The following is a 72089-nucleotide window of genomic DNA, read 5'->3' as shown; positions in this document are numbered from 1 at the left end:
AGTATCCCGACTCCTTAAGGTCTACTATAACTTTTGAGTTGATATCACTTTCTTACAAAAAAAACTTTGTTTTACTCAAAAAAATGTTTTAAACTTTCCAGACAGACATATGCATTCGCATCTTATGAATTTCATTACAAAGTACACTTTTCTATGTGGATTCAGATGTTTAAACATCAGGGAGAAGTTGCATGGGGCATGGCTAATGGCTAAAAATCCTACTAACTGATGAAGTAGCTTTAGAAGCTCATCAAAAGAAGAAACATCTCTTACACATGACTGGGATGGATAATGTGTACACATGGCATAACTCGTCATCATCCCATTTACATGGGGCAATCTAATCAAGATTCATGTAATCTCTCAAAGACGCTGAACAGCCCATGGGGCAAGCCCATTACCTGGGGGCACGTTGCAAAGGTCACTCAGTATCAGATGGTGTCAATGCCACTCTCACATCCTTTCCTGGAACCTTTATAGGATATTTCTCAATCTGTCCATATAGTCTTCTTTAAGACATGTTCAAATACTTCTTACCCGTTCTAGGAGCCTTTTTCAGGTAGTCTTTCTAAAGACCCATCTCCTTACCCTTTCTATTTTCAAACCCTTTCAGACAGTCTTCTCTAAGACATATTCCTTTCTAAGAACCTTTTCTAGGTAGTCTTCTGTAAAACATCTCTTAACTTTTTCCAGTTAGTCTTTTAAGACATATCCAAACTTCTCTTACGCTTTCAAGAACCTTGTCAAACTTTGTTTAAAGTACAGAGTCTTTTCTAAGACAGTTCACCATCCTTTCTAGGGTGATCTTCTTCAAGATGTTTTTCCTAAGTTTTGTTTAAAAACCCACATACCTTAAAACAGTCTTTATCCTCTATAGGAATATTTTTGACCCTCTGCACAAACGTATCCCTTTGAGCTTTGTTTAAAGCGCAGTCTTGTCTAAGACAATTTCCCATCCTTTCCAAGGACCTCTTCAGGTAATCTTATAGAAGACATCGTCTCATTCTGAGTACTCAGCAAATCACTGTCCGTCGGACGCGACCGAAACGCATGATTCATTCTGGAAAGCATCAGCTTCACATTCAAATCAGCACTTAGCATCAAGGAGACCTCGAAATTGGTCTAATAAAAAATGATCATTCCTGACAAAAACCCTTGAATGGGGAAACCGCATATAGAGGGTTTTCCTAAAAACAGAGGCATACAATCAAGAATCCTATTGACTAGGGGCATATCTTTCAAGAATTCAAACATTGGGGCAAGGCATATCAGGCAAGACATGGTGGAATTCGAGTTCTCTCTAAAGGTCCCTCCTTCAGATTACGGGGCACGTCTCTCAAAATTTCTGATATTCGGGAAGTCACACTAGTATCACACAAGGAGCATTGTTGCGTAATTGATCTTCCCACGCCTGTACTATTTACGTCCCGCAGTGTGGGATCGGCATATATGCATAATTCTCATTTATTTTGAGAATCTCATTACATGACACATGCATCATGACATTGCATAAAACTAACGCTGCCTTTTCAGGTCACTTCATAATAAAAAGGATGTTATCATCCAATTACAGTGCAAATACGATCGTATCAACGATTCAATCTTAACAGATACAATTCTAATACCTCATTCCAAGTCTTTCTTCAAAGACAATCCAGAAGCAATCAAAGAATTTCGTACCTCTCTAGGTAGTCTTGTCCAAGACAATTATCCTAATCTTTCCAAGCAGTCTTGTGTAAGACGTATCCTGACCTTTTCTAGGTAGTTTTGTTTAAAACGTCCCACAACCTTTATAGGAACCTTTCTAGGTAGTTTTGTTTAAAACATATCATGCCCTTTATAGGAACCTTTATAGGTTGTTTTGTTTAAAACGTGCCATATCCTTTATAGGAATCTTTCTAGATAGTTTTGTTTAAAACGTATCGTTCCCTTTATAGGAACCTCTCCAGGTAAGTCTTGTTTAAGATGTCCCGTATCCTATCTAAGAACCTTTCCAGGTGATTCCTGTTTAAGACGTACCATAACCTGTCTAGGTAGTCCTGTTTAAGACGTTTCATATCTTTTTAGGAGACTTTCTAGGTGAGTCTTATTTAAGACATATCATGTCTTTCTAGGTAGCCTTCTTAAAATGTTTATCCAATCTTTTCTAAGACACACTTAGTTCTTTTAAAGAACTCCTCATTTAGTCTTCTCCAAGATACTCTTCCTAAGCATTGTTCAAAGCCTAAGCTTCTTCGCATCAACCTTCGATATACCCTATTCAGGAACCTCTTCAGGTAGTCTTGTGTAAGACATTACTTCCTCTCTCCTCAGATACAATCAAATGATCCAGATCTGAAAAGCATATGCTTTAGACAAATGCCCTGCCAGGGAAACAGGTGGCATCTATAAGCCCATCTCCCACAGAATTCCTTCCCTACGCAAGCAAATTTCAGGGCATTTCAGTGTCCAATCATCTTCTACCTCTTCGAGTTCAAGAAGATTGAACAGGGGCAGTTGTCATACCCCAAAATTTGCCTTCCATATTCTATTCACAATGATTCAAAGTTCAAGATTCAAATCCAAAGCCTTGCTCACTCAGTGATCCAGATAATCCACAGTCAACTGGTTTGACCTAAAAGTCAACCACAGTCAAAGCACAATCTAAAGCTCTCAACTTAGGGTCAACATAAAGTGAATAAGAGTATAACCATCATTTGATCAAAGATTGATCATGATTCCATTAATAGAAACTCAGAGATGAACAAATACAAAAAAGGTTCAAATTAGGGTTTCTTAGGAGAAAGTCAACCCAACTTTGACTGGGCATAACTTTCACATGGAACATCAAAAATTCCCCACTCAAAGCCTATTTTGAAGGAAATTGGATTCTCTACAACTTTGTCTCTCACAATCCAAGGCTAGAAATGCTTCATTTGAGAGGTACAAGGCAAAAGATTACATGTCATTTTCAAGCATCATTCAAAAGCAGTTTTTTGGCAAAGAGGATATGATCAAGATAAAAGCTCCAAATGAAAAATATGTTCCAAAGTGGCTTATAGAGGACATCTTGAGGTTTCCAAAAAGACCTAGAACTCCCTCATAGCCTAAAAATTGAGTGAGATATGCTTGATCAAAGTTGGGTGATTTTGGAGGACCAAATATGAAAAAAGAAGGTTCAAATTGAGAAACTTTGCAAATGGGCCTATGGTTTTATGACACAAACTTGGTCCACAAGTCATTAGCATGCCTAAAAACACTTGCCACGAAATTTAGCATTATATTTGATTTAATATGATTTTTTTATTTTATTTTAATGATTTAATTAAGATAAAAATCAAATATTTTGGTAAGGAAGATATATTGATTGATTCCAATCAATATTAATGACAAAATATATTGCAATTTTCGTGACAATTGGATTGAGAAAGAATAAGTGAGGTTTTGGCCAAAATAGAAACTTGTTATTCAAGAATAAAATCAAATTTCTCAAACATGGCAGGATTGGATTCAAAGGATTTGTGGGCTCTTTTCTAAACCTAATTCATTCCCCTATAAGTATTGAACATAAAGCATAGGATGAGAGGACGAATTTCTGAACAGAAACGCAAGCTCAAGAATAAAAAAAACTCACTCAAAACCAAGATTCAGTTTCAAAGAATTGAGGACTTTCAACAAGGTTTAAAGGTGGCAATAGCTTGCTAGTGGGATTCTGGAGGTGATTGGATACTCACACGACACCAACAACCCCAGATTATTCTCCATCGAGCCAAGGTATGTTGTTTCAAAATTTCGATCGGTTAGAGTAATTCAGGCATATCCATTGCAAATTGATTCTCTATTATGATTGTTCTAAATGATGTGATTGTTTCTGGGCAAGAAATTTATTGTTTATGTGGTTTTGTCGTGAATCACCATTGTTGAATAAATTAGGGTTCGTGAGTTTAAATTGGGGGTTTCTCATAGGGGTAAAATTAGGGCGAGATAATAGCATGGCTGGATTCGCAAGGTGAGGACGAAGGGATTGCATAGGTCGCGCCACATTTATACATGACCATGTTCTATTCGCTATTTCCCTGGTTTCAGTTTGCTACGAAGGGAATCCTAGCTATTTCGTAGCAAATGTTGCAGGTTTATCATAAATTCTGTGGAGAAGATGAGTGCGTGGCAACGTGATATTGGGCCATTTGAATCTCCGCGCGCATTTTAATGTGTTTTCTCTCTGCTTTTTTTTATTGTCATGAGTGCGTCCTCTTAACGCGTTTAGTGTTTGGTTGGGATGGTAAGTGAAGGTGCTGTCAAGGGAGAGGGCGTGGGTTCAACCCCTCACTCCCACATATATTTTTCTAAATTCCCCTATATGATCCTGTGTGTCTCATGTTGTGAGCCTCACCATAATCCCTCAACATCTACCCCTTAAATCATCAATTACCTAGATCCAGCGCCCTAGGATCAGTCACCATACTATAAACCCCAATTGTAACCACATTGAATCATAACCCTAATAAAACTTAAATAATTTTAATTATTTATTTATTTTAATTGAAATATATTTTTAATATATTAATTATTAAATAATTATTTTTTGAATAAAATAATTATATAATAGTTATATTAAAGATTTTAATTTGTTGTTCGTGCCGATTAAATCGATTAATCGCTATGGTCAACAATAATTTTAATTAAAATGCTATTTAATTAAAATACAAATTAAATTATATTTGATTAAATGGTTGCAACTATCTTATTAGTTGTGATGATTAATCCTTTCTTTTTTTTCTAACTTCAAATTTGTTATTCTTTTTAATCGAATCAATCGATTACGAGGGGTAACAATGCAAATCAATTAGTAAAATTATTAAAAGATATTCTAATTCGTTATTAGTAATAATCAAATCAATTGATTAAAATTGGTGACGGTGCAACTTGTAACACCCCGATATCCGCTGCACGCATCAACCGTGTCGGCCAACCGAGCATGTTATCGGCTTAATCAATAATCCCCCTAGGTCCGCTTATCGGCTGCCCAGGAAATATTGTTTTTGCCTCCCGCAGGAATTGCTAGTAGCTCAATTGGTAGCAGGAATTGCTATGAATATGTACTTAACCCCTAGGTACATGGTTCGATTCCTGCGGGAGGCAAAACAATATTTCCTGGGCAGCCGATAAGCGGACCTAGGGGGATTATTGATTAAGCCGGTAACATGCTCGGTTGGGCGACACCGTTGATGCGTGCAGCGGATATCGGGGTGTTACACAACTTCAAATCTGTTAACTATGGCGATCGAATCTATTGATCGTTGCGGTTAATAGTGCAAAACTAAATCAGGGTTGTACGCCCAAACCTCAAAAACACTTTTCAAACCTTTCAAAACCACAAGTTTCAAACTGCGGATTTTCATCCTCATTCAAAACTACGATAGGCCACTCAAAAAGCCTCTAAACTCACGTTCAATCCAATTTCAAACCTAAAGGGCGTACAACCCGTTCCACGAACTACGTTGACTCTGATTCTCCCTAAGGAGATACGTAGGCACTTGGCAACAAGGCGAGTCCCCCTCCCTAAAATCTCAATTTTCCCCTACTCAATATTTTAGCCATAAACCTTCACCTTAGATTCAAAGCCAATAGGAAAGGGTTGAGGGTGCCTAACACCTTCCCTCGACCTGAATATAGTATCTTACCCTGATCTCTTGATTGCATAGGTTTCCTATTCGCCTTGGTAGAATAGGTGGCGACTCTAATCTTCAAAATTTAGGGCAGGTTGCTACAACTACACACAAGAAGACATAAATTTTGCAAAGAAAAATAAATTCTTCCACAATTTCCTAGACAAGATGCCAGGACATGAGGTATGACATCCCAAGAACCCAAAAATAAACACATAGAAATCATGCTCCTCCCACTGAGCAAAACAACATAAATACACATAACACAACTCTTAATCACTTCAAAAGAGAACTCCACACACTTTCCTCATTCATACACTTTCCTCTTTGGTATTTTATATCCTTATCATTGCATCAAACCTATTATGATTAAATTTTCTAATGGCTCTCAAATCTTGTCAAAAGTTTCTGGCACAATCAGACTAAATTATAATTTGAGTATTTATAATGTTCTATGTGTTCTTTAATTCAATTGTAAACTCATACCGCATGTCAATTATTTTCTAATTACAATTACAATCTTATATTTGATCGTTACTCATATATCATCAAATAAAAACCTTCACTGAAGATGATTGTCGTGCCAGAGTTCAAAACAACTTGTACATTCTAGATTAAAATATCCATATTTTATTTGTTTCTAACAATAATGTACCAATTAGTTCTAAACCAATACTTTCATGTCACATTGTACTCTCCATAATGAAAGAAATATTTAGCGAAAAAATGAGCATTAAAGGTCCATTGTACACAAATTCGTGATGTTTGAAAGTTTGCCCCTTGAAACTGTTTCTGCTCATGAATCGAAATTGCAAATTCATTAATTCTCCAAGTTAAGCCATAATCATCCACGTATTTGGGACCTAAGGATGATTAGTGATGTTCAAGGATTGAAAACGACTAGAAATTGCAATGAATGGGTGTGTTTTTGACTAACTTCACTCACAAGTTTGCTCATGCTTTGCTTGCTCATGGAATCACACGCTTGGCAACAAATTCTCACACATATTCCATTCATTCACCTCAGATATAAATAAAGCAAGCCTACACTCATTCTCAAGCTTAAATAGCCCCTTAAACCTCTGCTCGAGCTCCAAAATTTTCTCTGAAATTCTCAGATCGGTTTCAATTTTGCAAGTTATTTTAGTTCAATTTATTATTTCTAATCGCGCCATATTCACTCTCTAAAACAAAAGTAACAAGGAGGAAGTGTTAAGACACTCTAAAACTCTCTAACCAAGTGTTCTAATTATCATCTTCGTCCACCACTTGGACAAGGTAGAAACGAATTTCAATCCAACTCAAACGAGATACCACAATGTAGCTTATGACTCACTAATGCTTTCCCTTAACTTACCTTGCATTGATAAATCATTTTAACCATTTCATTTTGATTTTGGTATTAGCGTTTTACTGAGCTTTTCTCTAAAATTCTCCATACTAAATTTAAATAAATGAATTATGAGCATATGGTTAGATTCGTGATGAGGTAACAGTCATAATTGTGGTGGTCTCATTCTCTAATGTCTCATTTTTCAAATTTCTTTTTATTTTTTTATTTCATTTTGATTTGATTTCTTTTATAAAATTCATTCTAAATCATATTTTACTCCCAAAAACCCCAAAGAATTTCTTTTATTATTTTACACCTTATTTTATTTTTTCACATTTTTATTTTATGTTTTACTATTTTTTATTAATTTTCCCTTTATTCCTACATTTGAATTGATTTAAATTTTTTTATTTTCTCCAAAAATTTCTAAAAATATTATGAACCTTTTCAGTTTTTTCTATTATTTTATTTTTTATTTATTTGTTGTTTTGAATATACTTTGGTTTTTTTCCTTTTATTTTCAATTTAAATATCATTTAAGTTATTTTTATTGTATATTATTTGTTATTAATGCATTTTATACTGTTCGACTGCTGGTGCCTTAGATCTTGACTTTTTTTAGCCATAAGCCTCATCAATATCAATGAACTTTGGGTGTTGATGAGGTTGAAGGAACCTTCATTAATTCAAGTCTACCAGTAAATGATTAATTAAATCATTTTTGGTACTTTGTGTTTGTGATAAATGTAGCAAAGAAAAATTGAGATCGAAACCATTGGTTTGACTAGCTCGTATTTTAGTGAAAGACACCACCGCGCTTTATTATTTCCGAAGGAAATGAGAAAAGAACGAAGTAAAACCCAAAGAAGTTTTTAAATCAAAACTAATAAAATAAACAAAGATTTTAGATTCGATGGTTGGTTATACAAAGGGAAAATATTAGCACCATATGTATCTATATTACTCTATAGAAACCTCTTTGAAAATATATATTAAAGTTTATTGTTATTGTTTTTGTTTGTGAAATTAGAGTGGGATGGTGAGAAAAGAGTTTTATTATGCTCGGCAAGACATCCCATTTTGTGCTTATTGTGCAATAAGGAAGGCAAAGCATTTGTTGTTTCCCTCAAAAGGATAATAAAGAGCCAAATGACAAAATGTTTTTGGGATGCTAAGTTTTACAAATACAAAACAAGTTTTTGAAATGCTAAGCTTTAGAAATGCAGAGCAAGTTTTAAAAGAGATGTAAGCTTTAGAAATGCAAAGTAAGAGTTGAAAATGCTAAGTTTTAGAAATACAAAACATGTTTTAAAAATGTATAAACTTTAGTAATGCAAAGAAAGATTTAAAAGAGGGAGTGATAAGCTTCATAAATGCAAAGCAAGGGTTTTGGTGCTAAGTTTTACATATACGAAGCATAAAATAAATAGGAGGAAAAGATATGAGTACCTTGAAAATTTTGGTCAATACTATCTCATTCATTTGGATTTGGTGACACAAGCAATATCAATGAGGAATCAAACAATCATATCATATATCTCAAGCAAGTATTAGTGGTGATCATCTCAAGTAATATGTGTGACTGTGAGATATGACATGTGTATCATGAACACAACCAAAGTATATTAAGTATAGACAAAGGTATCAATATATTCACAAGTATATAAAAGTTATGAGTAAAAGAAAGAACATGCCTCAACAAAGCCAAGCATCAAGGTTATAATCATATCAAGTATGTATGAATATTGATGTGCATGAACATGTAAGCAAGTATATATAGACATAATATTCTCATGGATAAAATATGAACATATGGTTAATTATCAACAATGGATGTCAAATCTATTAAGACAAAGAAGTCTATACAAAGTATATACACATGATACGCGCGTGCATGTAGATCAAACAAGTATGTATACAAAAGATCTAACAATGTATGATCAATCAAACAAATATGGACAACCACCAAGCAGACAAATCACATCAATAAGTATACAAACATGGTGAAGTAAGGACAACCATTTGTAAGTTTAAGTTACAAAGAATATGGTAATATTATCATAATATAAGCAAGTATGAGTATCAAGATATTATCATGGCATTGAGGGACAAAGGAGTATCAATAAGACACTGCATCAAAAGCAAGGGAAAATACCTCGATCAGATTAGGGTTTTTAGTATTTAAACAAAGCTCATTTACTTAAAAGTATACTAAACCCTAGGTAGAAATCCAAATTAATCATGTCATCAACATCAACTAAAGCACAACCAAAGCATATTATTGTCACATAAACACAAATGATCACTTAAGTAAAGGGATCAATCAAAATGATACTACAAAAGACCTTTAAAAAATCATACAAAAATACTTTATTTTGGAATTTTTTACATATTCACAAAATAGAGGGAATAAATAAGGAGAGTGCAAAAAATAATCTTAAAAAGATAAAATTTGCATATAGAAATAATTAAGAGAAATTGAGAAAAAAATGAATGAAACAAGTGATACAAATAAGGTTCTATGCATGGCTGCCAAGGCTTGAACTCAGGCCCTTAGTGTCAATGGTTTAAAATAATACCACTAGGCCACTGCGTGTTAGTGATAATAGTATCCCCTCAATCAATTGTATTTGAAAACAAGTCAGAAATACATGAAAATAAAAAAGCACAAAAAGTCTGGGGCGAGTGGGATTCGGACCCCGAGCCTATGGGTGACATGCGCGCTCTCTTAACCACTGGGATGGTGATACACCCGTTAATTTGAATGCAATCAATGAATTATATTTTAAATAAGCTTCTAAAAATAAAAAAATGGTGCTGATGAACTTCATCTTCAGCCTTGGGACAATTCAAATTTTTCAAAATTGAATTTCTTCATTTCTCAACCAAATGCAGTGATGTAAAAATCAAAGTCGCTAAGAATTTTACGTGTTCAAAAATATAGACATCATAAATTTATTTTAACTATAGCTCTTTAATTTCTAAAAAAAACCTCAAGAACCCTAAAACTTTAAAACAAAATTAAATGACAAACAATAAAAATCAATGGAAGATAGGTTAGGGGTTTTAATCTTCACATCAAAGCAAACATAATAGAATCAAGAATTGTTCAAAATGAAGTTCCTAACATTAAGTTCAAAGTCAAGAAGCCTTACCTTTGAAGTGAGTGATGGATATGGAGTTAGAGAACTTTTGGAAATGACTTGATGATTTTTACAGCTTCAGTGAGGTCCCAGGAACTTGCAATAATGCTCACTTTGAACTGAAAGTACGTCAATCTCTCTAACCACCTCGAGTTGCAACTTGAAGAAAATGAGATTATGAGATGTTTATGGAGGTGTTACATTTGGTGTTTAATGATTACAATTGCTTTTATATGGTTAAATTATATGGATCTGTGTAATTGCTCAATTATATGGATATTTGCAAGTAATAGGACCTGTAAAGTGAGATCTTGTGGTAAGGCTAGAGGATTGTTCATGAACTTGTCCAAAAAATGGACCTCTAATGCAATTTCATGGTGCCATCTTCCCAAATTCGTTTCTCATTGCTCGAGTATGATAATTTCATGCTCTTTGACTTTTTGGAAAGGTGAGATTACATACTTCAACTTTCATGTAGGTTGCTTGAAAAATTTCAACTTGTATCATGGAGATAATTGGTTACCAAATATGAAAAAGAAATTTGTTCTAACACTTAGAAAAATTTCTAAGTGTTGGAACATTTTGACAACCTTGAAATGCCAACTTGATCATTTCATAACTTTCAATCCATGCATTTTTTGGAATCCATCTCCTTTGGAAAAATTGTATTATGAAAGATTATCTTCAATTTAAGCTTTTGTATTATAAAGATTATCTTCAATTCTTTATGTGCAGTCTTGTGTTCATCCGTCGCGTCTTCTGCAAACGGTTTTATCCCTTCTTCCACAAGATACTGGCAACAGAACACAACCTTCATCTGCGTGCACCAATTCTCATAATTATCTCCTTTCAGAATTGGAAGGGTCGCTAGAAAGTGCCCACTCGGATGATTCATTGTCATCGTCATTCTTCTTGCCTTGAATCGATTAACCGGGGCTCTAAATACCAAATGTTGGAAATCCACCAAAACCTATGATGACTTTCTACCAATCTCAATGAACAAGATTGATAACACCACACAATAACGATGAACAATATAAAAGAAAGAAAGAAAGACAATGATTTTCTGCAGAGTTTCTCTCTACCCACAAATTATGGAAAACTTTATCATTCACTTGCAACTGCAAATTCTGTGAATACAACTCAATTGACTTGATTACAAAAATAGGGGTTACTCCCTCTATTTATAGATTTAGGTTAGCTTGCTCTCTAAGCCAAAAACCCAAAACTATAAAAAAACCCAAAATACCTATTTTGTAACTAAATCAAATCAAATCAAATATATTTTAGACCTAAATCAAATCTATCTAATTTAGATCTAAATACCAAAATCAAATATATCTAATTTAGATCTAAATCAAATATGTTTTTAACAATTTGTTTCCATACTTTAAAATCAAATCAAATCTTTTCGACATAAGAAATTACAATTTAACAACATGGTCGTGATTGGTTGGACAATGTATATTTTTTTTCTCATAATTAATTAGTTGAATAAAAGAAGAATTAAGATTTCTCAATTAATTTAGATAAGAGATTAATCAATATATTTTAATTAAGATTTCTCAATTAATTTAGATAAGAGATTAATCAATATATTTTATGTAAATTTTTTATATCATCGATACATTAAGGAAATATTTTAGACGCAATTAAATTAAAAGTCAAAAGTTACAAAAATTTACTAATAATTATGGTTAAAATAATGAAGTAGGATGATTTAGCGACTAGATTGTGTTGTCCTTACAATTTTATGCGATAAAAGAGAAAGTACAAAATGAGTAAACAGAACCCTAACGCCTAACGGCTTTGTTTCGTTTCTCCGTTCTCACACACAGGACCCGTATCTATCTCTTCATCTTCCCCACAACTATCTCTCCTCAATTTCTCACTCCATTTCTAATTTTTCGTAGCAGATATGCTTATCAACCATTAACTTTATCTGCATGCCAATGGGTTCTATCATGGAAAGGGAACGAACTCGGAAACGACCTCGTCTCGAATGGGATGTAGCTCCTCAACCTTCATTTCCGCAGGTTAATTAACCTCTTTCAATTTCATAATTCTTCATTTTTTTCCCGTATTTTGGTTGATAATTCGATATTCTAGTCACAGAGAATTTGCACGGTGGTTGGTGATGAAGGAATCGAGAAAAAGCATGCATCGCCTCCGAGAAGAAACGAAGGTCGGGATGGACATTATGTTTTCAATCTCGGCGAAAATCTCACTCCTAGATGTAAACTTTATTCATTATGATTATAAATCTTTGTCAATTTGGTTTTCTTTTTGATTTTCAATTCTATGCTGCTTACGTGCTGTTATTGATATTAGTTTTTGTAAGATCTAGCGGTTTGATTTTTATTTTTTAATATTTTTGTAAATTTTGTAATGACAGATAAAATTCTCGGCAAAATGGGTGAAGGTTAGCGGTCAAGTTGTCTCTGAATACAAGTTTAAATTTTTATTGTGACTCTGCTTGTGTCATTCAGCATGTTTCTAGTGCTGTAGGCACGTTTGGTCGAGTCTTGGAATGTTGGGATCGTCAAACAAGAGATTATGTAGCTATCAAGGTGATTAGAAGCATCCAGAAGTATCGCGACGCGGCAATGATCGAGGTTGATGTGCTGGAGCGACTTGTGAAGAGTGATGTGGGATGCTCACGGTATACTAACCTGCTAAATTTTGGTTATTTGGTTGTTTGTTTACTGTTTTTTTTGCGATAAGAGATGACTAATATAAATATTTACTCAACCACGATTATTGTTTGCAGTTGTGTGCAGATGCAGAATTGGTTTGATTACCGGAATCACATATGCATTGTAAGTAGTCTAATTATCTTCCTTTCATCAAAACATTTTCCGAGAGTTTGTCGTATTCAGTTAGTTTTGATAAAATTTGGTAGTGAGTTGAATACTGAATTGGATTAGGTGTAGAGGTTAATTTTGCATTATTTTGAAATTGGTTAGTTTTGTTCTCATAGTTTTCTTGTTCTTTAGTGCTGCTTATTTTTTAAGTTTGGAAAGGATAGGTGATTTATGCTACAATAGATTGTTATGTATACACATGTCCATGTGGGATTTATTCATAGATCTGGAAATTGAGTAGAAACATTCCTTTCAACGCATTTTAATGGTGTTATCAGGTCTTTGAGAAGCTTGGACCAAGCTTATTTGATTTTCTAAAGAGAAATAAATACTGCCCATTCCCTGTGGATCTTGTTCGTGAATTTGGACGACAGCTTTTGGAATCTGTAGCATGTCTGTGGATATTATTCTTGACCTCAACCGTTTATTCCTCATGTTTTATTCATATATCTCTTGGTTATAAATCAACATCTTTTTCCTTAGCTTTGCTTAGTTTGTCCCAGGATGCAGTGTATCTTTGTTGTGTCCGACTTACTTTGTAATATATATGTTTCTCGTGCATTGTCATATTCAGATATGCATGAACTACGGCTAATCCACACCGACCTGAAGCCAGAAAATATACTTCTTGTTTCTTCTGACTGTGTAAAGCTTCCTAGTTGTAAGGTACTTAGCGTTTTCAGATAAAAAAATAACTACAACCGTAGATTCGCTATAAAAATATATCTAATGAAAATTACTTGACTGGTACAGAGGGTTTTCTCAGATGAAACACAATTCAGGTGCTTGCCTAAGTCTAGTGCTATTAAGCTGATTGATTTTGGTAGTACTGCGTCTGCAAATCAGAGCCATAGCTCCATTGTTTCTACAAGGCATTACAGAGCCCCTGAGGTTATCTTAGGTAACGAAACATGTTTTTGGTTGGTGAGAATGTGTTGCTTTACTTGTTTGTCCATTCCTCTGTCCAGAGTAAATGTGTATCACAGTTAACATGTGCTTGAAGATGAAAATAGTGACTGATAATGAGAAATATTTTGACCTTTGAAAAATATTTCCGGTAGCTGCATATCACATCTCTGATTAAATCTTCTAAGAACTATTTCCCATTTTCTCTTATTATCTTGGATCTTTGGCGCTCACTTTATTGGTTGTTTTGAGCTCTTTGTAATGAAATGACTGATATTTTTCACATTTAGATTGTATTCTCTTGAAGAATACCCAATTATTATTTTTTCTTATACACTTCAGTGTCCATCTTGTTTCTTCTCTCATGTTGACATTATGAAAAAAAATATTGAAATGCCAAATCTATTTCTTCTTGATGATTATGGGAAATTATTAATAGACTGTTTGGCTGATCATATAGTTTTTAGTTGTTAATGTATTTTCTCATGCATGTGGAATGCTATTCCAGGTCTAGGGTGGTCAACGCCGTGTGATTTGTGGAGTGTTGGATGTATTCTTTACGAATTATGCACGGTTGGTCTTCCATCTGTCAAGATGTAAGCATGGTTTGTATCTGGAACAGCCGGTCTTAGCATTCTAACTAACATACTTTTGTCAGGGAGAAGCATTGTTTCAGACACATGAAAATTTGGAGCACCTTGCAATGATGGAGAGAGTTTTGGGACCTCTACCAGAGCATATGGTTAAAAAGGCTAAGTAAGTAATGAATTTTCAGCACGTACTCTAAATTTCTCTTTCCAGTAAACTAATTGTTTTGCGATACATCTAATTGAGTGCACTAAATTTATCTAGTAATATCTTTTAACTAATGTTTTCCTGACAATCAATATATAGCAAGGGTGCAGAAAAATATTTCAAGCGTGGATCTCGACTAAGATGGCCTGAAGGAGCTGTTTCAAGGGAGAGCATTAATGCAGTGAAGAAGCTTGGTCATCTTAAGGTTTGTTCTGTTCCTTTCTTCTATATAAGTGATTTTTGGCTTGATCTTAATAAATCAATTACAGTATGTGTGCATTGTAACTTGTAATGACCAGTTATTATTCTGTATGCAGGACATTATATCACGTCATGTAGAGTGCTCGAGGTTCTTGTTAATTGATTTATTACATGGCTTATTGACTTATGATCCGGCCAAACGTATTACTGCTCGCCAGGCCCTTGATCACCGCTTCTTTAGGTTTACAACTTAAGAAGTCGAATACCTTTTGTTGTGAAATGACTCCCATTTGAATTGTTATCAGTTGCACAGGCTAGCCCTGCCTTAAATGAATTTATTTTTCATTTATTGCTACTGGTTTAGTTGAGTTGAAACTTGAAAGTATATATTCTTATAATGATCAGTTTTATTCACAACAAAAACTGTATTTGCGATGGATGTGGTGTATGAGAACATTCTGCTGACAAATAGTTAATTGATAGAGGAATTATGTTGTGCTCAAGAAGGTGGAAAGTAAGAAAAGTATCAAGAACATTATGCCAACAATTTAGAATGTATTCAAACGCTGATTACTTTGATCATTCAGATGACACTCTGGTAAGCAAGGATCTATCCTGGGACATTATCATTTGAAAGTTAATATCCTAGCTATTTTTGCTCATTTTGAATTTGTGCATATGACTACTTTGGATCGATGCCCTGTTTACAAGTTTTCTTTGAATAAAAATAAGGCTGTGATTCTTATTAAAAAGCCATAAACTTATATATGTTAACAGTTATGTTAGTTTCAATGTAATGTATTTACTAGTATATTAATCATTTTACTCTGATTTAAGAATGTGATTAAGAGCAAAATTGTCACTAGCAGCAATGTTTACCCAGAATAGAGGGACTTCTCTGATACTAAGAGGGGCTTCTCTTATACTTCGTGACTATTCCTATCCTCATCATATATCCTACTAGGACCTCCTTGAATTGACTTATTTGAGGTTAGCTGATGACATAGGTTTTGTGAAGTTGTTTCGGAGAAATTATAGAAAAAATTATGACATTTTTTAGAATTTTTTCCAACTTATTTTCTAGTTTTTTCAAGATAGTTTATAAATACAACCTATAATATATGCAAAAACAATTCTATTTTTGTTTTACTATAATATAGAAATAACTAATGCAAGTTTATATATAAACAATTCAATTTTATTGACCTTGTTGTGGTTGGAAAACCTTCGTCCTCAAAAGAGATATCTCTTAAGAGAGACATGAAGCTTTAGCATAGAGAATGTTTTGGTCCGAGGATGCTAGGTTAGATTTGTTACAATAAAACGATGTTATCTCAGAAAATAAGGAGCTTGTTGAACTCTGGTACCTCATAGATCCTAACACTCTCAAATTGTTCAAAGGTGTGAGGATAGGGAATTTAAAAAGGAAGATGGTAACTTCATGTATTTTCATGTTTATGTTACAAGTAGGTTGAGGAGAAATGCTATCTTGGCTTTATATGTTGGCAATGTTTGTGTGAAGAGTTAAAAAGGTGCATTAGGAGGCTGTGAGGTTTTTTACCAATCACTTCTTAGAACCCTATATTGACATGTATTTTGGATGGGATTACCTTTTGGAATATCACTTTTGAGGACCAAATTGGCTTGGTTTTTCCCTTTCTTGCTGTTAGAGATTGACTTGGTGGTTGCCCAGTCAGGGGAATAAAAGTTTGGTTTCATGTGTGTTTATTTTGCTTTCACTGAAGTTATCGATGCTTCTTAAGGTGAATGTGGGTGTCATGTTTAATCATTTATTTGCATTGACAACATTACCTCACTCTTTTTCTCTTCTTATTTTCTTACATTGATTCCTAAGGTGGAATCTCCTTCATGTTTAGGTGAGTTGTGACCTCTATTAGATTGCCTGCATAAGCTTGTTGTAAAAGTTTTGGCTTCAAAATTGACTTCGATTATGGATAAGATAATTTCTCATAGTCCGTCGTTCTTCCTAAAAGGTTGTCTTTTGGTGGATTGAACGTTGAAATTGTTGATTTGGTAAGAAAATCTAAAAAGACTTGCCTTATTTTTAAAGTTGATTTCATAAAAGTTTATGACTTTGTTAGTTGGAGTTTCCTTTACTATATGTTGATGAGATTTACTTTTTTGTTAAAAATGGCATTTTTGGATTCGTGTCTGTTTTCACAAAGAAACTGGCTATCCTAGTCAATAGTTGTTTCGCTCAAAGAGATCAATATTTAGAGAGGTTTCAAGAACAGGGGGTCTTTAGTCTTGTTTATGTTGCTAGAAAACAATTTGGGTGGTGTGTGTTCGTAGGGTTGTAGACTTTGGTCTTTTTTTTTTCCCTTGTGTTTAAGGTGAAAACCTCATGCTTTAATGGTTTTCCATCTTCAATGCATTATACTCTGATTTTTTGGAGAAGCATATGTTGACAATATTTACGCCATTAAATATATTCTTAGGGTTTTTTAGCTTGCTTTTGGGCTTTGAGTAATTTTTTAAAAAAACATCTTAATCGGGGTTAGTGTGGCCTTACTGTTTTTGGTTATGACCTAAGGTTTTATTTTTTGCAAACAAGGGTTTATCCCTTTCAAATATCTAGGGCTTCCGATTGACGCTATTCCCCACTAAGAGTCAACCTGAAAGCCTATGATTAATTTTATCTCTATAAGACTTTACTCTCCGGGCAACAAGTATGTCAACTTGAGTGGTCGATTGGTCCTTTTAAATATTGTCCTCAATTCTATTTCCATTTTCTTCCTTTTTTTTTCTTCAAAATTCATGTCAAGGTTTGGAAGAGTTCGGTGAGACTTTAGGGGCGTTTCCTTTGGGGAAACAATGGAAATTTTAAAATTCCCTAAGGTGTCTCGAGAGGGGGTGTGTAAGCCTATGAGTGATAGGGTTTTGAATATTAGAGATCTATGTATGGTTAATTTGGTTCTTCTTGGTAAGTGAAGATGAAGGTTGTTTTATAGTGAAGGACTCTGGTTTCAAATTCTTCTTGCTAAACATGGATTAGGTAGTTCGATCTATTGTCACGGGTAGATCGTTTGGGTCAAATCCACCTCCCACGCGATGGAAAGGAATTTCCCTTCTTGGTTAAGACCTTCAAGATACTGCCGACTTGTTCATTAAGGGGTTTATAGAGGAATGTGATTAATGGGTTTTTCACCTTTATTGGGATGACCCTTGGCAAGACCATATTTTCTTAAGCATTCGCTTTCCAAGGCTACTCTGGTATTGACTCAGTGTACATGAAAAATTGGTCATTTGGGAAGCCCTATTAACAGGGTTTGGACTAGGAACTTAAGGTGAATGAGGGATATGTTTGTTTGAGAACTTGAGCTTTTAGGAAATATATTATCTTATTCAGAGAATTTTAGTTGCTTGTTAGATGAGGATATTTGATGTTGGTTTCCTCAATAAGAATGATATGTATTATGTTAAAGTGACTTATATCCATTGTTACGCATGTCTCTGCATGAGGATGACGTGGTTCTATGAGATGTGCAGGTAACTATGACTATGATTTTGATGATGATAAAACAATACAGCTAAAATAATCAAGAGCATAAATAAGGAAGAAACAAATTTAAGTTTATCAAAATGAAAAACTAAGAAAGTTTTGATGATGAGAGCAAAGATAGTGAATGCAAATATCAACATCAAATGAACTGAATTCTATGAAAGTTTACTTGATTCTACGCCTTAGAGTAATTTTATCTATTTATAATCAATAGTGTGTAATTAAGTTTGAGTAACTCTCAAGGTACTAAAATAATGCGTGCACACACATAATGATTTTACAAGCTTCTATTTAAAAATTTTCTTTAAAATTATTTATGGTCTTTATTTAATCGATTAAGAAGTGTCCTTACCAATAAGGAAAGTAAAAATTGATTAGAAATTGCATCTAATCAATTACGAAGTGTGTTCGCTCCCTAATCGATTAGAAACCTTTTGACTGATTATTCTTTAAAACTGATTGGTTTTCTCCCTAATTAAGTTAGGTCTAATCGGTTAGCACTATAAGCCAATCAATTAGAGAGTGACATCGGTCAATGGATTATTTGTTTTCTTGAAAAAAAAATTCTTCTATATAATGGAGTCTTTAGGGACTTTTCTAATCACGAAAATCTAATTTTAAACTCTTTTTTCTCTCTTTATATAAATTATTTTTATATATTTGTCATTATCTTACTGTCGAGAGAACAAAAAACATAAAATAAGAATTGTGTAATTTAATATTTGTTAAGATCGTGTTGTAATGGTAAATCAAGAGTTCAATTCTCTTTTGATATTATAATAGATATAAATGTTGCATAAGTAAAAGTTTGGTGTAAGGAATTTGTTGGGTTGATCCAAAATTCAAGTTGTCAGTCAAACGGTCAATAGAAAATTCTTCTGTTATTTTTTTACCCTTTAATTTTTACTCCTTCAATTCTATATTATATGTCAATTTTACTTTTTAAATTTATTAATTATTCAATGTATTTAAAAAAATAAAATTTGTGCAGTAGTATTTCATTTTTTAAAAATTGATCAGCTAATATCAAAATTTTCAAAAATCTACGTAAAACAATTCCCTCCGCTGTTGCGTTCTGTCATACTGAAATAGGGCCTATTTCTACCTACATCGAAGACTCCTTCGTTACATTTGCCTTGCAAGGTTAGAGTAGTAGCAAAACTTTCAGCGCCAGATGAATTTCCAATCAAAAAAACGTATAATTCCTCACTCCCTTTCCATTATCCTGCAATTATAGCAAACCCTCATTCATAAATTAACCATCAATGGCAACGATTTTCATAAGAGAACTCGAAAACCGTTACATAACCCCATTGAAAAACTGCTCCAACATAACCAATCTCAAGAAAATTCACGCTCACATCATCAAGCTCTCACTTTCACAAAGCAACTTTTTGGTCACAAAAATGATCGATTCATGCGACAACATTGGCCACATTGGTTACGCTACTTCTCTCTTTCAACAACTCGTTCACCCAAACATCTTCTCATACAATGCCATAATCAGAACTCACACCCACAATCGCCACCATTCTTTAGCAATTACTTTCTTCATACAAATGCTTGCACGTTCAAGTAAATCAGTTTTTCCAGACAAATTTACGTTCCCGTTTGTGATCAAATCGTGTGCGGGGATTATGTGTGGAAGTCTTGGTATGCAAGTTCATGGGCTGGTTTTTAAATTTGGGGTTGATTCGGGTAATATAACGGGGAATGCGTTGGTTGATATGTATACGAAATGTGGGGATTTGAATTTGATTAACGCGTGCAAGGTGTTTGAGGAAATGGGTCATAGAGATGTGATTTCTTGGAATAGTTTGATATTTGGGTATGTGAGATTGGGGCAGATGAAGAGTGCAAGGGAATTGTTTGATGAGATGCCTGTTAGGACAATTGTTTCTTGGACGACTATGGTAACTGGGTATGCTAGAGCAGGTTGTTATGCGGAGGCGTTGGGTGTTTTTCGGGAGATGCAAATGGTGGGGATTGACCCTGATGAGATTAGTATTATAGCTGTTTTGCCGGCTTGTGCGCACCTTGGAGCTCTTGAGGTTGGGAAATGGATTCATATGTATGCTGATAAAAACGGGTTTTTGCAGAAGAGTGAAATATGTAATGCATTGGTTGAAATGTATGCGAAGTGTGGTTGCATTGATGAAGCTTGGAGTTTGTTTGATCAGTTGGTTGAGAAGGATGTGATTTCTTGGAGTACAATGATTGGAGGGTTAGCTAATCATGGAAAAGGTTATGCGGCAATTCAACTCTTTGAAGAAATGCGGAAAGTGAGAGTTGCTCCTAATGAGATAACCTTTCTTGGTGTTTTGTTGGCTTGCTCTCATGCTGGCTTGTGGGACGAGGGGTTGAAATATTTTGATGTTATGAGGGAGGATTATGGAATGGAACCAGAAATTGAGCACTATGGGTGCCTTGTTGATCTTCTTGGACGCTCGGGACGCCTTGGTCAGGCTCTTGACACAATATTGAAGATGTCAATAAAGCCGGATTCAAGGATATGGAACTCTTTGTTAAGCTCATGTAGGATTCATCGCAATCTTGAGATTGCTGTCATTGCAATGCAACAGCTCATGGAGCTCGAGCCTGAGGAATCTGGTAACTATGTTTTGCTTGCAAACATATATGCAGAGCTTGGCATGTGGGAGGATGTATCAAATATTAGGAAACTCATAAGAAACAAGAGGATAAAAAAAACCCCGGGGAGTAGTTCGATTGACGTTAACAATGTGGTTCAAGAATTTGTATCAGCCGACGACTCAAAGCCATTTTCACAAGAGATCTTTCGGATTCTAGAAGAGCTGGCTTTACACCAAACTAGAACCAATGACTTGATGGAACTTGTCGAAGAAGATGCTGATACATGTTCACCGTAAATTGTGACAGTGCTTGTGTCATTCAGCATTATGCCAGTGCTATTGGTAGCTTTGGTTGAGTTTGGGAATGTTGGGACTGCCAAACCAGATACTGATATATTGCTAACGAGGTAATTATATGTGAAACTCACGGTACAGATGTTATACAGTAATATAATGACTGCTAAAATTTGTTTATGGTTTTATATATATATTAAGGGATGATTAATATTTATCCATCACAATTATTATATGTAGCTGTGTGCAGATCCAAAGTTCAATTGATTACGAGAATCACATATGCATTGTAAGTAATCTTACAATATTTCTTTCACCAAAATATTTTCCTGGATTTATCATAGTCAAGAAATTAGTTTTGATAAATTTTATACCGAGCTGAATTACTGTGAAAATGGATGTAATGATTGGATTTTTTTATTTAAAAATTGGTTAGTTCTTTTTCTCAATTTTATGTGTGCGTCTCTTTTATGTGTGCGTCTCTGTATGTTGTTTTGTTCTGCTTTTTATCTTTTAATTCAGGAAGAAATGGTAATTAATTCCCACTTAGGTTGCAAATAATTTGACTTTCCATGTCCAGCTATAATAGATTTGCATGTGTGCATATGTCCATGCGGTATGTATTCATAGATCTTGGAACTAAGCAGAAAAGGTCCTTTCAACACATTTTAATGGTGTTATCAGTTACTCCCTCCATTCTTATTTATAAATAAATTTTGACTTTTTAGATTCATTGCATAAATATTGTATTTGGATGATATAAAGACTAAATACATCATTTATTCAATGAATGTAAAAGGTTAAAATTTGCTTATAAATAGGAATGGAGGGAGTATTTGAGAAGCTTGGACCAACAACTTTCGGAATCTGTAGAATATAGCACGTCTCTGGATTGTTCTTGTTCTTCTACAAGCCTACAACTTTAGCTTGTTTAGTTTGTCCCAGGATGCAGTGTATCTTTATTGTGTCTTCTTACTTGTTTATCGTGCCTCTTCATCTTCAGACATGCATAAACTGGGCCTAATCCACACTGACCTGAATCCAGAAAATACTGTTTGTTTCATACTGGATATGTGAATGTTCCTATCTGGAAGGCATTTGAGATTTCTGCATACAAAAATAATGACATTTGTGGATTCATTATAGTATATTTATGTAAAATTATGTGATTTGATACAGAGGCTTCATCGGATGAAACACAATTCAGGTGCCTTCAAAAGTCTAGTGCTATTGAGCTGATTGATTTTGGCAGTGCTGCATCTGCAAATCAGAACCACAGTTTATTGTTTCTACAAGCCATTGCAGAGACCCTTATTCTTAGGTAACTAAATATGGATCATTGTCTAGCCGTTTCATTATATTTGAGTATCTAAATTTATGCAACAACTTTTAAATATATTTAGTTTCATTACATTTGAGTATCTTAATTTATGCAACAACAACTTTTAAATATATTTAGTTGACGTTTAGCAGGGATGCAGAGTTTTTTTTCTTTTCAAGTGGGGATCATGGCCTGAAGGAGCTGTTTCAAGGGAAATCATAAACGCTATGAAGAAGAATCTTGGTCATCTTTAGGTTTGTTTAGTTCTTCCGTTTCAGTTGTTGTTGGGCTTAGTCTTAATAAATCAATTAATATGTGTGTATTTTAACTTGTAATGACCATTTTTTATGCAGGACATTATATCATGTTACATAGAGTTCCTTATTGATCAGATTGTTTACATGGTTATTAACATATGATCCAGCCAAACATATTACTTCTTGGCAAGCTCTTGATCCTCCCTTGTTTAGGATTCCAACTTAAGAAGTCAAATGTCTTCGTTATTACAGTTTACTGGTTTTGACTATTTTGTTTGTAATCTTGGGTTCAAAGCGGGATTGCTACATTTTCGTGAGAATGTGTGGACCATTACGTCAATAAATAAAAACTTAAGTCAACTGTCTTTTGTTATGAATAACTCATTTTAATGATGATCAAGTTAAACAGGCTACGACTTTGCTTTGCTCATTCTTTTCGTTCTGATATAATGTTTTGATCATTCTTTGTTTTGTTTAACTAACTGTGTTTGCATTGGATGTATGAGAACTCCATTCAATATCACAGTTATTTTTAAAAAGAAATTGATTTCAACATTACATACTAGAGCCTAGCCCTATTCTGGAACTTTAAAAGTAACAAATTTAACTTCGCTGAATATTTGATAGCTGACAAGATGTCATTTTATCTATTTTATTTTTAAAACTTGTGTTAATTTTATTTGTTAATAAATTTTTTTTAAAAAATTAATGGTTGGAATTCGGAGAAGATACAATGTTAATTAGAGTCATTTTAACTCTTTTTGACATTTTTATTATTTTTAGAAATTCAAGATAATTTTCAATTTAAGAAAAATAAATTCATTGAGTACCCCAAATATACCAATAGGCTATCTACCAACAAATAGAGCGGAGCTGCAAAATTTCGTAGCATTCGAGCAACCCAGGGTCATTATCCCACCCTCAAAAGTGCTAGCATCAACCGCAAAGTATGCACGTCCCTGTTGCTCTTTTCTTCCTGCAGAGCTTCACCAGAAACTACACCCCCCAATAGTATGCCATTTATTGAACTCCAAAACACTTGCAAGAGCTTCCTCCACAACCCGCACCAGCGAAGACTCCTTGAACTGGTACAACCTTAAATTCCTGGCCAACCAAAGCTTGTAGACCAGGGTGCATAACAGTTGAGTACTAAATAAGTCTCCACATGAAAGGATACTCAATAGCCAATCATTAAAGTCCAGATCAACAGGGATTCTATAGCTCAACATGAAAGAGAATAGAGTTTGCTTAGCAAACTCACAGTCCAGAAGTCTGAATGTTTTAGCTGCCATTGTATTTTGTGAATATTGTGCAATGCAATTGGAGGATTTAGTATATCAACATGTCAAAGTTGAGAGGCAATATTGAAATTACTTTGGATGCATAAGGCATAAAAGGTTGACAGTACCTTTTTTATGCATGTTTTCTAGAGTCAGTACCTTTTTTATGCATGTTTTCTAGAGTCAGGCACTAGCAACAACACTATTGGAGGCATGGTGGCAAAGATTTGACCCAAGAGGTAGTGATATGAAAGGCCTGCACCAATTTCTTTGCATGTAAGGTTGTACATCCTACGATGTGGCCATATTGCTTATAGTAATTCTAGTGCAGTTGCGAGCAATATGGTCAAACTTGAATAGGCATGGCAACAAAACCGGTACCCGCGGGTACCCACCCGAATCCGCTCCAAAGTTGATAGAGAAAACCCGTTTTGATTGGGTTCGGGTTTGTATTTTCCCTATTACAAAATATGGGGACGGGTCGGGTAATTGTGACACTAGTACCCACTCCGAACCCGCCCCATTTATTTCATTGTGTATATTATTATTATTATGTTTTTGATAATTTAAAATATTAAATACGTGACCAAAATTTTGATATTTTAATTTGTATTTATTATTTAAAATATTTGAAATGTATGTATGAATTTTTTTGAAATTGTTTCATTTTATTATTTATAAAGTAATTTAATTTTGGAAAAAATAAGTATTTTTATTAAAAAAATTGATTTCACTAAATGGATGGTGGCGGGGCAGAAAAATACAAACTCAACCCAAACCCGTTTGAGTCGGATTTGAGTTTTAATTCTCCATCTCCGTTTGAGTTTGGGAAAGAAAACATAGATTGTTTGAGAATTCGGGTTTGGGTTTGGCAAGATAATAACCGTCGCCGACCCGCCCATTGCCATCCCTAAACTCGAATCAAAAGTCTGCTTTGACAAAATATTAGGCTATGTCAAGTTCCAACTTAAATCTTTTGGTATTTCATTGTTTTGGTTGTAAATGTGCCTCACATAATCCCACCTATCTTTAACACTAGAACAAGAACACAAATTATTAACTATGTGAGGTTCAATGGAAGTGAGGTTCCAATATATAATTTAGGCATCAAATGTCTGTCATGCCTCGAGTACACTCTCAGCTAAATGTGTTGAAGTACCATCTTTATGATCCCACATCTTTTCCTTTCACGCACATCTTAAACTGAAACTCTCAAGCAACGATAACTTTTTCTAATAAGATGAGTATATAGAAAGTTCTCTTTTTCTATGAGGAAACAACAGACCTAGAATGTCAAGATGAATACGTCGAATAATAAGAATCAGAAATCGTGTTGATTGAACACAAGACTGGTGATCAAAATACTATGAATAGCGAGACAAAGTGACCGAAACAAGACCGTACAATACTGATGTGCAAAGAACAAAGAGTGACACCCACTATTGTTACATTAGTGGTGCATATTGTTAAGTTTTTCTTAACCAAGACCAGAGTACGCTGCTGGAAGGGAAAAGAAGATCACGAGACAAGCAAGGGCTCTTGATACCAATTCAAAGTAAAGTTTGACTTAGATATCTTCTCATTTTCTGTTCCTCCATAAAGTAGTACATACTCAATAACTATACTTATATGACATAATCACTACAAATAATTACAAATACATTCTGATTTGAATTCTAATTATATACAGCCTTTTAAATTATATAAAATACGATAGAAAACTAACCCTTATTGATAATGCAAGCCATAGGAAAGAGTGTACTGATGATAAACAGAAGCCAAGCAAGTAGTAAAGGATAAACAATAAATGAATAACCAGGGAACTTCATAGTGTTCACTTTGCAAAAGTGAATAATCATATTGAAGACAAATCTTAATGAACCAAAACTGCTGCTATGACAAATCGAAAAATGTTTTACATCCTGAACTACACTCTGCAAGATAATTCCGCTTTCAATCGAATAGGTTCTACTCAACATGAAATGAAAATTAGTACATATATAACAAATGAAGAATGCAAAGACCATATGATTATGATTCTTCTGTAGCAATATTTCTTTGCATTCCCAGTACCTTAGATTAAGCAATCAGCGTCTACGATATCTGATCAGATCGCGCAATGCGTCTGAAAACAGCTTGGAAAGTTTGTCCATCATTTCTAGCAACCTTTTGGCCTTCTTCAGTAGCAGAGGTTAAAAGCTTAACAGCTGGATCTGCTTCAAGTTCTTTCTCAGTCAATGGTTCAAACAGAGGGTGATTCTCCAAACACGATTTCATCCATTCCCCAAGCTCTTCCACGTCTGTTATCGTGTATATAATTCCACCAACCTCAAGAACATAAGCATACTCATCTAGTAAGAACGGGCTAATAACCCGACGACGATGATTCTTCTCTTTAAAATGAGGATCAGGAAACAGGAAAAACATCTTCGAGAGTTGTGCTTTCTCAAAGTGATTCGGAATGTACTTCATCGAGTTAGTTCGGACCACAGAAATATTTTGGTATTGACCCGGATTCGCAACCCTTAAAGATAAAATCCGTTCCTTTACATACTCGGACACTTTATCTCTAAGTTCCATTCCAATCATCAGTGTTTCCGGGAACAAAGTCGAGAGACTAATGAGCAGTCCTCCAAAACCACAGCCAATATCAGCAAACTTGATCTTTTTGGAACTATCAGCTTGAGGATAATGGAGAGAATAGTCAACATGAGCGGGTGTTAACGGCACAGGGAAGTGGGAGTCGCTTAACGGGTTGCTGTGAGCTCGTGCTCTATAGAAGCGCTTTCGCGGCAACCCAGTTGATTTGCTGAATGTTGGATTTGTCCTAGTATCAGACATGTCTGTTTATTCAAACTGCAGCATAGTTGAATCAAGAATCTTGAGAACAAATAGACAGTGATGATTGATAAAGGAATATATTTTCTATTACAACAAATACAGAATTATAAATACTAAGCATAAACTTTGAAAGCATAAAAATCAGCAAGAATTATGACAAACATGTGGTGTGCATGGCCACAGAACACAACGAAGACAACGTTATATACTCGATTGGTACTATAATGCTATGTCGATGACAAGGTACAAAGATTGTAACGAAATGGTTATAGAGAATGATAAAAATAATAGATCGAAATGAGAAAAAGAAAAGTGAGTTACCTTATGATAGGAATAACAGAAGGGTTTTGAATTCTTGAAAGGTTAAATTGAACGCAGAGAGTTTGCGGAGATTCGGGAGGCAGTAGTTGTAACGGCGACGACAGAGTGAGGGCAGTGAAGTCGAATACAGCAGAACAGAATTGAACAATGTGCTTGGGCCTCAATATTACTCGGCCCAATATTAACCACCGTAAATGAATTGACTTACATTTTGGGATTACCTTTCCCACCCTAAAGCTACACCTTTGTGAAAAATCAAAATTATTACTGGAAGACGAATATATATTTTGTACACCTCCTTCACATGCAATTCATTTGCAAGTGAATCAGATCAGGGCGGAGTTATAGCTTAGCGAGCCCGGGCACGCGCCTGGGCTCAACTCCTCCTTTTGTTATATATTTTCCACATAATAGTTGATTTTTAGACAATACTAAGGGCGAAATTAGTAAATTTTAGAAAAAATTAAAGGCAAAATTAATAAAAAATAGGGTGTAAATTTTTTGGACAAAATTAAGGGTAAAATTAGTAGAAACATGATGTAAAATTAGTAAAATCAATGTGTAAATTTTTTGCTCGGGCTCCCTAAAATCTGTGGCTCCGCCATTGAGTCAGATCCTAATTTTATGTCAAAAATTAAGATGAAAATGCATCTCCGTATAACTTACGAAAATGCAAATCTGACGGGTCATCAAACTCTTCTCCTTTCTCATTTCCAACATACTCTTTCAAATTTCTACTCTCAACACAATTAATCAAAATGCTCAACATCAAACTCACATTTGGTAAGTTTTTAATTTCTTTATATGTTTCATTTTTATGTACATGCATTTGTAGAAATTGAGCGTTAGATTGTGTATGTAGTTTATATAGGTTATTTAACTGAGCAATGTGTTTGATGAGTAATTTAGATGAGCAATGTGTTTTGAGAAAGTTGGATTTCATTGCATTTCTGTAAGTTTTTCATTTTTTCTGAGTTGCAGGTCAATACTTAAATGCATTTTTTGTATTTGTTCAAAATTTGATTTTTTTAGAAATTCGGATGTGCATTTCCAAAAAAATTCTATCTGCATTGTTTGGCTTGATTTTCATCGTGTTTCATCCAAGTTTGATTTTTTCTACAATGTAATGTTTGTGTGGTTTAGTTATAGGCAACATGGATGATAATCAAGATCGAATGAGGCTTGATAAAGTGTCGCAACATGCATCGGTTCTAGGGAAAAAGCACGACCCTCGTAATTACCAGTTAATTCTAGTTCGTTAGATGCAGAGACATCAACTTCTAAGATTCATGCATCTCGAGTTTCGGCTTCCCGGAGGACGTTGGTGTCACCTCCCAATGACCCGAAAACCCCATCGATCTAGGTTGATGCACCTGCTGACAACGCAAGTGTTCCTAATGAGTTTGGAGGACCCCGTATGACTTATCGGTGTTACCTCTTTATCACGACCATGCTCCCAAACATGTGCGAACATAGAGGAAAAACTCAACTGTATTTATTCTTGGAAAACATGTGTTATAATATTCAAAGTTTCTGACAATAATTTTTCTGTAGTATCATGATTTCCTCAAGAATAATGATTTGTTGATATGATGCATCTATCTGGATTGCGAGACTTATGCAAGACCGATTATACTAATATTAACCATGGAATAATGTCAATGTTCATTGAGAGATATCATTTTGAAATGTCATGTTTTCATCTTTCATATGATGAGATGTACATCACACTAGGCATGTCAATGTAAGCGACGATGCCATGAATGCTTTTAAGTTGGAGAATGCTTCCTCTCACTCATTCGTCTATATGAACTTCTCTTTCTTCTTCAAAGGGGAAAAGAAATGGAACACCTTGTCACCTGCATAAGAAAGGAAATGAATGGGATAGGCCGGTTAGGCGCCCTATAAGTTGTTGAACTTCTTTAATATAGGATGTGCTTCTCATGTTGATGATGGCTTGACATTTTTATGGATTCACTTTTATCCATTTCTTAGTTAACATAAATCCCGAGAAATTTCCCTCATGTATACCAAAAGAGCATTTTGCAGGTTTAGGCATAAGTGATATCTCATTTATTCCAAAATATCTTCTAGATCTGCATAATGGTTTTCCTCAGTGATTTCTTCACGGTCATATCATCAATATAGAATTCTAAGTTTATCCCTATTTGTTTTGAGAATACATCATCTATAAGCCTTTAGCAGAAGGTGTATGTGTTTTTCAGTTCAAAAGGAATGACATTGTAGTAGTTGTCATGATTGAACATGAATGTTGCCTTGGGCACATCCACGAGATCCATCTTAATCTAATTGTAGCTAGAACAGGCGTCCATAAAAATTTAGGTATACTTAACCTCTGTTATAAAGCCGACATTTCTTAGTAGGGGTGTAATCAGTTTGGTTTGAACCAATTTTTTGTCAACAAATGTTTGAATCGATAATATCTCCATCAGTTTGGTTTGGTTTGATTTTAGAATTTTTAAAAATGGAAACAAACCAAACTAATCGATTTAGTTTGGTTTGGTTCGGTTGATCGATTTACATCACTCTTTTTTTCCAAATATTATATAAATTTGTGTAATATTCGCTTTCATGTTTTTTCAATATATTTTCTACTATTATTTTTTTAAATAATATTGTTTATAAAATAATATTGTTTATAAAATAATTTTCATCTATTTTATGAAATAGGGTTTTCAAACAACTTACAAGATGTACTTATTTCATACAAAGCAGTAACAAATAAAACACAATAATCACAATAAAAGATTTCTAACATAGAAATTACGACGCTTCACACCTCAAATACACATCAAAACTATTTTATACCAAGACTATAAGAAATTTCGTTGAAGAAGAAGCAAATATATTAAAAAAAGACGAAAACTAACCAAGAGAAATTGAAACACGAAGAAGGATAACTATAGCCATTAATTCAGTTCATGTGGTTTTACGGTTCCTAAAAACTAAAATTGAGAACTGAACCAAACCACATTGTTTTGCTTTTTTAACTGAACAAGAAAAATAGGTTTTTTTTCTTTGGATTGTCGGTTTAATCAGTTTTTTCTGATTTATACACCCATATTCCTTAGAATTTGAACCTCTTCATCAACAAATGCTCTATTTGCCATGCCCAACTTGCACTTTCTCCAAGAGACTGACTTTACTATGAAATCAAGGGCGAGACAATGACAAACCATTGTGGTATCTATCATTGCCATTTCAGAGGGTACCCAAGTGAACAAGTTTATGTTCCTTCTTAGTAGGGCGACCTACTCGTCTTCTTCAGCATTAAACAGGGAGGCGTGTAACTTGGTGGCTTGATAGTTCAAAGGTCGAATATGGACCTCCTTTAGGCCCTTTGTGGAAGTAATCATTTCTTTTTTCTTCTCTAATTTAAGATCCCAATATTTAGCCTCTATTTCCTACCCGCCTTGTTATGGGGCGTCGATTATGCGACCTGCTCCTTTCTTATTTCCAAGTTGTTCCTATAATATTTTTGGGCGATCTGTTAATCCCCCTAAACCACCCTAACTCGCTCGCAGAGTAACAGTTACTTCATGCTCAAATGGTGGGTGGACGAGACCTTCCTCAACAGGTCAAGGTCGGGCCTCCCTAGGATAACATTGTAGGGTGATGAGGCATCTACTACAATATAATTTTCCTTGACGGTCTTTGCGCTTGACTCCAAATGAAACGTCCTTTCGAGTGTTTTATTGCCTTTCACTTGGTTTTGTTAGCCCGAAAGACCAATTGAAAAGCCTTAGAATGTTTGGATGTCACTTGGGTCAAGTTGGACCCTCTCAAAGGAGTTATAGAACAAGAACTTTATTAAGCTACCAAGGTCAATCAACAACCGCTTTATGTTCCAATTATCATACTATATCGTAATGACCATGAGATGGTTGTTATGAAGGAAGATGTTGATGGCATCCTTATTAGTGAAGGTGATTTTGGATTGTGTCTCCTTCTTCAAGCTTATTTCATGATCAACAGACCTATTTATCCAAGCCTATTGCCAGACTTCTAGCAGGAAGAACTTAATTCTCCACCATTTCCAAAGCCTTATGCAATGGTGTTGATGGTTATATTTGAGCTTTCTTTCTTCCTCCTCATGGGAAGGTGGTGAAAGTAAATAATGAATGATACTAAGTGTGGTCCAAGTTAATTTTACCGAATCCCATGGTAGATGCCAATTGTACTGGAGTCTAGTCACAACTCAAAAATTGTGAGAAAAAAAATCAATTTAAAAAAAAAGGTTAAGTATGTTTTTCGTCCCTATAAAATTACCAAATTTTATTTTTTGTCCCTATTAAAAAATAGCATGTCTTAGTCCTTGCAAAATTATTATGCACGTAGTTTTAGTCCTGTTGTTAAATCAATGTGTATTTTTGAATGATTATTTTGTAGACATGTTGAGAATGCTTTAAAAAAGTTCCTTGACAAAAAAGAAACTCAAAATTTAATTTATAAGTCGAAATTTTCATTACTTTTATCATTATCTTTTGAAATTTAAAAAATTCATATTTAAATCTTCTCATTTAAAAAAATTCTAAACATGTATGAAAAAAATTATTCAAAAATTAAAAAATAATTAAACAGTTTTTAAAATTTTAAAAAATAACAAGGACTAAAATCTCATGAGTAAAAAATTTGTAGGGACTAAAATATATATTTTTTAGGAGATTAAATAAGAAATTTAGAAAAATTAAATCTTTTGGTCAATTTTTTGTAAATCTTTCACTCTATTTTTTTTAATATTAAAAAAAAAATTAAAATTTTGAATAAAACAAGCAGACCAATAATACCAAAGAAAATAATAACAGCATCTCTAAAATAATAATTAATTTAAAATAAATAAGAAGAGTATATCCACTTTAAGATGGAAGTAATAAATATTTGATGGATTCCATTTTGTTTCTAATAAAAATTGTTGAAGTAAAAAAGTGTAAAATTTCACCACTTGCCATTACCTAGTTGCACTAATGCCATAACAAGAAAATTACTAGAACTTCGCTAGGAAATCTAGTTTTTGAAATGGATTTTGGTGTAATGTCATTATCCACGTTTCCTATTAAGTGCAGATCATGATAGTTTTTTCATACATTATCATAAGATCTGTTAGGTTGGAAAATATCAAACCCTTTTCCACCTGTACTTTTTTCTGGATACACTTTGCTTTCATAGAGTCTGCCGGACATGTTTTGAGAATTTAAGTAACAAAAGCACTATTGATAAAGACCGCAATAGCGTCAATCGCTACACCTGCAACCGCATCTGCAACTGCAATTTAAAATCATCTGTATCTAGAGTAGGAACATATATAACGTAACAAAAGTTCTAATTTAATTGATTATGACACAGCATACAGATTAAGTTAAGTCACTACAGTCAAAACCAATTTGAATACTTCAGACAGCTATACCAGTAAAACTATACGTATCAATCGCACAATTATTTATGTTTTCTAAATTAGCAGCTTGAATGAAAAGATTGGTTGATATTTTCAAAACAGGTAAATATGATGGAGACTGTTATAAATTAGATTATATTATGAAGTGAATGTTAAGTAACCACTAACCAGTGATTATTTATGATATAAGATTATGAATATTGGAACATTTGCATGAGCTTTGAAACACAGTTAAGAGAGTTTGATAATTAAATGGTAAACCATGAATCTTTCCAATATCATAACTACCTAACTTTGAAAAAGCAGCAACAATCAAAGGATATACTGCAAATAATTCATCTTTGCCCAGACAAAATCAAATAACGTATGAAACAAGTAATGTAGTTTTTACAAAGAAAGACAAGATTAGTTATAAATCTCAAAACATTTCCATGCTATTGTTTAATCATAATATGAAATCTCTTATCAGTTTTGTCTCTGTATCACACGTACAAAATCATCTGTCTATCTAGCTTACTAAAAAAGTTATAAATTTAATGACAAGATGCCAGTTAGCTTAAGATGCATTAAACTATAAGAATTTCAAAAACTTGAGCATTCAACTAACCCTTTAACTGAAAGTGAGTTGTATCATGGGTAGGAATGATAATGGCGTAATAGTTTCAACTCATTCTATTAAATAAATATGATTATCATATTAAATTTTCAATACTCATTTTAAATAAGTTGGACACTACATGATTAATTCAAAATCTTAAGTCTTCCGTCATGATCTTCACACTTATAAAGCGTTTAACATCAACTTTTTTTATTTACACTCCATATATTTTGGAGATATCTACCAGACGAATAATTCGTATAATCCGTAGTTTTTGAGATTTTGAAATGTATTTGGAAATATCCAAAGATACCATATATTTTCAAGAATATATAATTATGTCAAAAAAATTGTTATTCTTAAAATTTCTTTATTCTTTTTTTAAAGACAAATAAAAATATTCACACATGTTATTTTTAATTTAACAATAAAATTATCAACAAAATAAAATACTTATATTCATTTTTTTTCTCATAGGTTTTGTAACAAAAAGAGATAATTAAGTAAATTTGTTAATGGATATGTGCTAATTGAGTTAAATGAGTGGAAATTATTAATTTAATTTCAATCGCAAACTATATCATTTATTTATATTTATGTATTATTGTAAATAGGTTGTTCATATTCATAAATCAACAATTTTTTAAATAATCAGTGTCGTATTTGATTCAAGATCGGAAAATACAAAACAGAGAAAATTTTAGATTATGCATTATGATGTACCGAGACCTACCAAATAGGTTTTCATAGGTGGTTCCAAGTATTTTGTGTCTTTTACAGATGATTTTTCTCGCAAGGTTTGGATGCATTTCTTGAAGCAAAAATCTGAAGTCTTTATTGAATTCAAGTTATGAAAGGCAGAGTTAGAGAATCAAACAGGCAGAAAATTAAGTATTTACGGTCAAATAATAGGATATATTATACCGGTTTGAAATTCAATGGGTTCTATGAAAAACAAGGTATTCAAAGACATTTCTCAATTCGCAAGACACCACAACAAAATGATATGACAGAGAAAATGAACAGGTCTCTAACTAAAAGGATAAGATGCCTCTTGTTAAATGTTCGACTATCAAAAGGTTTCTAGGCAGAGGTAGTTTTTTATCTACAGGTCACCATAAGGAGCTTAATTCGAAGGGAAGGTTGCATAGAAGGCGTGTACAAATAATCCTATTGATCTTGACAATTTTAAGATTTTTAGGTGTCTTGCTTATGTGCATATATTCAGTGAAAATTGATATAAACTTGATCCAAAGTCGTAGAAGTTTGTCTTCGTCGCTGTGAAGAAATTCAAGTTATGGGATCTAATTAAAAAGAAGAGATGGAAATTAGCATATATGTTGTTTTTATGAGTAATTAATGTCGAAGCAGTCAAATGCACATATGTATCAACATTTGAAAAAGAAACTTCCAGCAAACAGGTGATTCAGGTTATGTTGATCTGCCACCAGTGAATAATATGCAGGTATTTCCTGAACAACAGGAGGAATCAAACTCTGATACTGAAATTGACCATGAACCTGAAGTTTCAAGTGTAATACATGATTATATATAATCTTGTACGAGATGGAGAGAACCGTTGAACCAAACTACAAGAAAGATATCGGTATGGAGACTTATACTCTTCTCTTATTTTATCCTCTCCCTCACCATTTATCTTCCTCCTCTCAACAATCCAAACTCATTCTCTTCTCAATTTTTCAACCCTCCCTCGCCAATTTTATTAAACTCTAAACCTCAACACTCAAAGGTATCAATTTTTATTTTATTTTGTTTAATATTTTTACAGTTTTGTGTTTTCTCTTCTTTCTTTTATGAAGTAATCAAGAAATAGGTCAAAACTAAGGCTCAAGAAGGTGTTCAAGAATTTGATCTAATAAATTTCTTCAATTAAGGTGTGTTCTATTTTTTATTTTTAAAAATAGATATATATTGAGTTTGGGCTGATTGTTTTTTATATATACGTTTATAATTTGTAAATAAAAGTTCAAAAATTTTCTATTATATATATATATATATATATATATATATATATATATATATATATATATATATATATATATATATATATATATATATATGGGTTAAATATCATGTTTTTGGTCTCTATAAAAAAAGTGACACGTTTTGATCCCTATAAAATTATATGCACGTAGTTTTAGTCTCTGCTGTTAAACCAATGTGTATTTTTGTATGATAATTTTGCAGACATGTTTAGAATGTTATAAAAAGTTTTTTGAAAAAAAAACTCAAAATTTGATTTCTAAGTCGAGAATTTTATTATTTTTATCATTATCTTTTAAATTTTCTAAAATTTGATACACAAATATTTTACAGTATTCTAAACATGTACTCAGAAAAATTATTCAAAATTTTAAGAGTTAAAGGGCAATTAAACAATTTTAAAAATAACATGGAATAAACTTTATGCATAAAAAATTTGTAAGGACGAAAATATGTCATAATTTTTAGTAGGAACTAAAAATAAAATTTGAGATATTTATAAAGACCAGAAACATATTTAACCATATATATATATATATATATATATATATATATATATATATATATATATATATATATATATATATATATTATTTTAAAAATAAAAAACTATTAAACCTGGAAATAGTTTTAATATAATTTTGAAAAATAGGAAAAAAAATTGTGTCGTGAATATCACGCCACAAATTTGTGGCGTGTTTTTTACGTGGAAACCAGTTGTCACAAGCGCTCTTGCCTCGTGTTTTTTCACGTCACTAATTTTTTTTTATGACGTCATTTTTGTGTTAGTATCGTGATATTCACGAGGCTAATTACTATTTTTTTTTGTAGTGGATGATAACACTCATACATGACATGCATAGCTACTGCATAATAAAATAAATAAACAACTTTGATTTATGTATGCTTGAACAGACTTTGATTACAACATGCACATCCTAACCGAACTATGAAGCTATCCTAATTGAGACTAAAGTTCGTTTCAAATACCATAAAATAAAATATAATTTTAATCTTAGAAAAAATATGTCAGCACAAGCAGTGGCGGAACTAGGGGTGGCATAGGAAGGCCACGGCCACCCCATTGTTTCTTAAAAAAATAAATTCATATACTCATACCACTTGATAAATGCTGGTGAGAGACAATCTCAATCATATCCAACTGTTGTGGGACAGAATGCTGGTGAGTCAAAAGTTCATCATGAAACAGGTGTACTGCTAGTTTAATCGCCTAGCTTTGTCCTTTGTTTTGTCTCTTTGTTAGTTGTATCTCTTTGAGATAGTGTTGTTCCTCATTGGTTTTTGAATTAATAAAGCTTTATTTTAATTCAAAAATATATATATTTTGTTCATTTAGTTTACATAAGTAGTGATTTAAAAGTATTAGTAAACATTGGAATGTACTATTTTATTGTCCCACACCAATATATACAACTAACTAATTTATCAATAAGAAAAGTCAACCTATATTTTATAGGTTTAATAATAATTTTAGTTTCTCTTTGTTTTTTATTTTGATCCTTTTATTTTAAATACCACTATTTATCTCTCTTTTTAAGTTTTTTTTGTGCAATTTCTGTCTCCTTATTTTTCTTTTTACTGCAAAATTAGTTCATATTTTTGTCTATTTTTCAACACAAAATTTAAAAGGAGGACCAAAATCGTAGTTTTAAAAAAGAGGATACCAAATTTTTTTTAAAAAAAAAGACAAAATAGGAGAACCAAAGTTGCAATTTAGCCTATTTTATATTTATACTTTATTCTATCAACAACAACTCCACATTTCAAAACTAATTATTATTATAATTCATAATTACTGAATTAATTATTTTATTTATTGTTAATATTTACATTATTTTCTATAATATATGTTTGTCAAAGACTTGAGACAATTTTTTTTTAAAAAAAATAAATAAGTAAAATAAATAATAGTCGTGTATTTTGTAAATTCTTATCTTAAAAGCTCTTTAAAATTTTGTCTCAATTTCGCCTTAATATAGCTGTATTTTGTTAATATTTTATTATATTTGATTACTATTTAAATGTTTTATCTGATATAGTTTTTATTTTTATTTATAATTTTTACTTTATCATAGCGGCCACCTCAAAAAATTTGGACTGGCTCCGCCACTGAACACAAGGACTAATAATTAAAATTATTCTATAAAACGTGTACCATTCTGTTCAAACAATATAACATCATAAACTTGATTTTGATTTGTGGTGTGTTTTCTACGTGGCAACTAATTGTCACAAGCGCTCTTGCCTCGTGTTTTTTTGTGACGTAATTTTTGTGTTAGTATAGAGATATTCACGAGGCTAGTTACTATTTTTTTGTAGTGGCACTACAAGAAAAATGCTCTCCAGTGACGTGATTTTGTGACGTGGGCAGCATGTGGCAAAAAAAGTGGTGTTCCGACGTGGTAAGCATGTCACTATATTATTTTAATACTTAATAATCAAAATCACGCTATCACATGGGATGATAACATGACATGCATAGCTACTCATAATAAAATACATCAATAACTATGACTTTTGTATGTTTGAACAGACTTAGACTTCGATTACAACATACATATCATAGTCAAACCATGAAGCTTTCCTTGTTGAGACTAGAATTCGTTCCAAATATCATAAAATGTAATTTTAATCTTAGAAAAAATATGTCAGCACAAGGACCAATAATTAATATTATTCTATAAAACGTGTAACATTTTGTTCAAAGAATATAACATCATAAACTTAATTTTGATTTGTGGCGTGTTTTTTACGTGGCAACTAATTGTCAGAAGCGCTCTTGCCTCGTGATTTTTCACGTCACTAATTTTTGTGACAGTATCGTGATATTCACGAGGCTAGTTACTATTTTTATTTTTCTGTAGTGGCACTACAAGAAAAATGCTCCCCATCGACGTGATTTTGTGACGTGGGCTGCAAGTGGCAAAAAAAGTGGTGTTTCGACGTGGTAAGCATGTCACTATATTATTTTAATACTTAATAATCAAAATCACGCTATCACATGGGATGATAACATGACATGCATAGCTACTCATAATAAAATACATCAATAACTAAGACTTCTGTATGTTTGAACATACTTCGATTACAACATACACATCATAATTGAACTATGAAATTATCCTTGTTGAGACTAGAGTTTGTTCCAAATACCATAAAATATAATTTTAATCTTAAAAAAAATATGTCAGCAGTAGGACCAATAACTAAAATTATTCAATAAAACGTGTACCATTATGTTCAAAGAATTTAATATCATAAACTTAATTTTGATTCAACTCTTAGGGGGTGTTTATTTCATGGATACAAATGTTATTTTTGGAAATGTGACATTGAAATTCACGTATTCACTTGTTTGTTTCAAGTTTTGATAAATTATGTCTGAATACTTTTTATTTCTAGAAACATGTTTTGTTCATTAATTTCTTCATTTTTATTCCCATGTCAAAAGATGGGAATCTTACATTTCCATGGAAATATAAAATAATCAATCATAATTTCTCACTCTCATATTATTTTAACATTTATTTTTTTTAATTTTTAATTTATAAAGTTTAATTAAAATAAAACTTAAAAATATAATATTTGCCAAACACATTGATAAAAATAAAGTTCCTGACAATAATATCCCTAAAAATGATATTTCCGATATTATAATTTTAATCTATCAAACAAACACACCCTTAAAACTTTGTAATATTTTTTATTTCTCTAACTAAAGTAATTTTTCATCAAAATTAAAAGACTTATCATATTTGAGATGGATTTCAAGATATTTACAATGTATTTCAAAATATTAAAAAATGCTGTGAATATTAATGTGTTAACAAAGTTATTACTAAGATGGAGTAATTAGCAATTGAATGTGGAAAATCTAATTGGAGACCACAAATTTAGAAAATAGAAAAGAATAAAGAATTGAAGAAGAGGACACAGATTTATGGAAATTGGTCTGGAGGATAAGAAACGGTCTTCCTTGAAATAATCCATTTTTTCACAAAAATGTTTGCAGTTTCTTAGGGAACCCTATCTTCATGTGTTTTTTTTTTGTTCTTCTTCCTCATAACATTCCTAATCCTTGTGCATTGTGACTTTTTGGCATACATAAGGTCCATTATTTTAACTTGGCTCTGAAATCTATGGCATCCATTTCTAATACAGTTTTCTTTTCATATTAGTAAATGTAATGTAACATATTTGTGATTTATAAGTGTCTAGATATAATTTTTTTTTTTCATTTCAATATGTTCCTTTGAATTAATCCTATTCAAATTTTCAGATTGTGAATCAAGATTTAAACTTTCATACATTACATTTTTGAATTTTAGTTCTTTCCAATAGCCCAAACTCTCTAGGTGGCTTTTAAGTATATATATAGTGAGTCAATCTAATATGTATTTTTTAATTAATTTAGAGATTAATTTTTTATTTTTTCTAAAAACATAGAATTTGTAATAATAATAATAATAATAATAATAATAATAATAATAATAATAATAATAATAATAATAATAATAATAATAATAATAATAATAATAAAATTTATTAAATATAGTATACATGGGAATCTATTTTTTACCCTATCTTATGTCTATTAAACTTTTCTTGATAATTTGTATTAAAAAAAAAAACTTCCCTTGATAATTAATTTATATTTGTGATTAAGTTATATAAGTTCAAAATAAATAGACTTAATTGCAACTTTATTCTCCTTATTTTGTTTTTTTCTCGATTTTGGTCCCCTATTTTTAAAACCACGACTTTGGTCCTCCTTTGAATTTTGTGTTGAAAAAAAGGACAAAAATAAGGATTAATTTTAAAAAAATAAGCAAAATAGGTGAACAAAAATTGCAGAAAACTTAAAAAATAATTAAAATAGTAGTTTTTAGGAAGTAAAATTGACTATTATATCTAAGTATACAAATTTTACATTATACAGCTATCAAGTTGTTTGCATGTACAAGACCCACATTTGGTGGAATCTTCAAAAACACACTGCCTCACGTTTTTTCTTCTTTCCCTTAATACTTAAATTCCTCACTTAACTTCTTATGTAATGCTGATTAGTATCTAAAAACCTCTCTAACTTCATTCATACACACACTCTATTTTGCAGTATCCCTCAAGTTACTTTGAATCATACATAACTATACTATACTCAATATACATCCAAACCTAAACTAGCAATAATTTGTATCTCTCAATCCACTCAAGTAATGGAAGAAAGTAGTGTAAAGGAGAAAACCCTACCACCCGGATTTCGATTTCATCCTACCGACGAAGAACTCATCACTTGCTATCTCATAAACAAGATATCAGATTCTAGTTTTACAGGAAGAGCAATTACTGATATAGACCTCAACAAATTCGAACCATGGGACCTTCCAGGTATATCAATAAAATAAATACATATATTTATGTTTTTTTTTTTGTTTATTGTAATGAATATAATAATTTGAGTGATGATAAATTATAGCGAAAGCAAAGATGGGAGAAAAAGAATGGTACTTTTTCAGTATGAGAGATCGTAAATATCCAACAGGCGTAAGAACCAACCGAGCAACCAACACTGGATACTGGAAAACCACAGGGAAAGATAGAGAGATTTTCAACAGTGTTACCTCAGAATTGGTTGGTATGAAGAAGACTTTGGTTTTCTACAAAGGTAGAGCTCCTAGAGGAGAGAAAACTAGTTGGGTCATCCATGAATATCGTGTTCACTCTCAATCCACCTTCACAACAAACAAGGTATAACATCTCTCTATCTGCAGCGCAGACACCTCTGAAAAAAGACGTGTCTATGTGACTTTAACAATGTTTCCGACACATTTGTGATAGGTTCTATTTATTTATTTATTTTCAAATTATTATGCATGCAGCAGGAAGGATGGGTGGTTTGTAGGGTATTCAAGAAGAGTGGAAGTGGAAAAAAGTATCCTAGTAATAATTCAAACCCTACAAAAGCAGGAGTGAATCCTTATAGCATGCAAGAACTAGGTCATAATCATATGATGCTGAGAGATTCTTATTCTTCAGCTCCTCATTATAATTTCCTATACGGATGGAATCATAACTATTGTGCTAGTTCTGCTGCACCAACAGTGCAATACTCTTCTCAGTTGAACTATCCTACAAATATATTGCCAGCAACAACAGGAGGAGATGGAGGATTCAGCATTTCAGGGCTTAATTTGAATCTTGGAAATGGAGTAACTATGGCTGATCATGTGAATTCAATAAACATGAATATGATGAACTGTGTTGGTGCAGATCAGAATATTAATAATGTTGCAGTAGGTTATGGTAATGGTATGGAACATTGCACTGATCTTGACACTTACTGGCCTTGTTCCTACTGAATTTATTTTCAGGAGGAACCATCGTTTTTGTAATTTATAGACCTAAATAAATATGTAGATTTCTATAGTTATCATAAAAATTATAGCTAGCGGATCCAAAACTCAGGTTAGTTGCAGACATTGTTACTTCATTAATTATTAAGTTTAATTGTGGTTTTGCTCCCTCAACTTTTTCTCATTTACTCAATCAGGCAGGCATCTTATACCAATTATGCATCTTATACCAATTATTAGTGGGTTCAGTGGTGATAAAAAAATAATAAGAGACATCTCATTTTTAATTTAAACTATTTTGATGTGTTTATTTTAAAATGTGACATATTATAATTATAATATATGAACATTTAAATATAAAAAATGTAAATTACACATAACTGAAGATTAATGAACATGTTATCTATTGAGACAAAAAAAAAAAAGTAAAATTTCTTTGCCAACCTCCCTACCTTCTAGTCCACCTCTGGTGAAAACCCCATACTACCCCTGACTTCGGAAATGCATTTCCGAAAATGCAAGAAAAAGGTGTTTTCGGAGATGCATCTCCGAAAACGCCTTTTTTCTTGAAAAAATTGTCTTATTTCGGAAGTTCATTTCCGAAAACAGTATTTCGGAAGTTCATTTCCGAAATGCTGCGCGTTATGCAGATTTATCAAAACACTCCTGTCATACCCCAAATTTGTCCTACCCCTTTCTAACTGGCTTAGACTTTTCATTTCATGTACATACTCTATATTAGGGAATTAACATAACTCATGCATCATTAATCAATAAAACTTTGCATTGGATCAAGGGTCTTGGAAGCTAAGGTTTTGATATGGTCGTTCATAGTGGACTTCTTTCTCCTACAACTACAAGGTTTCCTCTATGAAGATTCACCGAGAGCAAGAGGACTATGGTTTTTTATACATGGTGTCTAAATTTTGTTACTCCACCAAGGTTCAATGGATTTCATGCTAAGGTTTTCTACTGTGCTTCAAGTCTTACCTTCATCCAAAGGACTCCTCAAGACATTCTTTTTGTGATCATTAAGTCAAAGGCTATGGTTTGAATTGCTAAAAGGTAGGACTTCATTGGTCGGTATATGGGTTTGAGATCAGGTGATTCCATTAGTTCGAGGTTTGTCAAGAGGATCAAATTTGCTTGAGCACACAAAGTTGAATAGTTTAGATGACTTTCTGGGTATTCAAATAACAACATCAAGGCATTGTTCAAAGTTACAAAAATTCCAAATATTCTCCACAAATTCCAAGTCCATTGGTCCCACTTCAAACAATTATCACATCTCGGGGTTCATTTTCATAGTCCAAGAAACCATGTCATTATAAAAGAGGAGCATTTCACTACAATTCTAAGTCATAAAGAGATTATACATTCACAAACGTCCATTCAAAAAACCATTACACCATTAAATTTCCATACAAAATATTGATACATTCCGAATACAAACATATCCCTACAGTGTCCACAAAATAAACTCATTACAAAACTATACAAAAGGGATAGCCTTCATGCCATAATAACAAGGCCGAAGTCTTGCACTATGGACCGCCAAAAACCATTTTCACTAAATCGTAGCCTCGCCGTCAAAAGCCAATAAAACATCACCCCTGCTGCATCCTCACCTGCATACGACAACCTATCAATTCAGCCAGTATACATTCAAAGAAAACCATGAAAATCCTATAGTACAGCCACATACAACAGGCGCGCGCCACTTGCTACTTGCAGCACCCATTTCACATCAATTCACACAAACTGTCCAGACCAGTCCAAAGGGTTCTAACTGCAACTAATTGTTTATTTTTCTTTTTTTTTTACATTCAGCCAGTTTCACTAACTGCAACTAACAGCTATGACAGAAATCAAAACCATCCCAATTTTCCCTCTCAATACCAACAAAACTCCTAACCTGTTCTAACAGAATTCATAACTAACTTAACTAACCCAAACCTCCCTATAACAACCTCCGATCCTAGTCAGCAATCTCCTAACCTCACCTAACAGACTCTGAACCTAATCCCAAGCCTCACACTCAACCGAACCTAGCTCATCACCTTCTATATATAACCACCCTTCCCTCCATAATTCAAATCACGCCATTTTCACACACCATAACCTTCAACCTATCACTCTTCATCCATCTCCATCCACCCTCTATCAATCTTCACGTTCACTAACCTTCACTTCTTCACAGATTCACCTTCTTCTTCATTCTTCAATCTGCACATTCATCAATATTCTCTAATCATCTTCAATACCTCTTCACACTCTTCAATCACTACAAAAACCAGAATCCATAATCATCATCTTCATCTTCTCGACTCCATCATCTTCATCCTGAGTCAATTCCTCAATCATCACTCCAAAGAAACAAAAATTGCGGAAGAAAAAACTGGCATAACAGAAAAAGGAGAAGAGAATTTCAGAACAGAGATCGGTAACAGAAAATACTCTCACCTATAACAAACTCAGAATGATTCGCTCTTGAATCTTCATCTTTCACTTCTTCAATCTCTCTGAATTCATGCTTCAATCGCATACGCTGCATCTCTCGCCAATCATCACTTTCGGTATTCATCATCAATCCTCATCATCATCAACAACTCAATGCAACCTTCAACGTAATCATCCTCATCCTCGCATCTTAAAAGCATCGCGACGCTCTTCCAACCTTCAATCGGTAATCGCGTCCATTATTATCATCGCCAACCGCAAGAACGCGTGAGCATCGAAAATCACAAGAGAAGATGAGATCGAAACGGAGGGAGTGGCCGGAAAGATCATCGGAGAAGGATGGAATCGAGGCAATGTCGTCGTGTCGTTTGTTCGTGAGAAGGGAACGTCACATTCAGATAAACCCTATTTCCCCTCTTTGTTTATTTAATTTTCTTTTAATTAATTTTTGATAATAAAAATCTGGTCAATAATAATAATGGCCCCAAAAAAAATCTGGAAGTGGATCAATGACTTCGGGCCTCACGAATTGCTATCCTCACCCGCTCTAAGGCCCAATAAACGCCATTTTTGGCCACAAAATCAAGGTTGTATCAAAAAACGCCTCCCTGGGCCAAACTCCATGGGCCCTGCGCCCATTTGCTAACTGCATAAGCATTTCAATTCACACCCCCTGACTTAAGCCAATTCACATTAGATTTAGGCTCTTTTTCACATAGTTTTCCCATTATTTTTTAGGTTCTAAAATCAATAAAACCTTTAAACATCTTGTTAGATTTTTAGGTAATTGTTGACATTAATATTCCCACAAAACCCATAAAAATAGTAGTATTTTTTAGGTTAATTTTGTATTAGTTTTTGAATTGATTCTTTTATCATTTTGTATCATTTCCATGTTGTTTTCGTATAATTGTTGTGTGATAATTGTTGCTCGCTTTTGGCCATATTTTTGGCTATTTTGTTAATATCATTTTAATGCTTCTTTTAGGATACCATTAGTATGTTAACATTAGAGTTAGATTAGAATAATTCTAGGCTTAGAAATTAGGCTAGTCTCCCCTTTTATCATTTCTTTTCTTTTTTACAACACTAAAACATCTAAAAATATTCAAAATAAAATCCCTTTAAAAAATACCAAGAAAATACTTAAAAAACATTAATAAAAAAGTGAAAATCATTAAAAAGGGAATGGAAGCTTGAATCTCCCTTGCTTTAGGGAATCATTCGAGTGCTTGGATCTCCCTTGCTTTAGGGAACCATTCGGGCGTAAGTTCCCAAATTCTAAAAGACACAAACCAAAGAGTAACTCGAGTTTCCCTTGCTTTAGGGATTTCCTCGAAACACTCAAACTCTCTCTCTTCTCTTTTTCTTAAGGGCAATGTTATTTCCGCTCGTACGCATCGTAGGCGATCCCTTATGCAAGAGCGCGAACGTTAACTCCGCCCAACTAAAAAACACAAAAACAAACAGAAAATCTTTAGCCGAGCTACGATAACTCTGATTCCTGAAAAGGATACGTAGGCAGCGGGGTAGGGCCCGTGCGAGTACAATTCTTTATTTTCCCTACATTCTGCATTCATTCGCATATAGACATAGACATAGATATACACCCTTTAGATAGAAACAAACATAGGTGGATACCATCGAGTACGATGGGCGCGAGGGGTGCTAGCACCTTCCCCTTGCGTAACCAACTCCCGTACCTTGATTCTCTGGTCGCAAGACCCTGTTCTTTCCTTTGCTAGGTTTCCTAATATTCCTTTCCCTTATGGGATAAATATATTGGTGGCGACTCTGTTCATTTTTTCGCGAGCGTGCGACAACTCCCCCTCCCCCATTCATTTACCCTAACTCAAATCAAAAACAAGCAAAGGCGAAAATTTGTGCAAACACACTTCCAAGGCTGCATCAAGGCTCCAATCACATTGCTATACAACATTCAAAAGCCCACAAATCACTCAATTTGTAAGTTTTAAATTTGTTAGATTCATTATTCAAATGCATGTTATTTAGGGTTTCAATTGCATAAATGATATATGGACTGGTTGTTAGTAGTATTTAGGTTGTTTAGAAGCTTTTTGAATTGGTTTTATGTTTGATTTTGGGGTCTGCCATGGAAGTTGCAGAAAACTCCATCGCAGGGATGTTTCGGAAGTTCATTTCCGAAAACACCTCCATCCCAGTTTTCGGAAATGAACTTCCGAATTGTATCAGAAGTTCAAATTTTTTAGTTTTTTATTTTGTCTCGCATATTAATCGATTTCAATTGTTTACAGGAACATGTCAGACAACCAACCAGCACGCATCAGACAGGGTAGGGAGACCCAGACTGCGTCGGCTAGAGAGGGTAGGGAGTGTCCGTTTTAATTTGCAAGTACTTTATTTTTAACGCCTTTGTTTATTGTGCCTGTTTCTTTGAAGTTTGTGTGCATGCGTTCTGACTTCTTTGACGGCGTGTCGCTGGTTTCCAACGTCTTTGTTCTTTAATGACTTGTCTGTTTCCCAAGCGTTTTTGTCCCCTTTCTTCTTTTATAAAAGGAGGTCTCATGGACCTTTCTTTCTTCATTTTTACGCAGGAATGGGTGGCGCTAAGGGAAGAAAGGGTTCTTCAACCTCGTGCTCTCGCGGAGTGAAGGAGATGAAGGAGGTGAAGGAGAAGAAGAAGGTTTTGACTGGTTCTGCTTCTCATTCCCCTGGGGGTCAATGGCTCGGACGTGCAGGCTCAGTCGTCAGGCGTGAGAGTCATGATCAACGCTGATGGTTCTGAGACTGAGTGGGATGAGGATTGGTATAATTATCTTCATTCGGAGGAGTTCGCTCGTCGGGCAGAATAACGTGTTTTTGTTTTGTTTGATGTGTATTTTGTAACGCTCGTCGGGCAGAATAACGTGTTTTTGTTTTGTTTGACGTGTTTTGTTTTGTTTTGTTTTGATTTCGGATTGTATCTTTCGCACAGTGTTTTTGGATTGGATTTATCATCTTAGTATTTTCAGTTTATCTGTTGCTTATTTTTATTTGGCGTTTGCGTTTAATTAAAATGCGAGACAGTTTAAGAAAAAACATAAAAAAAAAAACACAGTTTCTGCATAATTCGGAAGTTCATTTCCGAATTCACCCCCATGAGGTGTTTTCGGAAGTTCATCTCCGAAGACACCCCCCATGAGGTGTTTTCGGAGATGCACTTCCGAATTATGGAAATTTTAAAAAAAAAAAGCGCTTCGGAAGTTCATTTCCGAAGCAGGGGTATTTTGGGATTTTCGCTGGGGGTGACCCCCATAGGGAGGTGGCTAAAGAAATTTTCAAAAAAAAACTGTAGAGCTTTAAACAAATAAAATAATACTTATTTTAAATTATTTTGTATCTATCATCTTAACATTTTTTTATCACCACCGGTATAGTCCGGTTCGGAGGTCACTTATGGCATCAAGTTGTTTCAACCCCCTTCCGATCACAGTTGCGGGGGATCGAACCGTAGCCCTCCCTACCAAGTTCAGTGGTTTCAGCCCCCTTCCGATCGCAGTTGCGGGGGATCGAACCGTAGCCCTCCCTACCAAGTTCAGTGGTTTCAGCCCCCTTCCGATCGCAGCTGCGGGGGATCGAACCGTAGCCCTCCCTACCAAGTTCAGCGTCAATCACCACTGAACCAACTATTGTATTGGAAAATTTTTGATTAGGATAAAGGCTCGAAAGAGTTTATCTATAGTGACATATTTCATCTTACAAACTCATTTCGTAGAGATGATTTAGATCAAACTATAAATCTATTAATTTAGTTACGAGGACATATTATATAGAATATAAACACATATTCAAATTATCACAATTCTTCCACTCTATAAATATACTTATTCAAATATATGTTTGTCACTAAATCTACTACTAGAAATAATCTCACCGCCTAAAAGATAGGATTCCTGAGCTTTAAGATCAATTAATTCTCACATCTTGGGACCTGAAAATATCTCTACCCAACCGCTTCAAATCACCCTAGAAATTTTTAAGGTTCTCTTTAAGAACAAAGGGTTTTCCAACCAACAAAAACATAGTTAGCCCAACTATTCATAACCACCTTAGAAAAGGCACTATGGTCGAGCCAATGGTTATTAATTAAACTTAAAAGGGTTAGGACCTCAAAGTTGGTTAGAATATTGGAGGACATACGGGAAATAATTCAAAACGTCTATAGAAAACCCCCATTGAGAAGTCACACCCCATAATACAACTAACCCTTGAACACAAGGACTCTATCCAGATGAGTAACAACCCTACCATTAGATTGATACCAAGTAGACTTTTTATCCGATAGAGAAAGGTTAAGGAGATCGATAAAAGCAAAGAAATATTTAAAAAGAATGTGCTCATTTAAAACGTCTGACACTTGAGACCCTCACATAACAATACACACTTCCACATAATAAACAAAGTTAAAATTCCCTAACACACAACACACCTCACCGAGAAGGTTACCTTTACATCTAATAATATCGTTCCGCAAAGCCCTCTTGTCAACAAAGGTATATTTATAGTAGATATTAACAACAAAGCAAATAGAATTAAAGACTCTCCATTAGAGACGAACTCTAAGGAAACCTGGCCCCATGAAACAAAGCAACAAGGTTCCTTTAAATTCCACCAAATAGAAACATCACTTCGCTAATACCAATAGTTGGATAAAATTTTAATCACAAAAAGAATTACATCAAAGAGATTGAACCAAAGAAACAAAGGCATGACTCATCTTGGTTTCTTGAATTGCCACACAATCAATGTTATTAGACAAAATAAACTCCTTTAATTTATTCTTCTTAATCCTCCACCTCGACCTCTAACTTACAGGACCCCGTATTCATAGGAAACCTTTTATAGTCTCCAAAACCAACTTTTAACTATGATCTTCAAGTTCTAAAGTTTTCAAAAGGATAATATTGGAACATCGTATAATGTTTTTACAAAATTAGAAAAAGTTAAGGACTTTCTTAATATGTGTGAAAAGGCTAAAGAGACTTATTATAAATTGAGGGAGTATTGGGTAAAGGGACGCAAAAAGCAAAATATTTTTGCATTTTTATGATACGTTAAAGTGTATCAGCTACGGTAAGAAGGTTGTGATACAGGCGCAGCCTGATAAGACATGGTTCTAGGATGTCATGACTAGCTATGGTTATATTAATGATGGTTATTGTCTGCTTTTATTGGAGACATGACATGCAAATACGTCATTATTTCATGTTATGATCGGGTGAGATATCCATCATACTAGATGATGTCTCGTGTCTCATTCATTTTTCCATCCAGTGAAAATTATTAAACTATTGTAGGACCCTAAGACCTGAGACAGTGGAGATGATGGTGACTTATTTGGAAGTTGATCCGAGAAAATTTAAGCAGGAGTTAGATGACACCATAGGATGTCATGCTAGGTTCTCTTTCTTAGTGGATATGTATGAGCACAACTTGCATGTAGTTATGGAGGCTGATGGCAATGATTCTAGGGTTACATACCACAAAACGTGTGCATTGAGGTCATACCTCTTAGTTTTTGTTGGCACGCCCATTTTTGTGAACAAAAGTGTAACCTATGTTGATGATATCTATCTTAAATATTTTGTTGATTGGAGAAGATCCACACGTATAACTGGGGGATTTCTTATTTGATGTACCTCTACTCCAAACAAATTGAGGATAATATGTGGAAGACTTGACAATTGACTGGAAACAACTGTCTATTTATGGTATATTTGTGCATCTTTAGTGATAATAATATTATAATACCTATGCTAAACTATCATGTTACTAATATTTCATGTGAGCCATTTTCAGGCATGGATACACCGGTATTTTCCACGTCTCTTCAACTAGGCATATGTGGGTGACGAATCTAAGGCCTTTCCACGTGTGTGTTCGATCATCCCGCTTAGAAGGAACCAAGTGACTGATTCGTTATGAGTTGTTCTAGACCATATCGTGGCGAATGATATTAATTGGATGTCTAACAACGAGCACCGTGAGACACTGCCTTTTGAGTTGATGACATTGTACTTTGGATGGATGGCCTATGGATCTCGACTTATGTACCTTCATCTATCTGAGCAAGTCCTACGCCAGCTCTGCCATATTCCAGATGTACCCAGACACCCCATCATTGTTGCTCCTGCCACTATCCTCTACAGGGATGTTAATGAGATCTTTGTAACGCACTTTGATCATCTGATTCCAGATGATGTACAAAGTATGGTAGCTCCTCGGCCATGAAGTACGATATACAAATATATCCAATGGTTTTATAGCGTGTCGCATTATTTCATGACGCCAAATGTAGAGGGAGATCCTCCAATGCCAACTCATTGGGAGATCTTAAAGGATGAGGAGCGAGGGCGAACCATGTCGTTGATGTGTTATATGCATGTCACCATTATGGCTATTAGGAGATGGACCATAGCTAGGGGTGAGTTTGTGGAGAGCGTCCCTCGGATGGCCACTCTACATGCCATCTTAGTAGAGGCACAAGATGCGTTGTAATAGCGACGGTAGAGGAGGAAGAACAATGTCCGATATAATTTTGTGTCAAAGTAGAGATGTCTCAGTTAAGAAGTATTTTGTTTAAAAATGAAGCATCCGAAAATTGAAATCCAAAGTATAAAAAGAACCTTTTGAAATTTCTATAAAATGTGTGATCACTACATGTAGTGAACAACACTCTTAATTAAATTGGTTATAATTTCTTAGAGCATCTCCAATGGCATGTAGTGAACAACACTCTTAATTAAATTAGTTATAATTTCTTAGAGCATCTCCAATGGTAGTATTTTTCAATGAGTTCTCCAACTAGACATCAATATAATAATTAAATATTGAATATATTTGCCATGTCATAGTAGAGTTGCATTGCAATGCAACTAGTAAAAAATTGTGGTACCGGATCAAATTAAGGTGAATTCTTATCTACCCAACTAAAAAAGTTGGGTAGAGTTACCTTCAATGTAAAATATCTTGGAAACAACAAATAATGATACTATTTTATAATTAATTAAATAGGTTGAAATTAAATGGAATGTTGTGATTGGTTGAATCTATGTTACCCAACTTTTTGGGATGGATAATGAAGTTGTCCCCTCAAATTAATTTATGAGGTAAAGTTGTGGGACCCATTTGAATTACACCAATAAAATAAATATTAAATAAATTATTTTAAGATGATATGGCTGGTGGGACCCATAAAGAACTCACAAATGAGTTGTACCATTGGAGATGGTCTTAGAGCATCTCCAACCATGAACCATTTTTGGGTTCTTTGTGGGACCTATTAAGCCACGTCAGCTTGAAGCAACTCAATTAATTTTTCACTCCAATGGTGTAACTCTGAACAACTCATATTGGGTCCCACAATTTTACTTTATAAATGAATATTTTATTCATATTAAATTTTATAATAATAAATTTTATAACAATTTTACTTTATAAATGAAAATTGGGTCCCACAATAGAAATTAAGAACGGTGTATCTCTTTTACTCGATGTCCAGCTGTAGCAATGGGTATGCCAAAAAGCAACTGGCAGGTGGAAAACAAATTGAAGAGCTTGTGAGAAACTTAGCATTGGAGCTGGTCTTAGGCCTCATCATTAATGTCTTTGTAAGTAGAATTAATCACAATATAACCATGAATGATAATTGCAACATGTATAGCCGATTCAAAGAATTTTAATCTTCCTTCTATCATGTTAATTATGTTTAGAAAGTTCTAACACTCCATCAGCAATATATTATTTTATTTGTTAGCCTTAAATAAACAAAAATAAAATAGAGGCTTAATAAAGTCCTAATTTTAATAACCTCTGCTTATATATTTATATATTAAAGCGGTTCATTAGGGGAAAAGTATATAAAAAAGTAAACAAATTTATTCCACATATTTAATCATTAATCTCAAATTAACACCAAAAAAGGGGAAAATGAAAAAGGATAATAGCTAAAAAAAAATACACATTTGTTCTCGACTGATTAAAGACCCAAAAAATAAGAAAATCTAATCATGACGAGGAAAAGTTCAAAAACATGCGTACCTAAACGTTAGGAGTTGGGATACACGCTTTATCTATGTCATCAAACGATCGCTCACTGTCAGATGTAAATCTTTTGTGCAAAGCTCTGAATTAGATGGAGACGGTTTTAACCACTCATTTTATATAAAAATTCATCACACGCAATTTCAAGTATTTTCCCATCCACACCCTCAAATTATTTATTCGGTCGTTTATTGAATTGAAGTGTTAATCTTACAAGTCCACTCTCGGTCCTCCATATCAAAAATTCACTCGAACCCCTAAAACTACCATTAGATCTCAACCTATTTCTTATTTTAAATTGAAAAAACATTCAAAAACAATTATTTGTGCAAATGGCACATCAACATCAACATCACTGGCACTAGTGAACCTGCATACAGGTGAGGGAATTTAAAAAATTTCACACAAATACCATTGGTTTTTCAAATTTGATCACTATGCTATACTATTTGCACATTCTGAAATTTACTAAAATCGAACATATTATGATATTGCACTATTTGTTTTGGATTTAGTCTATGATTTAGTCTATAATAAACTTTGACAATCTTCCATTTCTCTTATTCTTTCTTATTCTTTATTATAATGATGGAAGAAGAACATTACTTTAAAATATTTTTTCTTTGTTACTTTATGTGTAGCACATTGAGAGCTTCAGTTACATCACTAATGAGATTTCAAAGTTCACACCTATTTGAACCACTTCTAATACATCTTGGAAGTCAAATATCACCTTTTATTTGTTTGACCCTCCCCATTCTTGATGTTAAGAATTGGTAACTTCTCATCAAGGTTATTGCCATTATTCAACTTGTTAAACATATGAAAGAAGGGATAGTAACCATTGTTTGAAAGAAAATGCTAACCAATGCTCTTGGGGTACGCTTTAAATGATAAAAGTGGTAATAAAAGAACGCAATTTTTCTCATAGTATTTACACTTATTCCTTTCACTAATAAAAGAACGCAATTTGAGATCTAATATTGACTACAAATATGTAATCCTTGTAAAGGATGAGCAAAAACTTTTGTCATCTCCAAAAAATGATTGCTTCGCATCATTTGGCTCATTGCCCTAACCAATGTTCATGTCTAAATATAAGATATGGCCTCAATAGTGCAAACAAATCTCTCACCCATGTATAAACAATTATTTTTTTAATAAATAATTTATATCTAGCAGAATTCAAACATGAGACCTTGAGACGAACATACTATCAAAACCCAAGTCTTCATACACACAATTGAACTGAACACATCTAAATTTCATCGAAAATGGAAAACAAACAATCATCGAAACCTAAATGTTTTCCACAAACCAGATTGAATTGAACAAATGTCTGGGGGCAACTAAGCCTAGTGAGATTTAAAATGGTATTTTTGTCAACGAGTTATTTTGCTAATCACAATTTTCAACGGATGGTTCAAATAACTTCAATAAGGAGCTAACAGAAAAGGAAAAACATGAAATTCCAACAAATAACCCATGAATCGGTATCTTTGTGATAAACTTATAATTCCACATAAAACAATAATAAGCAGAATAAGCTCTATTTCTATTAAACATACATTAAGTGGAATATTTTGACTATCGTCTATAAATTTAAATAAGAAAAGAAAACAAAGTAATAGTCAGAAAAGTGTGAGTGCTTGGTCTAATAACAGATATAACAGCCATAGTACATGAATTCCCAACAATATTGGGAGTGCCAAGCTCTACAGTGAAATGTCCTAATTTTCCTAACAAAAAGAAGTGAAATATTCAAACCCCGCATAAAAATAAATATGCATGCCCCAATGTGCCAGCCATCTGCAGAATACAGGAAGTGTTTTTCAGTAATTTATTGAAGAATTGATTTAAGATAAGCAAAAGACAAAAATAGAGCAGAAAGCTAAAAAAATGTAAACCTATTAATAAGAATTGCTATATAGTAGAGAACACAATACTTGATTCTAATAATTATAATAACACATGATTTTTATTATTTAAATAAAATGGATCTATACAACATTTACATAATTTCAGACACACATAAATGAACATAACCTACACATTATTCACAATATTGAATCACATCTCATCTTCAAAAACATTAATATTGCATATCAGTGATTTCTTGAATCCTACCACATGATGGCAAAACAGAAATAGGGTAGGAAAAGTGATGCTAATTTTTTTAATACTGATACTCCATCTACATGTGCCAGCAGGAATGTTAGGCCATTCCAGAGTGTCCGACCATAAGGTCACAAAAGATAATCCTAAAATATTGTTAATACTGCAATAGGCGTCATGTTGCTAAAAGAAGTTTTTTCCAATCTTACAATTTAGTGAATCAGATCACCAATCGTTGTTTTACTGAGACATATGTTTACATAAAAGTGGGATGATCACATTTAAGATCACATGAGGCATCCAAGGATGTTCAGTTAAACAGCCAAAACAGTTAAGATCACATTAGGCATCCAAGAGTGTTCAGTTAAACACCAAAAACAGTTTTCATCCTTAAATTAAATCTCACTCCACATGAGGCATGATGATGTAAATAAAATTTAACTTGCTAAATCAAAAAACCAACGGGACAAATGAGTTTATTGGGTTTTTTACAAAGCAAACCAATATACATGATAAAACCAGGTTTCAGTCTTCACATCCATAATAATAAAAAAGTCATAGAGTCAATAATGGAAAAGGCATACCTAAACTTCTCTCCGAAAAAAATAAACCAGGAGCCAACTTCATGTTATCTACTTGTCTGGATGACCTCGCTTAGCTTTACGACGAGCATGGTGGGTGTTTCCACTTCGAGCAGGTTTAACCGCCTTTTTGCTACTGCAGACCATAAAACATTTGTAACTACATTATCTTTTTTTCAATGAAAATACAGCTTGAAATAGCTAGAGATGGTGCATATATCAACAAAAAGCAAATCAGTATAGATTTCAAAGAAAGAGCAAATAAGACTAACCCGAAAATGGCTGAAAAAACTCTAGCTAGTAAAATTATAGGCAAGGCCAAAAGAGCAGAGGCCTGCAAAATTTCAAATTGATATGTTTGTCAAATCACTTAACCATATTTTAATTTTAATACTAATATTCAAGATATAGAATATCCTTGGATACATACCGCAAACCATTCCAATTCTTTTGTAGCAAGAGGTCTAGTAAGTTCGTGTTTTTTCAGTGTCTCCTGGACAGTAGCTTGGACCTTAATAACAAAAGATAACTCAATACTCAATAAGAAGCAAACGAAACTAATAGTTTCCTATTAAAGAAAATAGCTATTCAAGATTCAGAATTAACAAGAATTTCAGAGAATAAGCAGAGTCATGGAAGCAGAGATATATCAATAGCATAAAAATAGTTTCCTATTAAAGAAAATAGCTATTCAAGATCCAGAACTAACAAGAATTTCAGAGAATAAGCAGAGTCATGGAAGCAGAAATATATCAATAGCATAAAAATAAAGCCTGAAACCTGGCTATGATATGCAGTGGCTGATTCCAAGAAATTCCCATAAGCATGAACAACCTTCTTTGTGTAGGGCTTCAGAACTACTTGTACTTTCTCGACGTGAGGCTTAGCGGCAGTAGCGACCTGATCTATGTATGGCTTGCTAAACTTTCGAACTTCCTGTCAACCAGTTGAGAAGACCTCAAGAAAAACATAAACAAAATAACCATAAAGTTCAATGAAGAAACTCATACCTGATAATAAGGGTCTACACATTCTAATCCCTTGTTTAAGTGGGGAGTAAGTGCATCCTTTGAGGACTTGTAAACTTCAACAGTCTTTGTAGTCAGTAGTTGAACATGAGGATCAACCTTTGTTTTCACTACAGACCAGTGTTCATTCATAGTTGGGATCCATTTCTTCAATCAAAAACAAGAAAGAGTGAGAATTGAGAAATAACATAATCTAAATTGCCTAAGAATTTAACAAACCAGGAGCTTCTTACAAATGTTGAAATTCCTAAATGGTTAATAAATTATCAGGACTAGGGGCAAAACAAACAAATTGTGGCTTAAGAAAATCTGTCATCTAGCCATAGGGTGGCGTAATTACAGTATTTCACAGATCAAAAGTAAGAAAGATATAAATGAAGGGCTTACAGTTTTAACTGTTTCCAAATGAGGTTCAGCCCACTTTCCAGCTTGTGCCTTTTTCTCTAGGGCCTAGAATACATAGCAAAAGCATTAAGATACAAAATCAATAGGACTTGCTTGTAGTGATAAAGAATAATTAAATCTTGATTTGTAATTTACTAAAGTGGTTGAAGGAATAACACAAACAAAAAGACTGAGCCAAAATCAATGCTCTATAGTACCTTTTGAGTTATCACTTCCAATAGAGGCTTCCCATGTTCATTCCAATGAGTCTCAACCACAGACTAACAAAAAAATTAAAATTCTCAGAACTTGTGAAGAAGGCTGTTCTAACAAGTGTCGCATGTTATAGAACAAAAACTCACCTTACTACGAAGGTAGTGTACAGCAAGCCAAGGCGGAAGCCAAGCACCGTGAGTCTGATCATTAAAACGAGTAAGCACCAATTAGTAAAAGTTGAAAATCTCAATATACCTTGCCTCATACCTTGTTTTTATTGTAAAATTTGAAATCAGGAATAGAACCAATGAGTTACAATGTAAGGAAAAAATTTGCTACGTGAACTATTATTTAGAATTGAGCAAAGCCTCCTACATTCATCTATATACCAAAAAATATTTACATGAATTAAAACAATTCTTCAGTTTCAGATTGAAGCCACACTATTGCTGATTACCGTATATTATTTTGAAGGATTTCTCATGGCTAACATTTTAAACACATGTACTAAGAATAACATGGTTTCGGGGATCAACTAAATCATTACCTCGCTCAGCTCTTTTGCTCTGTAAGTTGCCTCTAGCTTTGCCTTCAACATTTCTTCCTAAACAAGAATATCAATTGATAAACAATAAACTTCCATCAAAATCACCACCAAGAATCTTGCACAACATTGACAAGAAAATTGATGTAGTCGTAGTCTCACATACCTCAGCAACTTTAAGAGCGCGTTCAGTTTTGCGGATTTGCTTCTTCTGTTCCTCGTTTATCTTTTGAATCTGTGGAGAATACAGTACTCAAGTTACATAATTCCTAAAACGATTATGTTTTGATGATAACTTGACACAATTAAATGGCTAGAGGTGATTATGTTTTAAATACAAACAATGATAACATCTTAATTTTATTTTTTGTTAGTGAATAGGCCCATGGAGGTCGTGACAACTGCACTTTTGGCTAGTGACGATGATAAAGTACAACAGCAATGACTCAAAATGAGCAATGCGAATGACCTTTGAAAGTGGTAGTGGTGGGAGTGCAGTAGTAAAGATGGACGTAATTTATCATATTAAAAAAATCGGCAGAGGTAACTTTAGAGGATGTTGATCATAATCAGAAAACTGTTCATAACCCAGCAACTTTCAAGTGTTTGTTAAATAATAGCTATAGTGGCGCTGATATAGCATAGCAGAATTTGAACAAACTGCTATTGTTCAGCGATATACTATTCAGTACAAAATGTTGTCAAATGGCAGGACTATAGCACTGTTGCATAGCGGAGTATGAACAAACCACTATTTTTCGCTATTGATAACAATGCTTTCAGTAGAAACCATCAAGGGAGGAAAAGAAAAGATACATTAATAAATCAAAGAGGAAGATGCCTTTCCTGTTATGAGCATTGAACATGACAAGGTTTGGTTATTGATAAGCATCTCATTTTACAAAAACAAGAGAAATGAAAAGTGAAAAATAACTAAACTAAAGTATTTTTCAAATAGCAAACTAAGTTCCATGAATCAAAACAGAACAATTGTAGATAAAATCATCTTTTGCAATAGTGCATACATGTTAAACAAGAATAAGAACTAGTCATGAAGAACAAACTTGATATTTATTTTAAAACAGAATTGAACAGTCTAGCCAAATGTACAACTTACCTTCTCTAATTTTGAGTTCAAAACAGGAATCTTTTTCTCTAATTCATTTACCCGAGTTTCCCAGGTCCCTTTCTCACTGTTTTGTGTGTCAAGTTCACTTTTAAGCTTGTCCACCTGCATTGAAAAAATTCAGAGTATGCACAAAAGAATCATAATCATATACATAATACACTAACTAGCTCATTCATACATGACCTGCTTCTGTAGTTCATCAGCACGTGCATTAGCCTTTACAACCCGCTCCTCAGCATCCAATGATCCTTTTTTCTGAAAGAAAATGAATTTTGAAGGGTTTAAGCAAATAACAAATGACATCAAGATGTGAGTAATAGTATATGATCCCAACTAATAAGTGATTCCGAATTGCTCCAAAAAACAATAGAAATATGAAAACCACATCATTTACTACTCCCTCCGTTTCAAAATGACTTTCATTTCAACACACCTTATACATTTCTTGAACAAATCTTACACACGTCTAAAAGGGTTAAACATGCATTGAAACAATCGGAACAATGTTATTAATGAACAATTAAAAACATTCAATTTTGGTTAGAATATTTTAAAGAGATGGTTAAATGAAACTCAAATATATATGTAAAAATATACATGTAGCAGAGTCAGTGTCCTAAATATTTAACATTATCAGTGTCGAGGAGTATCGGTGTTGTGTGCATGTCATAGTCTATGTTTCATAGAGATAAACACTTATTACTAACGCATGGAAAATCCCTAATTAGAAATTTCTGCCAATCATGTCTAATCTAAAGTCATCTCACCTGGAGAGAATCGACCTCATTCTGCAACGACTGAATAGCACTAGACCTATCATTGAAAAGCTTTTCTTTCTCTGCTATTATCTCATCCTTCTTCTTCAATTCCTGAGACTTCTCACTGATTTGAGACTCTTCAAAATAAAAACCAACCACAATAACACATATTAGCCACAAAAAAACAAATCACAAATACAAAACTTCCTAAAATTGTACATTAACAACCACAACCACCACACGCTTTTTTTTCAAACACAAAAGTCTCGTCAATAACTGCAACTAATTGAAAACGTAAAATCACAAATCACAAGCACACCGATTCATAATAATCAACAAATCCAATCCAAAACTTAGTTTCATCAACCAAACAGTGCAACTAACTACTAAAATTGAAAACCGATAAATCGAACAAAATCAAAAAGTGCGAGAAATTAAAAAATCAAACCGAGAAATTGGATCTTGGTGTTAAGTTGATCTAATTGGATCTTGAGAGCAGATGAATCAGAATCCTCGATTGAAACGTCGGCTTCGGAACTACCGATGACGAAAATTAGGGCAACGGAAAGAGCGAAGACGAAAAGCTTCGAAGGCGCCATGAGAATCAACGCACGCTTTGCCGCCAACAAAGCTTCGGGAAGAGAAGACGCAAATTAACTGGTTTTCTGATATTTATCACAACACCATTACTGAAAGAAAACCAAAGGGTTGGGTTTTGATATAGGGAAGATTTTCGTTTTTTTTTCTTCGATGTTTTGAATTTATAAAAAAAAAAAACTTGAGTAAATAAATAAATAATTAAAAAAAGAAAAGAAGAGGATATAATAAAGGTAGGTGGTGGCCGTTGGTTGATTCAATTTTGTAAAGAGAGTGTCGTGTGGATGAGCCAGATGAATCTAATCTAATCGAATCAAAATTAATTGAAATTATTATTATAATTAATAATTAATATATTAAAAAAAGTGAGATCTAAACATGTGGCAAGCGAGGTTTTTCAAAATTTAATTACTAATATTCTCAACAACTGGAGTATTTACCAAAAAAGATATTCAACAGAAAAATTTTAAATGTGAAATATTCAGAGTCAAAAAAGCTATGTGAATATTATTATATGCATGTATTCTATATTTGTTTATCATGCTTTGAAAATAATTATTTGACTTTATGTAAATAAATATGTGGTTGAGTGGTTGTGGTGTGTGTGGGTAGGTGAATGGTGAAGATCCATTACTGCCGCCGAGGAAGGTTTGAAATTAATCCGACAGGGACCAACCGGAGTCAGTTGAGTTGAATGATACTGTACTAATGTTGTGTATGTATGGACTATGGTTATATATGCCTACCTCTATTCATACAGATACAACCCATGATGTACGGTTAAGTTTAAATTAAACTAAATTAAACTACTAGTAACAGAGTTAAAATTAAATCATTTTTATTAAATACTTTTTTCAGGTTTTTTTTTAAATTATTGACTTAATTGATCATCAATTGAAAAATATACAAATATTTAATAAAATAGTTATTTTAGTGATTTGCTATTATTAATTAGCCGTAAATATCTTTATTTTTAAAAAATTTATGTGTTAATCTCAGACTTTTGGTCTCTAAAATTTATCTTACTCGAAATTTTGTTGATTTTCTTTTAATTTTGCATATGTGATAATAATAATAATTAGAATAAAAATTTTATTTTTAATGAGATGGCAATATTGATTAAGATAAGAATTTAATTGGAATATACCATCACAATCGATAATTTGTTAGAATTGTTTGACTTTTATTTTAATTTTTTAAAAGTAATATAATTGAGTGGTTGTGATGCATTGATAGTGTAAAAAATTTTACACTGACAATGCATGACAATTAAACTCTTAGGATAATTAATTTATTAAATAAATTAATAATTTTGTTTAAATTTATCTCATCAAAATATTTTTTGAAATTAATATAAATTAATAATTTTAATAAATGAAATTAATATATTGTTTAAAATATAAATTTTAATTGTTTTTTAAGTATTTATTAAAAATATTTAATGAAACATTCTGCGCTTCTAAGACCCATATTCTAACAACATTTTCAATTCATTTGTTTATGTTAGTGATAGCTTTATAAACACTATAGTTATTTACAAACAAAATAATGTGGGACTAAATATAAACATCTTCTTTCTCTTCTAGCTCTTTGCAAGTGTTAGAACTCTTCTTCTAGTGGTTTTGATAATGCTGGAAAGCAGTATAACTATTGATAAATAAGTAATCATATTGTTTTTTCCTGAATCCAATTAAACAAGTTTAAGTAAATGCATCATAACTCATGATCATGAAATGATTTATAAATTAAAAACTAAAGAAGAACAATAAATGAGACTTATGAATGAGAGATACAAAACTTATTCATTCTTTATGAGCCAAATCATTGGAGTTGGACAATTATTTATAAACCATATCAGAGACAATGGTTAAACTAAACAAGCAAACCTAAGTTAATGTATCAATAAAAAGTAGAAACAACAAATAGAAAGAAACATGACTGTACATGATTCGGTAGCATGCTATTGCCGAATTTAGTGATTTTATAATTATGGTGATTTCATTAATTCATGTTAGTTCCACTTTTTTATAATTGTCATAATTTTACTAAAACATGGTTTTTAATTAATATTGAGCAAGATGTTAAAACATCTTGTCCTTCTGTCATAGCATGTTCAGTTCTTATGTGTTTTAAAAGATGTTTTATCAGATATTGTAACATCCTACACCAGAACATCCTGACAGTTCAGACTGGTTTTAATACTTGAAAAATTTGATTGAAAAATATGATAATCAGTAATATTCAGATACTCATTACAGACGCAGGCAATCAAGGAATGTTTAAGACAAATGCATATTAATCTCGGTTTTTAGAGAAAAAAATCTTTGAGATTTCTTTTATAAAATTAAGATTTGATTTGTTTCTGATTGTACCTGATCAGAATGGATCATCAGGGCCTGCAACAATGGTCTTCTGTGAACTGGGGGTGTGCCTGCAAGGTACTCTAATGCTAAAGTGATCATGTGAGCAAAGAGAGCAAGTACAAAAGTTAGGTATGAGAGTGAATGATGTTGAATACCTAACCCTCAGCCCCCAACGCTGGGCCAAGATTTTCTATTTGGGCCGAATTTGATGGAGGCCCAAGTAGCAGGAAACTGTCAGGATCCTATGTGGTAAGGCTGAGTCAGCAAATGACTCGTATCCTGGGTGAGCAGAGCGTAGGATTCGGAAGGAGCTGTTTGAATTCTACGTTAGTGGGTTTGACCAAGTGCTTTTCGTGTGGCACGTGGGTTGAAGCAATAACGGTCAGCATGGAGTGAGATGGCTATTGGGCTTGGAGTATGGTTACGGCCGGCTCGTCTATCGGCTGGAGATTGGGCCTGCTCGTCCCAATCCAGAACTGGAGATTGGGTTTGCTCGGCCCAGACCATAATAGTTTCTATTATGTGTGAAAATCTTGCAATTATTTTCAAAAAGGAGAAGATTGGGTTTATTTTAAAGTCCAAAATCATATTGCAAGAGTATATAAAAAGGAACTTGGGAAACCTAGTTTTGCAAGTAATCACATAAGGATATATTGTACTAACCGATAGGGACCAACCGGAGTAAGTTGAGTTGAATGATATATTGTACTAATGTTGTGTATGTATGGAGTATGGTCACGTATGACTAGCTCTATTCATAATATAACCCACGATGTAGGGTTAAGTTTAAATTGAAATAAACTACTCAAAAATATAAAATTAAATATTTTTATTAAATATGTTTTTCATGTTTTTATTCTAAATAATTGACTTAATTGGTCATCAATTGAAAGATACACAAATATCCGAGAAAATAGTTCTTTGAATGATTTACTATTATTTAAGTATTTTATCATTAATGTTAGATTATAAAATAAAAGATGTATTCAATTAAGTATTAAGTATGTTGCAAACACGTGAATTAGATATTATGATTTAAAAAATTGATTTCTTCTCTCTTTCTTTTTTATAATAATGTCTTAGAGATTTAGGTCAGGAAAAAAAAGGGCATAGAGCCCTTGAATGATGAGAGTCTTTAGTCTTGTGGGATCAATTATAGATTGACGAAGCTTGGTCTTTTTGAACGCTATAGTAGTTCTAGTAGTGATAGTGAAAGTGATAATGAATTCTTTTTGTCTTTTGTGTTCTCAAGAAACAAATAGATAATGGTTGCCCATGTCGTAGTGTCCAAGGAGGCCAAATATATTGGGTCTTCTTATATTGTTGAGGAGAAAATAATCACCTTTTCTGGCAACATGTCAATATCTCTTCTTTGGATGACTCGTTTTGGAGGCTTGTTCATCAACAGGGTCGTCTCCTCTGACTCCCCCCCCCCCTTTTACTTTTACTTCTACCTCTTCATCATAAGAATATGATGCCTTTTATCCCCTTTTCCCCTTTTGAAGCGGAAGTTATGAGAGCGTTCAACATTGTGCCTTCTTAGTTGGCGCCTAATATTTGGGGTTTTGTTAGAGAATTTGGGATTATGTGTCGAGGTTTGAAGTATCTCCCACCATGGGAATGTTCTTTTCATTCTTCTTCCAAAAGGGGTTGGATAACCCTAGGTGCCCTATTGGGAAAAGCCTTGTCCAAACCCTACTCCAATCATTACAAAAATTAGAAAGATAGTTTTGTACAAGTGAATGGGCGAGGGAGCTCCCAGGTCGTTCTAACACCTTAAATACCCCGCGCATCAAATCATAAAATAAATCAAATATGGACCACATATACACATTTAGTATGTCACTCATCATCAAACAAGCACATAGACAACGCTTTTCTGCCATAGACAACGCTTTAAAGCGCTGCCTAAGCCAGCGCTGCTATAAGTAAAGGCGGCGCTTTGGATTAATGTAAAAGTGTTGCTATATGTCCTCTTTAGGCAGTGCTTTGACTTTAAATGTGCTTTCTTATGCACCCCTTTAGACAGCGCTTTGGAAAGTACCCCTTTAGTAGCGCTTTCTCTTTAGACAACGCTTTTGGTTATCTTTTAGGCATCACTTTAGACAACACTTTTCTTTAAAAATGTTGTCTATTCCCCACTTTAGGCAGCGCTTTCCCAATTTAGGCAACGCTTTTCCCCACTTTAGACAACGCTTTTCTCTTTAAGCACTGTCTAATGTTCGCGAATTTTTTTAAATATAAGACTTATTTTCACTTACAGAAAGCGCTGTCCAATATATACAATAGATTTTCACCAGATTTTGTAGCTTCAATACAATAAATTTGCACCAAATTTGCATATATAAAAAGTCTACATATATATAATTGAGGGTCAGGTTGATGTGCATAAGGTATATCTTTATGCACGGTGCATAAGTCTCGTACGAGTAATTTTAAATTGTTCCGAGTAACATTTTAGTTAGAAACGAGTAATAATATCATAATCCATGAATAATATATGCATTATTTGTACACATCTATTAATTATGAGTAATTATTAATTGTGAGTAATGAGTACACTATTCCGAGTAATATTTACACAATTCTGAGTAATATCGAATTTTAACTATTTTGAGTAATATATTCATTGTTCTGACTAATATTTATACTATTTTGAGTAATCTGTATATTATTTTGAGTAATAAATATAATACTTTGAGTAATATAAACAATATTTGAGTATTTATGCATCGTGCATAAGGATATACCTTATGCACATAAACATATCCCTATAATTGATGATATATACAACAACAACTTGAAAATTGATGATACAACTTGAAAATTCTATAATTCTAAATTGATGTTAAATCTACATATTACTATCTTCGAGAATTTCTGAAAAATAACAACAATGAACTTGTTAGCTCTATCTTTTACATCTGCGCCTATAACCTAAAACAAAACCAAAAGATCGAAATCATACCATGATAAAACAAAACTTTATTCAAATTTATACTCAAAACTCGAAAGTTATACTCAAAATTCTCATCAATGAAAAAAAGACAATATACCTTATAAAATTATCAACTCCCTAATGAATTGACACCATTCCTCCAACACCTCATTCTCGTACTCTTTTGACAATTCATTGGAAGACATCCATTTTTTATCCATGGTTTTACCACTAAGTATGCTAAACAAAAACACTAATTAGTCACGCAACTGTAGAAAAAGAACAACTAATTACATGTAGATAAAGACATCAACTTCTCGAAACCGGGGATGCAGCAGCGGCGATGAAACTGGGCAACAATTATACATAAACAATTACGTTCATTAAGTCTATTTCAAATATGTTCAAAACAAAAATCAACATTGAATCTTATCTTAACACATTATGATTTATGAGATCATCATGTACTAAGAGATGCTTTTTCTATTGCATATAATTTAAGTATTATAAACACACTAAAACTTACATGCACAAGATAAGTACACGAAGAGGCTTCAAAACCTTAGGCCTATTTCGTATTCCTTTTCTATGCGGAGAAACCTATAAGACAAACAAAACTATCACATTTAGGGTGATGAACATCAAGTACTCTTAATCAATAAACCATAAGAAATGCATACCAAACATAAGAAATTCTTTTTTTTCTTAAGCAAAACATGTTATAGGATAACTCATGAAGTCAATCCCAAAATAATCAAGGTGACCATGTATTACCCTATTATATTTTTTTCAACTTCAATTGTAACTTAGATACGTATCTGTTCATCTAGGATACTCATTTTTGGATTGATCACATGCCCTTGTAGATGCACCAAATGCTTCATGTAGAAAATGCTTGATTCATATGCATATTTTTATCCAAAATGATTAGAGACTAATACACCCTTAGTTAAGAAGAAAATAAACAAATATAGCAAATGAAGAAGAAGAATATAATGAGTAGTAAAAGGTGTGAGCAGCTTGAGAAAAAACAAAGTTAGAAATTAATTTTTTTCTTACCAAACAAATATGTTGTTTTATGTCTGATGCATAACCAACAACAAGTTTCAAACTCATTACATTATAAAGTTTTAATAATCCAAACCTTCACACAAAACTATTTTCTCACTTAACTATGAAAAACACAACTTCACACAAAATTGATTGATATCCTCACAATGGCAAACCAAGTTATCAATTTATATGATGAGACACAGACACTAGGTCACATTCACATGCTGTGTATAAAGCAGAAAAAAGTCTTACCAATTTATACAAGTAAAATCTCACTTTTAGTTTGACCCAAAAACTTTACTGAAACTTTCTAATTCAGGAATAGTGATAACAAAATTACAAATACATAAATCCACAAAACCATAATTATTCAACCAAGAGTCTTATAGATTAATTTTTCAAAACAATCCACTTAACAAAAACCTAAAATTATATAAACAAACGGTATTGTAAAACAACCCACTTAACAAAAACCTAAAATTATATAAACAAAACAGTATTATAACAACAAGACTGGAAATATAAGAAACAATGACAACTCTTAGCAATTATAGGCCTACATCACTAAACAATGGATGATAAAATAAAAGAAAATAATTCATGAATTGAGAGCAAATGAAAAATACTAGAAGACAAATGGAATATGTTCAATATTTGGGTCAACTAAACAATCTTCAGGTCTCAATAAATGGAGTTTTATTTTAACCTGCAACCACAAAAGTCTAATATTGCAAGTAGAATCACGCTAGATCTCAGCTAGAAATTCAGAAACCTAACATCTAATAATGCAATTAACATGTGAATAATTATAATGGAAAATCGAAAGCTTACCACTCCAGTGGTGCTATAAGATTTAATGGTGAGTCTCTGATCGGAGTTGTAGTCCTTTGTCAAAAGTGCTTAAACAACAAAGTTAATTATCAGAAAAGTGCTTAATACAACCTAAACACTTAATCAGCCAAACACTTATGCTATAAACACTTAATCAGCCAAACAAACACAACCTAAAATCAATTATCATTCCATAAAAGTGTTAAGCACTTATGCTATAAGCTTATTGAACTTATTTTGTTAGGCACTTATGCTATGAGCTTGTATTGAAATTCTATAAACAATGCCAATGTAAATCCATACCTCTAATATCGAAGAAGAAAATCCAGAAGAAAGGAATTTTGTTTTGCAGAAGAAGAAAATTTGTGTCGTGGGTCCGATTAGGGTTCTTCGAATTTGCTGAAGGAATTTTTGTGAGAGAAGAAAGAAGAAATTTGCAGTCGTATATGGGTTTGTTTGTGGATTTAAAAGGCTTGTTTGTGGATTCAGAAGCGCTTTTGTGAGATTCATAAGGGTTTTTCATGGATTTAGGGTTTATCTTGTTTGGGAGAAGAAGAACGACGTTGGAAAATAGAAAAACAATAACAGTGAATATTAGAAATCTATTCTTTTAATTTCAATTTTAATTTAGTTTAGACAGCGCTTCTGTAAAGCGCTTTCTAAAGTATGGATTTAGCAGCGTTTTCGCTTTCTAGTTGGGCCTTTAGCAGCGCTTTGGTAAGGCGCTTTCTAAAGTAGACCTTTTAGCAGCGCTTTCTAAGTGGGCCTTTAGCCGCGCTTTCTAAAGTGGGTCTTTAGAAGCGTTTTGGTAAAGCGCTTTCTAAAGTGTGCCTTTTAGCAGCACTTTCAATAAGCGCTTTCTAAATGTATCCTTTAGATAGCACTTTTACACAATTTTGTATATAGTTTTCGTTTTTTATTTTTTTAACTTTTAGCAGCGCTTTGGGATAAAATCGTCGTCTATGGTGTGCTCCCTAAAACCATTTTTGGCGTAGTGATTTTTCGTAACACTTATCATTTAAATTAAAACATTCAAATACACTTGTCATTGCATGCTCACCATCACTTAGGGTATCATTCCAACGAAATTCATCAAATAAGCATGCTTCATAATTATTAAGTCTCATAAAAATACTATATTTGAATTAAAACAAATATGGAAAAAGTTTCCACAAATAAACATAAACTAAAAAGTCAAAAGTATAACATCCAACTCTCAATTAATGGAAACATAATAATAAAATAACATCTTTTTCCCATCCAGTGTTGCAAAATTAGAGCATTAAACCACTAGGCATATGATAAACTAATGAAAATAACTCTACGAGCTATTTCACAACAGCAACTCTACTCCTAAGTATCTGCAAGATGTCCATGGTGGACAACACAAAGCAAAAGGGATGAGAAATATACTTCGATATAAAACTGTTTTAAAAAGGCAACGGGTTGATAAAACATACAACATATCAAGAATCTAATACACAACAACTACATCATTTATCTCACACCTTTTCAAACATGTCATGTACATATACAGGTGAATACAATGTGACTCACAACATCGACACAATGCATGTGGTACGAATGAACAAAGGTTCTTCATACCAACTGGGTTCACCCTTCTAGACCCCGAACCCACCCTTCTAGGTTCGTGAACCCGCCCTTCTAGGTTTACAACAAGATACCAGTCCACCTTTTTAGACTTGCAACTCATCTCTTTCAACAACAACGATACAAATGATGCATAACATACAATTGATGCAACAACAATAAAAACAACGTTTATAATTCCCCATTCGAACTATAAGCTATAACGATTATGTACTTCTGCATAAGTATCCATAAAACATCAATAATATGCATTTCATATTGCCATTAAACAACTCTCATAATCATACACAACTTAATCACTTATTGTGCAACCATAACAATCACATCTATCGATTAGACAATATTCAATAAACAACATCAAAACACCCCCAAACTAGTAGCCAACAATAGCCACTTGCAATACAACTCCCAAAAATCGAAATCGACATTCAATTCCAAGCAACAGAGCGAAGAATGCTCGTCCTGGCCGCATGACGGGTTACCCATCACAAGCACGACGCCCGTCATCGCCTTCAGGGCCATAACGCCCTTGTCACCATGCCGACGGCGCCCGCCATCGACCTGCATAATGCAAATTTTCATTTTCTGCTATGGAGTTGAATTCAAAACTCCATTTCTCCATCTCAGGCACTCAAATTGAGCAGCAAATAACATAGAAACAACCTATTAATATCAATAAACCTACACCTATCAATTAACATGCATAATCATCCATTATTCACCATTTTTGACAATTTAATCATTATATTCATATCACCTTCATGAATCACAACAACATCCCACAATTCATCAACAAAACACATAATTTTCATGGAGAAATTAGTATATGAAAATCAATAAAATCATAGCAACTATATCATAAACAAGCATAGAATTCAAATTAATTCACATAATCAATCAATTTAGGAGATTTCACAAATCAAGGTGCAAATTAGAGAGAGTGAGGATCCCTCTTCTACCCTTTTCATGTTAAACACCAATATACCTAAGTATTCCACTACCTAAATTTCCAGCAAGAATCTTCTTCAACAATGGGGAATCCTCTTCTCCTTCATAAGTCATTGTCTTCCTCTTGTTTTTCTCTATATAACCTCTTTTACGCATCAGTTTTCAAACCCTTACTATTACTACTATCTATTTTACCCTAAAAATAAATAACCCAATTACACTTTGTCCATCATGCCTCCATTTATTCTCGTCATCCCCATAATACCCTTCATTGCTCTTACTACCTCTAATTCTCCATTATCTTCTTATTTAATTAATTAAAAAATTAAATATTCTAGTTATACAAAACAATATTAATATTTAAATTATTATACCAAACACACATATTGTCACTACACCCTGCCCATCCCTCTTGCCTAAACTATATATATATATATATATATATATATATATATATATATAAACATATAATTTATTTAATTAAATACATAATAATTAAACAAATACGTAATTAATCCAACTAAATCAATTGTTTGAATTTGGGGTGTTACAACTTTCCCACACTTAACCAAGCGCTTGGGCTCGAGTGGCAAACGAGTCTCTGCAAATGATGATATTTGGGGAATATCGAGTTCGATTCCTGACAGAAACAACGCTTGGCCAGTGCCCGTGCCTCCGTAGCACGATCCGGATTAGTCGATCTACTAAGTAGGCCGGAAATCGGTGCGAAAGCCAAAAAAAAACTTTCCCACACTTAGAGAATTTTCGTCCCCAAAAATTACCTGAAGGAAATAAAGTCGGAGATGACTCCCTCATATGGCTCTCAAGCTCCCAAGTCACATTTTCACCCGTTGTCGTAGCCCCATTTTTCCCCAGGGTCTTGCATTCACTGCATTCGCATCATTAGTTGGCCATCCATGCATCAGGTTGGCCAAAAAATCAATTTAAATTAGCATTTGCATCAATAAAAGGTCAAAAAATGAAGGAAATCGCACTTCATGCATTTTTTTTTACATCCTTACACCATCTCATGCACTGCGTGGAATTTATCAAAATTCGATCAGAATAAAATTTTGGTTATATAAGCAGACCGGTCGAAGCGATCCGACATTGTGCGTAAAATTAGCGAGTAAAATATTTTGAGTTTTGACTCGTACCACACAGTTTTATGAATCTACGTTACCCATAAGATATTTTGGTATGCTCATTTGTGATTTTTTCTGACTCCGTTTGTGCGTAGTTTAGCCTGGTGCGTTTATTTTTATTTTTCAGTTTAACAACCCTTCATTTTTAATCATTTTTGGTTATTTTCGGTCTTTTTTTTTAGTCAAGAAATATTAAAATAAAAATGTCATTTTATTGGGTTTTAATTCTGTCAAAAAAAATTCTAGTTTTTCTGTTCACCAAATAAATAAGGCTCAAGGGCATTTTGGTTATTTTCTATTTTAAGAAAACCCCGCTCTTCTGTGCTAAATATACTTAGTTTGCATGAGAATTGAGGGAGAACCAATAATAATCCAAAACGGCGCATCTAAGATTTTCCTCTCAATTTCATAATCAATCAAAGTGATTTCTCTTTTTCTCATAGACCAACCGATAGCAGAACGCCGTCCCTCACCCGATGGAACAAGTGAGGCAAATGGACTAATACGGCGACGTCATAGGATCCTGTTTTTTTCATTTTTTCACCAATCCAAATATATTCCTCTCGAACATATGTGAGAAGAAAAGAAAATGATGAAACATGATTATCTCTTGATTCTCCGTGGTGAAACTGCATATGGCCACCACCATGTGAGATCATTCTTTCTCCTTAGAACAATCATCATTATTTCATCATGCTTCACCTTTATTTTCAGAAACAACAATACATAACCTTCCGCCGATTTGCTTTAATCTCCGCTAAACGGTAACCCTTCTTCTATTTAGTGAATGGATTTGCAAGATACGTGTTTGTGTTTCCATTTTTGAGTTTTTTATGTTTGTTTGTGATGCAAATGCGAGAGAGGAAATTTTTGTTTATGTGAGAAAGAAAAAAAGAACAAAATCGAGAGACATGCACTAATATTGATATTTTGCCTTTTGTTCCAATTTCTTTTTTTATTATTTACTATTGTTCAATCAATTTATTTTTAAAAGTCCATCAACTTGAAACCTTTTTTTTTCTAAAAATGTTGTTGTTTATTTTGTTATCCCTTTCATGTTTCATTCAATATCATTATTATTACCAGAAGTCCACCTGCGTCATGATTAAATTTTAGAGAAAAACAGATATGCACTTATAGTGTAAAATACTTTTACATTATCAACCAATCACAACCATGTATTCAATTAAAACACAATTTTAATTTTAAAAAAATTAATATGACATAACAATGTAAGGATTTTGATTGGATGTATGCGTAAAGTTTGTTTATACACTGTCAGTGCACTATCTTTAAACTCTAAATTTTATTAAATTAATATAAAAAATATTAATTTAAAAAGGATTTAATGGAAGTACACTCTCAGTGAAATTCAAACCGTTAACTTTTATAAATGTTTGACTTTTTATTTAAATAACATTTAAAGTATTTATTTTCAAGGGTTGTAATATACTGACTGTGTAAAAAAAATTACGCTGACAGGGGCACTACCTTTAAACTCATATAAAAACTATAAATATATTTATAAGTTTATATTTTAATAAAAATATTAACAATTTGATTGCTTAAATCTTAGGTAAAATAATATTATATATAATCTTTTACATAATTAAAGAA

General features: G+C 33.2%; 5 protein-coding genes across 9 annotated transcripts; 3 read left to right on the top strand and 2 right to left on the bottom strand.

Annotated features, from left to right (window-relative positions):
* Window positions 1–11863: 11863 nt before the first annotated feature.
* LOC131660009 (serine/threonine-protein kinase AFC3-like) lies at window positions 11864–15552 on the top strand. 4 transcript variants are annotated; one of them, XM_058929120.1, is made up of 12 exons: window positions 11864–12160; window positions 12240–12309; window positions 12520–12546; window positions 12633–12786; window positions 12895–12943; window positions 13267–13381; window positions 13563–13654; window positions 13742–13889; window positions 14403–14467; window positions 14553–14650; window positions 14789–14894; window positions 15007–15552. In XM_058929120.1, the coding sequence occupies exons 1-12, from the start codon at window positions 12071–12073 to the stop codon at window positions 15142–15144; spliced, it is 1152 nt and encodes a 383-aa protein (XP_058785103.1). In that variant the 5' UTR covers window positions 11864–12070; the 3' UTR covers window positions 15145–15552. The 4 variants fall into 4 exon arrangements, with proteins under 4 accessions (XP_058785103.1, XP_058785102.1, XP_058785100.1 ...); XM_058929119.1 differs by having other exon boundaries at window positions 12234–12309; XM_058929117.1 differs by having other exon boundaries at window positions 12234–12360.
* Window positions 15553–15692: 140 nt separating this feature from the next.
* LOC131660007 (pentatricopeptide repeat-containing protein At2g20540-like) lies at window positions 15693–22809 on the top strand. Its single transcript, XM_058929116.1, has 4 exons — window positions 15693–21411; window positions 21539–21587; window positions 22478–22619; window positions 22772–22809. Exon 1 carries the CDS (start codon window positions 19679–19681, stop codon window positions 21299–21301), a length of 1623 nt encoding a protein of 540 aa, XP_058785099.1. The 5' UTR covers window positions 15693–19678; the 3' UTR covers window positions 21302–21411; window positions 21539–21587; window positions 22478–22619; window positions 22772–22809.
* A 3220-nt stretch (window positions 22810–26029) lies between these two features.
* On the bottom strand, window positions 26030–27498 carry LOC131654723 (tRNA (guanine-N(7)-)-methyltransferase-like). The gene is made up of 2 exons (XM_058924668.1): window positions 27319–27498; window positions 26030–27012 (listed from the first exon to the last, which is right to left on the bottom strand). The coding sequence occupies exon 2, from the start codon at window positions 26995–26997 to the stop codon at window positions 26251–26253; it is 747 nt and encodes a 248-aa protein (XP_058780651.1). The 5' UTR covers window positions 26998–27012; window positions 27319–27498; the 3' UTR covers window positions 26030–26250.
* A 12824-nt stretch (window positions 27499–40322) lies between these two features.
* LOC131654721 (NAC domain-containing protein 92-like) lies at window positions 40323–41900 on the top strand. 2 transcript variants are annotated; one of them, XM_058924667.1, is made up of 3 exons: window positions 40323–40742; window positions 40831–41102; window positions 41237–41900. In XM_058924667.1, the coding sequence occupies exons 1-3, from the start codon at window positions 40571–40573 to the stop codon at window positions 41711–41713; spliced, it is 921 nt and encodes a 306-aa protein (XP_058780650.1). In that variant the 5' UTR covers window positions 40323–40570; the 3' UTR covers window positions 41714–41900. The 2 variants fall into 2 exon arrangements, with proteins under 2 accessions (XP_058780650.1, XP_058780649.1); XM_058924666.1 differs by having other exon boundaries at window positions 40324–40742; window positions 41234–41900.
* An 11900-nt stretch (window positions 41901–53800) lies between these two features.
* On the bottom strand, window positions 53801–59781 carry LOC131660006 (uncharacterized). The gene is made up of 15 exons (XM_058929115.1): window positions 59435–59781; window positions 58996–59123; window positions 58412–58483; window positions 58217–58330; window positions 57266–57334; window positions 57103–57159; window positions 56702–56755; window positions 56558–56620; window positions 56343–56405; window positions 55938–56102; window positions 55708–55863; window positions 55358–55438; window positions 55200–55261; window positions 54931–55063; window positions 53801–54040 (listed from the first exon to the last, which is right to left on the bottom strand). The coding sequence occupies exons 1-14, from the start codon at window positions 59583–59585 to the stop codon at window positions 54979–54981; spliced, it is 1320 nt and encodes a 439-aa protein (XP_058785098.1). The 5' UTR covers window positions 59586–59781; the 3' UTR covers window positions 53801–54040; window positions 54931–54978.
* Window positions 59782–72089: the final 12308 nt, after the last annotated feature.

Source organism: Vicia villosa, linkage group LG3 (assembly GCF_029867415.1).
Source record: "Vicia villosa cultivar HV-30 ecotype Madison, WI linkage group LG3, Vvil1.0, whole genome shotgun sequence".
In the NCBI taxonomy this organism is placed as follows: Eukaryota; Viridiplantae; Streptophyta; class Magnoliopsida; order Fabales; family Fabaceae; genus Vicia; species Vicia villosa.
Note: the sequence above shows the minus strand (reverse complement) of the source record. Positions and strands in the feature narration are given on the sequence as shown.

Coding starts and splice junctions, on each gene's coding strand:
- LOC131654723 (XM_058924668.1), bottom strand. CDS start 26,997: ATGTCTGATACTAGGACAAATCCAACATTCAGCAAATCAACTGGGTTG.
- LOC131660007 (XM_058929116.1), top strand. CDS start 19,679: ATGGCAACGATTTTCATAAGAGAACTCGAAAACCGTTACATAACCCCA.
- LOC131660006 (XM_058929115.1), bottom strand. CDS start 59,585: ATGGCGCCTTCGAAGCTTTTCGTCTTCGCTCTTTCCGTTGCCCTAATT. Junction 56,103..56,342: donor ATTTGGAAACAGTTAAAACT/GTAAGCCCTTCA, acceptor TTTTGATTGAAG/AAATGGATCCCAACTATGAA. Junction 55,864..55,937: donor GTGTAGACCCTTATTATCAG/GTATGAGTTTCT, acceptor ACTGGTTGACAG/GAAGTTCGAAAGTTTAGCAA.
- LOC131654721 (XM_058924666.1), top strand. CDS start 40,571: ATGGAAGAAAGTAGTGTAAAGGAGAAAACCCTACCACCCGGATTTCGA. Junction 40,743..40,830: donor CGAACCATGGGACCTTCCAG/GTATATCAATAA, acceptor GATAAATTATAG/CGAAAGCAAAGATGGGAGAA. Junction 41,103..41,233: donor CCACCTTCACAACAAACAAG/GTATAACATCTC, acceptor TTATGCATGCAG/CAGGAAGGATGGGTGGTTTG.
- LOC131660009 (XM_058929117.1), top strand. CDS start 12,071: ATGCCAATGGGTTCTATCATGGAAAGGGAACGAACTCGGAAACGACCT. Junction 12,361..12,519: donor CGAAAATCTCACTCCTAGAT/GTAAACTTTATT, acceptor TTGTAATGACAG/ATAAAATTCTCGGCAAAATG. Junction 14,895..15,006: donor AGAAGCTTGGTCATCTTAAG/GTTTGTTCTGTT, acceptor TTCTGTATGCAG/GACATTATATCACGTCATGT.